The 51,732-nt window shown below is 43.2% G+C and overlaps 6 non-coding genes across 6 annotated transcripts; 4 read left to right on the forward strand and 2 right to left on the reverse strand.

Moving 5' to 3' along the window:
• Positions 1 to 2,147: 2,147 nt before the first annotated feature.
• TRNAG-GCC (transfer RNA glycine (anticodon GCC)) lies at positions 2,148 to 2,218 on the forward strand. Its single transcript has one exon. It is a non-coding gene; the product is annotated as a tRNA-Gly (tRNA).
• Positions 2,219 to 10,162: 7,944 nt separating this feature from the next.
• On the forward strand, positions 10,163 to 10,233 carry TRNAG-GCC (transfer RNA glycine (anticodon GCC)). The gene has a single exon. It is a non-coding gene; the product is annotated as a tRNA-Gly (tRNA).
• Positions 10,234 to 18,018: 7,785 nt separating this feature from the next.
• Positions 18,019 to 18,091, reverse strand: TRNAR-CCU (transfer RNA arginine (anticodon CCU)). The gene has a single exon. It is a non-coding gene; the product is annotated as a tRNA-Arg (tRNA).
• Positions 18,092 to 33,105: 15,014 nt separating this feature from the next.
• TRNAG-GCC (transfer RNA glycine (anticodon GCC)) lies at positions 33,106 to 33,176 on the forward strand. Its single transcript has one exon. It is a non-coding gene; the product is annotated as a tRNA-Gly (tRNA).
• Positions 33,177 to 34,638: 1,462 nt separating this feature from the next.
• TRNAR-CCU (transfer RNA arginine (anticodon CCU)) lies at positions 34,639 to 34,711 on the forward strand. The gene has a single exon. It is a non-coding gene; the product is annotated as a tRNA-Arg (tRNA).
• Positions 34,712 to 43,042: 8,331 nt separating this feature from the next.
• On the reverse strand, positions 43,043 to 43,115 carry TRNAR-CCU (transfer RNA arginine (anticodon CCU)). The gene has a single exon. It is a non-coding gene; the product is annotated as a tRNA-Arg (tRNA).
• Positions 43,116 to 51,732: the final 8,617 nt, after the last annotated feature.

Here is a 51,732-nt window from a genome sequence, read left to right on the forward strand (position 1 = left end):
TAAGGAAAAGCTTTGTTTACACAACTTTTACATGTACAGACAGAAGGAAAGAAAATATATATTTTTTAAATAGTACTCATGTGACTGTTGACTGCTGGATTCTGGTTGATGACCTAGGGCATTATCCCCTTACGCACCATCGAATCAAGTCTCGTCCATGTCTGAGGTGCCTTACATGATTAGAAGCTCATTGAGGACGTGAGGACGTACAGGAAACAGCAGCATAACTCATTTTGTGGAAGGGCAGGCATCTTGAAATGTGCTCGGACCAGTAGTCTTCCTCTCCTGATTTCCTCCTGAAAAGCTGAAACTGATAAACAAGTCTTAGAAAAATTCAGGACACACGCCCGATGCTTGATGAGATGGATAAAATAAGCTTAACTTTTGTGAATCCCCAATTAGTTGTAGTCAGAATTTTGAAATTGTCTGAATGCTGTATGTTAGATTTTTAATGCCTTATGTGAGGTAAAGTTCCCCAGCGAAGCAAAAGACGTCTAATCTCGACCGTAGTTGTAGTCAGAATAATTCCCAGACGTTGAGTTCAGAAGTAGAAACCAGGATAAAAATTTCCTTCGGAAATACCGCTATTTCGTCGTCTTAAGACGGAGGTGTGTCTTTTAATTACACTTGATTGGTTGATCCATAATACCCATGCGAAGATTGTCGTTTTATTGGCTGCCATAGTCTTACGTCAATCGTCCTTGATATTATCGATCGCATGGCTTATGCAGTGTTCACCCTGTCACGTGGCACTCGCAGCTGATTGAAGGACATCTAACCAACAGTATTCTCGGCTCACTCCCTCGCGTGCTGGCCCAGTTCAGTCACCAGGTGCCTGGTTCTCGCCGGCTCGGAAGTGATGAAATTCCCTTCCTGGCGGTCGAAATAATGTCCCAACTCACTGTTGTAATAAAAGTTCTTTCTTAATAAATTATTACCACTTTTGAAGGGTACAGTACAATCCCGGCATTTGCCTGGAAGATAAGTGGGGAAACCACTGAAAACCACTTCGAGGATGGCTGAGGTGGGAATCGAACACCACTCTACTCGGTTGACTTCCCAAGGCTGAGTTGACCCCGTTCCAGCTCTCGTACGACTTTTCAAATTTCGTGCCAGAGCCGGGAATCGGGGGTGGCAGCTAAGCACACTAACCACCACACCGCAGAGGCCGACACGTCCTCACGGAATAATAATAATAATAATAATAATAATAATAATAATAATAATAATAATAATAATAATAATAATAATAATCATCATCATTATCATCTGTTTACCCTCCAGGTTCGGCTTTTCCCTCGGACTGAGCGAGGGATCCCACCTCTACCGCCTCAAGGGCAGTGTCCTGGAGCTTCAGACTCTTGGTCGGGGGATACAACTGGGGAGTATGGCCAGTACCTCGCCCAGGCGGCCTCACCTGCTATAGTGAACAGGGGCCCAGTAGGGGGATGGGAAGATTGGAAGGGATAGGCAAGGATGAGGGAAGGAAGCGGCCGGGAATCGAACCCGGACCTCCGGGGGTGGCAGCTAATCACGCTAACCACTACACCACAGAGGCGGCAATAATAATAATAATAATAATAATAATAATAATAATAATAATAATAATAATAATAATAATAATAATAATAAGTCCTCCTCTGTGGTGTAGTGGTTAATGTGATTAGCTGGCATCCCCGGAGGCCAGGGTTCGATTCATGGCTCTGAACAGGGCCTTGTGGGGAGATGGGAAGACTGTAAGGGATACAAAGAAGAGGGAAGGAAGCGGCCGTGGCCTTAAGTTAGGTACCATCCCGCATTTGCCAGGAGGAGAAATGGGAAACCACGGAAAACCACTTCCAGGATGGGTGAGGTGGGAATCGAACACAGTTGTCTCCCCCGACCCAATGTCTCACGCACCATGACACTGTCCTTGAGGCGGTAGAGGTGGGATCCCTCGCTGAGTCCGAGGGAAAATCCAACCTTCGAGTGTAAACAGATTATTAAAGGAAGAAATAATAATAAAGACGCTCGCCTCTGGTGTAGTGCTTAGCGTGATTAGGTGGCACTTGATTAACTGTAACAAAAGCTACCTGTACAGCAGCGTTACTCATGGAGCCTGTTGCAAGTATTAGCATTTCACTCCAAACAGGAAACGAGCCAACCAAGCATCGGTGGTTCAGTGGTAGAATGCTCGCCTGCCACGCGGGCGGCCCGGGTTCGATTCCCGGCCGATGCAGAATTTAAAAAAATTTAAAATGAAAAATAATTTTATGTAATACTTCGTCGAATTTCGTAGATTTACGTTCTTCAAATTACTCAAACTCAATTCTTACCATCAGAAGATAAATAAATACCTGCCTAAATAAGAAAATAATACTTCTTTCTTTCCTAATCCGTTTACCCATCAGGGTTGGTTTTCCTTCGGATTCAGCGACGGATCCCACCTCTACCGGATCGAGTGAAGTGTCCTGGAGCATGAGACTTTGGGTCAGGGGATACAACCGTGGAGAAGGACCAGAACTTCGCCAAGGCTGCCTCACCTGCTATGGTGAACAGGGGCCTAGTGAGGGGTGGGAAGATTGGAAGGGGTAGACAAGGAAGAGGAATGGAAGCGGCCGTCACCTTAAGTTAGGTAAAATCCCAGCATTCACCTGGAGGAGAACAAGGAAACCACGGAAAACCACTTCGAGGATGGCTGAGGTGGGAATCGAACCTCCCTCTACTCAGTTGACTTCCCGAGGTGTAGTGGACCCCGTTCCAGATCTCGTACCACTTTTCAAATTTCGTGCCAGAGCCGGAAATCGAGCCCGGGCCTCCGGGGTGGCAGTTAATCACACTAACCACTACACCACAGAAGCGGACAAATAAATATTATTTTATTTATTTAATCCATTTACCCCCCAGGATTGTTTTTTTTTTTAATGGACTCAGCGAGAAATCGCAGCTCTACCGCCTCAAGGACAGTCCTATAGCGTGAAGCATTTGGGCGTGGATACAACTCGGGAGGCCTACCTCGCCCGATTGTTATAAGAAACATGGACCTTGTGGGGATTGGGAAGATTGGAAGTGATAGGAAAGGAAGAGGGAAGGAAGCGACAGTGTCTTATATTATGTGCCATCGCGGTATTTGCCTGGGGGAGCAGTAGGAAACCACGGAAATCACTTCCTCGATTTGCAACTAGTGTTGTGGCCTCATTTAGTTCTATACCTCTTATCTTTAAATCGTTAGAAACCGAGTCTAACCATCGTCGTCTTGGTCTACCTCTACTTCTCCTACCCTCCACAGCAGAGTCCATTATTCTCCTAGGTAACCTATCCTCCTCCATTCGCCTCACGTGACCCCACCACCGAAGCCGGTTTATGCGTACAGCTTCATCCATCGAGTTCATTCCTAAATTAGCCTTTATCTCCTCATTCCGAGTACCCTCCTGCCATTGTTCCCACCTGTTTGTACCAGCAATCATTCTTGCTACTTTCATGTCTGTTACTTCGAACTTATGAATAAGATATCCTGAGTCCACCCAGCTTTCGCACCCGTAAAGCAAAGTTGGTCTGAAAACAGACCGATGTAAAGACAGTTTCGTCTGGGAGCTGACTTCCTTCTTACAGAATGTCGATCGCAGCTGCGAGCTCACTGCATTAACTTTACGACACCTTGATTCAATCTCACTTACTATATTACCAACCTGGGAGAACACACAACCTAAATACTTGAAATTATCGACCTGTTCTAGCTTTGTATCACCAATCTGACATTCAATTCTGTTAAATTTCTTACCTACTGACATCAATTTAGTCTTTGAGAGGCTAATTTTCATACCATACTCATTGCACCTATTTTCAAGTTCCACGATATTAGACTGTAGGCTTTCGGCACAATCTGCCATTAAGACCAAGTCGTCAGCATTGGCCAGACTTGCTTACTACATTTCAACCTAATTGAATCACTCCCTGCCATTTTATACCTTTCAGCAGATGATCCATGTAAACTACAAACAGCAAAGGTGAAAGATTGCAGCCTTGTCTAACCCCTGTAAGTACCCTGAACCAAGAACTCATTCTACCATCAATTCTCACTGAAGCCCAATTGTCAACATAAATGTCTTTGATTGATTTTAATAATCTACCTTTAATTCCATAGTCCCCCAGTATGGCGAACATCTTTTCCCTCGGTACCCTGTCATATGCTCTATCTAGATCTACGAAAAATAAACACAACTGATTTTTCTTCTCGTAGCATTTTTCAGTTACCTGGCGCATACTGAAAATTTGATCCCGACAGTCTCTCTGTGGTCTGAAACCACACCGGTTTTCATCCAACTTCCTTTCAACGACTGATCGCACCCTCCCTTCCAAGATGCCAGTGAATACTTTGCCTGGTATACTAATCAATGAGATACCTCGATAGTTGTTGCACTCCTTCCTGTTCCCTTGCTTATAGATAGGGACAATTACAGCTTTTGCCCAATCTGAAGGTACCTTACCAACACTCCACGCTAATTTTACTACTCTGTGAAGCCATTTCATCCCTGCCTTCCCACTATACTTCACCATCTCAGGTCTAATTTTATCTATTCCTGCTGCCTTATGACAATGGAGTTTATTTACCATCCTTTCCACTTCCTCAAGCATAATTTCACCAACATCATTTTCCTCCTCCCCATGAGCTTGGCTGTTCACAGTACCACTAGGATGATTTTCTTTTACATTGAGAAGATGTTCAAAATATTCCCTCCACCTCTCCAGTGATTCCCTGGGATCTATTATGAGTTCACCTGAATTACTCAAAACACTGTTCATTTCCTTTTTCCCTCCCTTCCTAAGATTCTTTATTACTGTCCAGAAAGGTTTCCCTGCTGCTTGACCTAGCCTTTCCAGGTTGTTACCAAAATCTTCCCATGACTTCTTTTTGGAATCAACAACTATTTGTTTCGCTCTGTTTCTTTCATCTACATACAACTCCCTGTCTGCCTCGGCCCTTGTTTGGAGCCATTTCTGATAAGCCTTCTTTTTACGTTTACAAGCTGCTCTCACTTCATCATTCCACCAAGATGTTCACCTTTTCCCATTTTTACACACAGTTGTTCCTAGGCATTCCCTTGCTGTTTCTACTACAGCATCCCTGTATGCCACCCATTCACTTTCTATATCCTGAACCTGCTTACTGTCTACTGTTCGAAACTTCTCACTAATCATATCCATGTCATCATCATCATCATCATCTGTTTAAACTCCAGGTTCGGTTTTTCCCTCGGACTCAGCGAGGGATACCACCTCTACCGCCTCAAGGGCAGTGTCCTGGAGCTTCAGACTCTTGGTCGGGCGATACAACTGGGGAGAATGACCAGTACCTCGCCCAGGCGGCCTCACCTGCTATGCTGAACAGGGGCCTTGCGGGGGATGGGGAATATTGGAAGGGGTAGACAAGGAAGAGGGAAGGAAGCGGCCGTGGCCTTAAGTTAGGTACCATCCCGGCATTTGCCTGGAGGAGAAGTGGGAAACCACGGAAAACCACTTCCAGGATGGCTGAGGTGGGAATCGAACCCACCTCTACTCAGTTGACCTCCCGCGTCTGAGTGGACCCCGTTCCAGCCCTCGTACCACTTTTCAAATTTCGTGGCAGAGCCGGGAATGGAACCCGGACCTCCGGGGGGTGGCAGCTAATCACGCTAACCACTACACCACAGAGGCCGACCATATCCATGTACTTCCGTCTAATTACCTCGTCCTGGAGATTTTCTACCCTTATTCTTTTGCAGGCATATTTCACTTTCTCTACCTTAGGCCTACAGATACTTAGTTCACTACAGATCAGATAGTGGTCTGTATCATCGAAAAATCCCCGGAAAACTCGTACATTCCTAACAGATTTCCTGAATTCGAAGTCTGTTAAGAAATAGTCTATTATGGATCTGGTACCCCTAGCCTCCCATGTGTAGCGGTGAATAGCCTTATGCTTGAAGAATGTATTCGTAACAGCTAAACCCATACTAGCACAGAAGTCCAGCAAACGCTTCCCATTCCCATTAGCTTCCATATCTTCCCCACATTTACCAATCACCCTTTCGTATCCTTCAGTTCTATTCCCAACTCTCGCATTGAAATCGCCCATTAGCACTATTCTATCCTTGCTGTGGACCCTGACCACGATGTCACTCAATGCTTCATAAAACTTGTCAACTTCATCCTCATCTGCACCCTCACATGGTGAATACACGGACACAATTCTAGTCCTAATTCTTCCAACTGTCAAATCTACCCACATCATTCGCTCATTTACGTGCCTAACAGAAACTATGTTCCGTGCAATGGTATTCCTGATAAAGAGCCCTACCCCAGACTCTGCTCTTCCCTTTCTTTCTTTTTTTTTTTTTTTTTGTTAGTTGCTTTACGTCGCACCGACACAGATAGGTCTTATGGCGACGATGGGACAGGGAAGGGCTAGGAGTAGGAAGGAAACGACCGTGGCCTTAATTAAAGTACAGCCCCAGCATTTGCCTGGTGCGAAAATGGGAAACCACGGAAAACCATTTTCAGGGCTGCCGACAGTGGGGTTCGAACCTACTATCTCCCGAACACCCGTCAAGTACACTCTATAATCTCCTATCTCTTCCTCGTTATCTCCCCTTACCCGAATATCACTTACTCCTAGCACATCCAGATGCACCCTATTTGCTGACTCAGCCAGTTCTACTTTCTTTCTTCCATAAGCCCCATTAATATTGATAGCTCCCCATCGAATTCCATTTCGTTCGCCAAGTTGTTTCCAAGGAGTCCCTCGCCTATCAAATGGGAGTGGGACTCCGTTACTCCGATAGGTCCGAGGCTTGCTTAAAATGTTCTGAGCTCGGTCGATTCATGAAGCAGTATGCTACCCTACTTGCACATAGTCCAAGTGAGGATCTCTCCTCTAACGCGTTATGGACCACCGGTGAATTGTATAGTCCTAGCCGCCTGAGCACAAGGAGGGCTAGGACTCAGAATATGTCCGAGATGCCCACTCCCATTCCATAGCAACTGGTATCCCGACTCTCAGGACCACTTACTAGGCCACTCAGCCGTTGCCCATGGTTCACGAACTAGGACGTGACTACAGTAACCCACAAACATGAACCATAATAAATAAATAAATAAATAAATAAATAAATAAATAAATACCACCTCTGTAGTGGTTAGAGCGATTAGCTCACCGCCGCCCCCCCCCACCAAGGGCCGTGTTCGAATCCCGGCCCTGGCGCTAAATTTGAAAAGTGGTACGAGGGCTGAAACGGGGTCCACTCAACCTCGGGAGGTCAAGTGAGTAGAGGGAGGTTCGATTGACTCCTCATCCATCCTCGAAATTTCCATGCTTTCCTACTTCTTCTCCAGGCGAATGCCGGAATGGTACCTAATTAAGGCCACGGCCGCTTCCATCCCTCTCCCTTGTCTACCCCTTCCAATCATCCCATCCCTTCATTAGGCCCCTATTTAGCATAGCAGGTGAGGCCGCCTGGGCGAAGTACTGGTTTTTCTCCACAGTTGTATTCCCCCGATGCAAAGTCTCATGCTCCAGGACACTTCCCTTGATGCGGTAGGTCTGGAATTCGTCGCTGAGTCCGAGGGAAAACCAACCCTGGATGGTAAACAGATTAAGAAGAAAAAGAAGAAAAATAAGAAAATAATGTCTACCTAGGGTATAGGGGATTGGCTGATGGACTTATATTTTATAAATGTTGACGAATGTTACAATGTTGGCCTCTGAATTGAGCATATTGTTTGAATAATAATTGTTTGAACATAATGCTTTCATCTTACTCTTCTTATACTTCTTAGTCTACCGGGCGAGTTGGCCGTGCGCGTAGAGGCGCGCGGCTGTGAGCTTGCATCCGGGAGATAGTAGGTTCGAATCCCGCTATCGGCAGCCCTGAAGATGGTTTTCCGTGGTTTCCCATTTTCACACCAGGCAAATGCTGGGGCTGTACCTTAATTAAGGCCACGGCCGCTTCCTTCCAACTCCTAGGCCTTTCCTATCCCATCGTCGCCATAAGACCTATCTGTGTCAGTGCGACGTAAAGTCCCTAGCAAAAAAAAAAAAAAAATTCTTAGTCTTCTTCTACCGCTTTTCGCGTGCCTGTGGGGTCGCGGGTGCGAACTGCGTCGCCAATTTTGATTTGGCCCTGTTTTTCTGCCGGTTGTCCTTCCTGACACAAGCCTATATGGAGGGATGGAATCACTATTGCGTGTTTCTGTGGTGGTCGGTAGTGCGGTGTGTTGTCTGAATATGAAGAGAAGGGTGTTCGGACAGACACAAACACCATGTCCCCTTCTTCTTCTTCTTATCCTTCTGTTTAGTCTCTAGGGTCTCTTTTTCCCTCGGAAAAAGGGGATCCCACCTCTACCGCCCGAAAGGCAGTGTCCTGGAGCTTCAGACTCTGGGCCTGGATACAACTGGGGAGGATGACCAGTACCTCGCCCAGGCGGCCTCACCTGCTATGCTGAACAGGGGCGTGGCTTGGGGATGGGAAGTTTGGAAGGGATAGACGAGGAATAGGGAAGAAAGCGGACGTGGCCTTAAGTTAGGTACCATCCCGACATTTGCCTGGAGGTGAAGTGGGAAACCACTTCCAGGATGGCTGAGTTGGGAATCGAACCCACCACTACTCAGTTGACCTCCCGAGGCTGAGTGGACCCTGTTCCAGCCCTCGTACCACTTTTCAAATTTCGTGGCAGAGTCGGGAATCGAACCCGGACATCCGGGGGTGGCAGCTAATCACACTAACCACTACACCACAGAGGTGGACATAATATATTCTTAAACACGAAATTATGGACTGGAAGTCGATAAATAAAAATAAAAGGTTATTCCTTGTAAGTCACACTACTTACCTTCACGGCTTTCGTAGACGCCGAGGTGCTGGGAAGTTGTACCACAGTGATATCAGTAAACCTATTAACACGAGGCTAGTGAATTTCAGGACCTTCAATTAGGCCTACCATTGGAATCGAAACAACCGCCTTGGGCACAGAAAGCCAGCGCCGCTACTATCGGAGCCTCGCAGCCCGGCGTTATGGTAAACAGATACTCAGAGGATGGCAGACGGGTTTACCATATGTAACTCACCAACAGTCCGCCTCTGTCCCGACTCTGCCACGAAGTTTGAAAAGTGGCACTACGAAGGCTGGAACGGGGTCCACTCAGCCTCGTGAGGTCAACTGAGTAGGGGGGGGGGGGGGGGGTTGATAACTGGGAGAGGTACTGGTCATTCTCCCGAGTTGTATCCCCCTACACAAAGTCTCACGCTCCAGAATACTGCCCTTAAGGCGGTAGAGGTGGGATCCCTCGCTGAGTCCGAGGAAAAAACTAACCCTGGATTGTAAACAGATTAAGAAGAAGAAGAAAAAATAAGAAATAATTATAAAACCAGTCTAGCCATCGTCAGCTTGTTCTCCCTCTATTACCCTCGAAGGCCGAGTCCAACATTTCGGGTTCGATTCTCGGCTCTGCCACGAAATTTGAAATATGGTACGAAGGCTGGAAAGGGGTCCACTAAACCTCGAGAGATCAACTTCCTCGAAGTGGTTTTCCGTGGTTTCCGAATTCCTTTTCAGGCAAATTCTGGGATGGTACCTAACTTAAGGCCACGGCTACTTTTTTCCCTCTTCCTTGTCTATCCCTTCCAATCTTCCCAATCCCCAAAAGGCCCTTGTTCAGCGTAGCACGTGAGACTGCCTGGGCGAGGTACTGGTCCTCCATCCCAGTTGTATCACCCCGACCCAAAGTCTCAAGCTCCAGGACACTTCCCTTCAGGTGGTACAGGTGGAATCCCTCGCTGCGTCCGAAGGAAAAACCAACCCTGGAGGGTAAACAGTTTAAGAAAGATGGAACAAAAATATTATCTACCTCGGTAGAGTGATGGTTATCGTTATTAGCACGTGGATTTCCTTATATGTTCTTAGGCAATTTTCTCTAAATTAACTGTATCTAAACAAGAATGAGACCAGAAGATAATTCACCGACTCTTTCTTGTGGTCTATAACGGTGTAATGTGATGTTGGTTACCCCTTAACTTGGTATGGCGGTGGTCGACTTTTACGTGACAAGAGAGTCAGCAGAGTCAGCACATGAGGAGTTCGTATTACAGTTAGTGTCAGCACATGCGGAGTCTACATGACAGTTACGTTTTGGAACTGTACTGTTGAGGCATCGGTGGTTCAGTGGTAGAATGCTCGCCTGCCACGCGGGCGGCCCGGGTTCGATTCCCGGCCGATGCATACTTTTCTACATTTCAAAACCGAGTCTTATTATTATTATTATTATTATTATTATTATTATTATTATTATTATTATTATTATTATTATTATTATTATTATTATTTTACGTTCAAATTGAGCTGCCGTGGACTGTATGTTAATAACGAAATTGCATTTCCTACTTCTTCTCCTTCTTTATCTGTTTACCCTCCGGGGTCGGTTTTTCCCTCGGACTCAGCGAGGGATCTCACCTCTACCGCCTCAAGGGCAGTGTCCTGGAGCTTCAGACTCTGGGTCGGGGGATACAACTGGGGAGGATGACCAGAACCTCGCTCAGGCGGCCTTACGTGCTATGCTGACAAGGGGCCTTGCGGAGGATGGGAAGATTGGAAGGAATAGACAAGGAAGAGGGAAGGGAGCGGCTGTAGCCTTAAGTTAGGTACCATCCCGGCATTTGCCTGGAGGAGAAGTGGGAAACTACGGAAAACCACTTCCAGGATGGCTGAGGCGGGAATCGAACCCACCTCTACTCATTTGACCTCCCGAGGCTGAATGGACCCCGTTCTAGCCCTCGTACCACTGTTCAAATTTCGTGGCAAAGCCGGGAATCGAACCCTGGCCTTCGGGGATGGCAGCTAATCACACTAACCACTAACCACAAAGGCGGACAAATTTCATTTTCGGCATACAATTATTGTTCCTCTGCCAACCTTGACATCCTACCAGTATCACTTATGCCCTTTGTTAGTGCCTTCTTATGCATTTCGGAAGCATTTAGAAGCAGGCTCCTCAGTATCCGGTGGTCCGTTTACGCTCGAAGGTGTGATGGAGTCCCAAGAACAGTTACGACTTGGAGTAGTTTGTACTTTCTGATTACTTTCCATGATACTTGGTTGTTCTTAAAGGTGTGGGTTGGATTATTCCTTGCCGGTAATAGTGCTGCAGCAGGTCTGCGTCTAAACATGAAAAAGACCAAAGTAATGGTCATAAGCGAACATGTCATTCAACCTGTTAACTTAACAATAGCTGGCACATCACTGGAGGAAGTACAGCGCTTTAAGTATCACGGCAGCGTGCTGGATCACAGCTGGAACAATCCTGTTGAAATTAAATCCCGATTGAACAGGCAAGGACTCCATTCGAGGGAATTAGCAAAATTATCTGTAACGGGGACTTTAAGATCAATCCCCGTCTCCTTTTACTTCGGCGTTATGTATTTTCTGTCGATCTTTTGAGACCGGCGTCTGCTCAGAAGATCATGGGTTGACAGAATACGTAACACTGAGGTACTGCAACACCTCGACAAGAGGTCATGCGCAACATCAAATAGAAGAAACTTGAGTGCTTTGAACATATTCGAAATGTTAAATATAGAGTCCTTCAGTTCATCTTCTTTTCTTCTTAATCTCCAGGGTCCGTTTTTCCCTCGGACTCAGCGAGGGATCCCACATCTACCGCATCAAGGGCAGTGTGACATTGGTCAGGGATACAACTGGGGAGAACCGGGCGAGTTGGCCGTGCGCGTAGAGGCGCGCGGCTGTGAGCTTGCATCCGGGAGATAGTAGGTTCGAATCCTACTATCGGCCGCCCTGAAGATGGTTTTCCGTGGTTTCCCATTTTCACACCAGGCAAATGCTGGGGCTGTGCCTTAATTAAGGCCACGGCCGCTTCCTTCCAACTGCTAGGCCTTGCCTATCCATCGTCGCCAGAAGACCTATTTGTGTCGGTGCGACGTAAAGCCCCTAGCAAAAAAAAAAAAAAAAAAAAAACACAACTGGGGAGGATGACCAGTACCTCGTCCAGGTGGCCTCACCTGCTATGCTGAACAGGGGCCTTGTGGGGGATGGGAAGATTGGAAGGAATAGACAAAGAAGAGGGAAGGAAGCGGCCGTGGCCTTAAATTAGGTACCATTCCGGCATTTGCCTGGAGGAGAAGTGGGAAACCACGGAAAACCATTTCCAGGATGGCTGAGGTTGGAATCGAACACTCCTCTACTCAGTTGACCTCCCGAAGCTGAGTGGACCCCGTTCCAGTTCTCGTGCCACATTTCAAATTTCGTGGCAGAGCCGGGAATCGAACACGGGCCTTCGGGGATGGCAGCTAATCACACTAACCACAGAGGCGAACTCGTTTCATCTTACACAGTTTAACTGAAGGAAGGAGAAGTAGGGGAAGGAGGAGAATATCTTGGCTACGGAATCTACGAGAATGTTTTGGTCTCAGTACCCCCACTCTTTTCCGAGTTGCTGAGAACAAGAACCAGATAGCCCCGATGGCAGCCGACGTCAAATGATGATTTGGTACAAGGAAAAGGTACTAGAACCGAGGCTGTAATGCCCGGAGCTTGGAGATAGCTCCTTTACCAAGCGAGTTGCCTGTGCCGTTAAGGTTGCGCAACTCTGAGCTTGCATTCGGGAGATAGTGGGTTCGAACCACACTGTCGGCAACACTGAAGATGGTTTCCCGTGGTTTCCAATTTTCACACGAGTCACGATCCCTTCCTTCCCACTCCTAGCCGTTCCTATCCCATCGACGCCGTAAGTCTTATCTTTGTTGGTGCGACGCACAGTGTAACAGATTGAGAAAAAAACTATGGCCGGCCCCAGGCTGAGTGAACCACTCTAGAAGTGCAAATCTCGTTCATTTTTATAAGGAGAACTGGGAAACCACGGAAAACTACTTTGACGATGGCTGAGAAGGGAATCGAGCCCCCTCTACTCAGTTGACCTCCGAGGCTGAGTTGACCCCGTTCCAGCCCTCGTACCACTTTTCAAATTTAGTGGCAGAGCCGGGAATCGTACCCGGGCCTCTGGGGTTGGCAGGCAATCACACTAACCACTACACCACAGAGGCGGTTATTATTATTATTATTATTATTATTATTATTATTATTATTATTATTATTATCTTTCTTTCTTTCTTTCTTTCTTTCTTTCTTTCTTTCTTTCTTTCTTTCTTTCTTAATCCGTTTACCCTCCAGGATAGGCTTTTCCCTCGGACTCAATGAGTGATCCCACCTCTACCACCTCAAGGGCAGTGTCCTGGAGAGTGAGACATTTTTTCGGGGATACAACTGGGTAGAATTACCAGAACCTCACCCAGGTGGCTTCAACTGCTGTGCTGAACACGGGCTTTGTGGGGAATGGGAATATTCTAAAGGATAGACAAGGAAGAGTGAAGGAAGCTTCCGTGGTCTTAGGTTAGGTACAATCTCGACATTTTCCCGGAGAAACGGGAATCTCCACCTCTGTGCCGTAATGTTTAGTGTGATTAGTTGCCACCCCCGGAGGCTGGGGTTCGATCCCCGGCTCTTCCACGAAATTTGGAAAGTGGTACAAGGGTTGGAACGGTGTCCACTCATCCTCGGGAGGTTAACTTAGTAGAGGGGTTTCGATTCCCACCTCAGCCTTCCTTCAAATGGTTTTCCGTGGTTTCCCACTCTTCCTCCAGGCAAATGCCTGGATGGCACTTAACTTAAGACCACGGTTGCTTCCATCCCTCTTCCTTGTCCATCCCTTCCAATCTTCCCATCACTTCCACAAGGCCCCTGTTCAACACAGCAGGCGAGGCCGCCTGGACGAGGTACTGGTCCTCCTTTCTAGTTATACGCTCCAGGACACTGCCGTTGAGGCTGTTGAGGTGCGATCCCTCGCCGAGTCCGAGCGAAAAACCAAAGGAAGAAGGATAGAATTGGGAACTCACGAAAACTACTTCGAGATTGAATGAGATGGGAACTGAACCTCCTTCACACAGTTGACCACCCGCGGCTGAGTGGACCTCGTGGCAGCCCTCGAACAACTGTTCAAATTTCGTGGGACAGTCGGAAAATGAACCCGGCTCTCCAGGGATGGCATCTAATAAGGCTACTCTAACCACAACATTACACCGGGACACGTATTATTATTATTATTATTATTATTATTATTATTATTATTATTATTATTATTATTATTATAATTGTTCCGAGGTTTCTGTGGAACAGCAGAGGTGAAAGAAGGTGCCGGGGTTAATGGGTCTAACTACAAATCCGAGATATGAATTAAAATTTCATTAAAGGTTATATTTTCGAAAATAGCAAAACTTAACAATTTTCACATAGAATTTCAAAATTTAACAAATAACAACAAGTCAACAAATAACCGACACTCAGGTACAAGACCAGGAAAAGCCAAGATTTAGAGACAATTTAACAATCTGGGCTTCAAGCCCCAAGTTTTACCATTTCTGAGCTCTCAGCTCACAAACACATATTTACCAAAGGGCAGAAATCCCCTAATAACATGGAACACTTGCTCCCACCTAGCAAAGTCAAGCCTCCTAGAGGCACATTTCCAATACTTAAAAGAGCTGACCCGCTCTCAGTTTTCCAAGCCTAATAAAGGCAATACCAGGCTTTACACTAAATTGCCATCAAGGCACAACTTACACAAAATGAAACGGAGGTATCTTGTACCCAACCTACTGGGCCTTAGTAGAAAAAGAATAGGTTAAGTAAATGGCCCAAAATGCAAAACTGAATGGAGGCATGAATTTGCACTCCTACATGAAACTTCTTAAAACCTAAGAGGCACTAGGCCGACGAAACAGGGGCTATTCCCAAACTATGGAGGTGACTCGTATACTGAATAAATTTAACACATTAAGGAAGAGTAGAAAATCGGTTACGAAAACGTAGTCACCTCAAATCAAAATGAAGGGGAGCTCGAGAGGGTAAAGCACTCTTTATCTCCGATTTACAGTTAAAGATATGTGAAGTTTTTACATAAACAGGAAGAAATTTACATGTTTATAGAGATAGGTTACATGGTAAAGGTTTCGGACCTTCCCCGCGGGTTAAACTGCTGAGCTAGCAAGAAATAAAGATGTTAAGCGGCCATTACCTTACTGAAGAACTGCTGACTGAAGAAAGAGGCGCTTCCCGCCTCCTGCTACACGTCCATATACTAAGTTAGATATTGATGAAGTGGCCGAGAGACAATAAAATCAGCAGTTTTTATACCCTCGGGGAAGATTCGAGACCTTTCATGAATAATTAACACACACCCACAGGCTTTTATTGGCTACAGTACACAGTTACACACAAAATCGCAGAAGACATACGGGATTGGCTGAAAATTAATTACAGAAATAATTGATTGGCTAACTTCAAAACTGGCGGAAAGAAAATATTAATATTGCCAACCCACAAATGAAAGAACGAAATTTAGTAATAAGAAAACTTGTGAGTACAAAATATCTTCAAGAAAGTTCCCACACTTCGCACCAGGGTGCATGATCACAGTTCTTAGGCAGTGACATCTATGAGAGAATGTCCAAACTTCTTGATAACTAGTAAACAGAAACACGTCGAAATTCACACAGTGACATCTTCAGAGGGAAGGTTTAAGTAAATCCAGATTTAAGTTCACAGTTTCTTCTGTAGAGGAGTACTTTAAGGCGGAAAATTCGAATGTGCGGCGTAGAGGTGTACCAGTCGGTACAATTATTATTATTATTATTATTATTATTATTATTATTATTATTATTATTAATATTTGGGCCTATATAGAACTACGGGGCTCGTGTTGACTCTTTACATCTGTCTCTTCTTGGCACAGAAAGTTTTCATTTTCTTGGTTTATGCCTCCTTCCACTCCTCTGCCAACTTCGGTGTGGTGGTCTCTATGTTCTTCTCGCTGGTGAGGGATTCTGGGAAGGCACCCGGCATGGTAGTAACACGTCGGAATTGGGATGCAACCTGTGTGGTGTTTAGTGGAATTTCCAATCGTTCAAGATTCGATCTCACTTCAGTGATCCAATCTTTTGTTCTTGGAGGCTTTCCCTCAAGCTATTGTACATGTTGGTGAGCCTGCAGAGGTCTGTGCGAGTCAAGTGGCCCTAGAAGGCTAGACGCCTTCTTCTCTTGGATGCGATTATGTCTTCCTGTCGATCATAGAACTCACTGTTGTGCCTGATCCTATAAATGCCATCCACTTCTCTTATGGGTCCTAACATCCCCCTTCAGATTTTCCGTGCCTTGAGCCCTATATTTTCCTGAAAGGACCCTGACCAGACATCAAGAGACGTTCAGAGGCATAGAGCACAGAAGGAATTTTACGGAGTTGTAATTTTTAAATTTCTTGGAAAAGTTGGATGTGCAAATGCTCTTGCAGGGGAGGTTGACCCTCTCCAATTTGGCACATCTGGTTTCTATTGCCAATGTTTCACTCTCATTGGATTGACCAGGCGAGTTGGCCGTGCCGTTAGAGGCGCGTAGCTGTGAGCTTGCATCCGAGAGATAGTGGGTTCGAACCCTACTGTCGGCTCCCCTGAAGATGGTTTTCCGTGGTTTCCCATTTTCACACCAGGCAAATGCTGTGGCTGTACCTTTATTAAAGCCACGGGCGCTTCCTTCCCATTCCTACGCCTTTCCTGTCCCATCGTCGCCATAAGACCGATCTGTGTCGGTGCGACTTAAAGCAAATTCCAATATATATAGGATGTATCTGAATTATACCAAAATAGCACCAAAAAATAATATCTATCTGTACTTGACTGCAGGGACTTAACGAATGGTGGTGCCTTCTTGTGGGACTGCAGACTGGGCTTTGTTGATTTTAGTCAAAAGTTATTATAATTATGTTATTGTTTTTATGTTCTATAAATTATTTCTATGGTTTTCGTAGACGCCGAGGTGCCGAAATTTTGTCCAGGAGGAGTTATTTTTCATGCCAATACATTCAAATACCAGCAGAATGAGCCAGGTTCGAACCTGGCAAGTTGTGGTCAGAAGGCTGCGCCTCAACCGTCTGAGCCACTCAGCCCGCCATTATTATTATTATTATTATTATTATTATTATTATTATTATTATTATTATTATTATTATTATTATTCAATAAGAAAGTAAAACGCTACTGTGGCCTAATGGATAAGGTATCGGTCTCCTAAACCGCGGATTGTGGGTTCGAGTCCCACCAGGGTTAGATACTCTTTCTTCGGATAACTTTGAGGTAAATGGTAGAAACTCGAAATTCTTAGCCCTTCCATTCACCTAAATGATCAATTCGTTATTTCTACAGCCTCTGTGGCGTAGTGTTTTGTGTGATTAGATGCCACCCCCGGAGGCCCGGGTACGAGGGCTGGAACGGGGTCTATTCAGCCTCGGGAGGTCAACTGAGTAGAGGTGGGTTCGATTCCCACCTCAGACATCCTGGAAGTGGTTTTCCGTGGTCTCCCACTTCTCCTCCAGGCAAATGCCGGGATGGTACCTAACTTAAGGCCACGGCCGCTTTCTTCCCTATTCCTTGCCTATCCCTTCCAAACTTCCCATCCCCCCGCCACGCCCCTGTTCAGCATAGCAGGTGAGGCCGCCTGGGCGAGGTACTGGTCATCCTTCCCAGTTGTATCCCCGGACCCAGAGTCTGAAGCTCCAGAACACTGCCCTTGACGCGGTAGGGGTAGGATCCCTCGCTGAGTCCGAGGGAAAAACCGACCCTGGAAGGTAAGAAGATTAAGAAGAAGAAGAAGAACAACAACAACAACGAAGTAAAGATGAAGTAATTTCGTGTCCCCGTATCAAGGTGCTGCAGCTCTTCAGGTACACCCCTAGTGCGGGTAAGATACATGCACAACTTCAACCACGTACCGGCCTTTCTGTCATTCTGGAAGCACGGGAAGCTGAACACGGGTCTTCGAGGATGGATGCTTAGAGTTACTAAACGTTACGCTACAGGAGAAATAACGATTGAATCATTTAGGTAAATGGAAGGGCTAAGAATTTCGAGTTTCTACCATTTACCACAAAGTATCCGAAGGAAAAGTACCTACCCCTGGTGGGACTCGAACCCACAATCCCCGGTTTAGGAGACCGATGCCTTATCCAGTAGGCCACAGGAGTGTCTAGCAATGCATCAACAAGACACGATTCAAGAGAAGCCGAATGGTGATTTAGGAACTGCATAGAATTAAGAAACAACAAAAATTAATATTAATAAATTAATTCCGCAAGGAAAGGGAAGGGGGAAAATTTATATAAGACATGAACGATACGTCATACCCTAAGACTAGGATTGCAGGCAGGTGGGTTCGAATCTACTTCAACAGCCACATAAACTCTAAGTAGCATTGAATTTTTAAGTGTCTTGCCAGATTGCGTGGAGTCATCCTATCGTATTGGGAGAAAGCTTTACGTATTGAACTCGTATGAGATCTCTTCTATTCAGGGTGTATCGGGTGTACAAGTAAGATGATATGGGTACGTCGAAGAGAGGAAGTCCGCCTCTGTGGTGTAGTGGTTAGTGTGATTAGCTGCCACCTCCAGAGGCCCGGGTTCGATTCCCGGCTCTGCCACGAAATTTGAAAAGTGGTACGAGGGCTGGGACGGAGTCCATTCAACCTCGGGAGGTCAACTGAGTAGAGGGGTGTTCGATTCTCTCCTCAGCCATCCTGGAAGTGGTTTTCCGTGGTTTCCCTCTTCTCCTCCAGGCAAATGCCTGAATGGTGCCTAACTTAAGGCCACGGCCGCTTTCTTCCCTATTCCTTGCCTATCCCTTCCAAACTTCCCATCCACCCACAAGGCCCCTGTTCAGTATAGCAGGTGAGGCCGCCTGGGCGAGGTACTGATCATATTCCCCAGTTGTATCTCCAGACCCAGAGTCTGAACCTCCAGGACACTGCCCTTGAGGCGATAGGGTGCGTTCCCTCACTGAGTCCGAGGGAAAACATTACAAACGAACGAAGAGATAAAAATAAAAATAAAAGAATATAAACTTCTAATTTATTCATCGATGCGTCATTCCGTTCGCCTTTGTTGTGTAGTGGTTAGTGTGATTAGCTGCCACCCCGGAGAACCGGGGTCTGCCACCAAATTCCCATTCAGCCTCGGGAGGTCAACTGAGTTCGATATCCACCTCAGCCACTTCTCGTCCAGGCAAATGCTGAGATGGTACCTAACTTAAGGCCACGGCGCTTCCTTGCCTCTTCCTTCGAAACTTTGCATTCCCCAACAAGGCCCTTGCTCAGCATAGAAGTCGAGGTACTGGTCTTCCTTTCCAGTTGTATCACCCAGATCCAAAGTCTCAATCTCCAGGACACTGCCCTTGAGGTGGTAGACGTAGGATCCCTCGCTGAGTCAGGGGGAAAATCCAACCATGGATGGTAAATAAATAAATAAATATTGCATCCGGGAGATAGTAGGTTCGAATCCCACTATCGGCAGCCCTGAAAATGGTTTTCCGTGGTTTCCCATTTTCACACCAGGCAAATGCTGGGGCTGTACCTTAATTAAGGCCACGGCCGCTTCCTTCCAACTCCTAGGCCTTTCCTATCCCATCGTCGCCATAAGGCCTATCTGTGTCGGTGCGACGTAAAGCCCCTAGCAAAAAAAAAATAAATAAATAAATAACAATTTTAACTGCGATTCCGTGGCTCACAGAAGAATAGGAAGCGCCTGAGTTGATTGAATGTCTGGACAGGGGATTACTTAGATCAAATTTGACTTTAACAAATTTGGAAATGTTATATTTGTCCTTCCTTAAAATTCAGAGAGAGAGAGGGAGATATTTAATGACATAACAATTAACAGATGAAGTATAACTTAGGGATACTTACTTTAATAACGAGCTCGTCAGCTCCAACAAGACATTGGACTTAGAAGTCCTTAATGAGGTACAACATTAATTGGGAGAACTCCCAGTCATCAACTTACATAATATGAAAGATCATAATTGCTCCTGACAGGTACAATGTTATGAAGGAGCATAGTTGCTCCGAACAGGTAGCCTACAATATTACAGGAGTCTCCGCTCCAAGATACAGTTGAGGCTAGTCTCAGTCAACCAATCAATCGCTGTTTGCAATCTCCCTTACACTCAGTAACCCCGAGGATGATCCAGCTTCTAAGTGTTCATACACTGGTTGCCCCATGGTGGGCTTATCTATAACAAAGTTATACGATTATTTTAAATACTTTTCCCAAAGTGAACCAAAACGTGGACACAGTTATGTTAAGAGCTATAAAGAATAGCAGGGGCATAATTACCCATACTACAAGGCCTTAAGAATGAAAAGAAAAGTTTACACACAACAGGCAAGGAGGCAAAACACCAGCACTCCTTAGTGAACATTCTGGAAGAGACGAGGACCTACGTGGGCGTAAGGCCCAATGACACAGAGGCTAATCCCACACTAAAAAGGGGAGTAAATTTAAAAACCGAGACAGGATATCCAAAATTTAGAGGCTGAAGACTTTAGTTACCCAGCTCAAAGTTGGAGGGGATAGATCTAAGGATCATCACACTTACACTAAATGTTTACCCAGTAGGGGATATAAATACAGTCGGAAGACTGCTCAGAAGGTTCTATATTTCGGTCCAGAAAGAAAAGATTACATGTTAGTTATTAAGAGAACTGCTAAAACCCTCGCCTCGAAATACACGCCGGCACAATTTATTGTTTAGGTAAATTCTGCCATTACGTTTTAGCGCTGGATCTTCTTCAAGCCGGCCGCACCGTGCCTCCTAGTCCTCTCAAACATACGTCAAGTCGCGGTCTCAATAACTGGAGCAAATATGGCAAGACGGCCTTAAAGTGCTCTCCTTAAATAGCTCCGTAGGGGAAAGTTCCAGATGAAATGAAAATACAAAGCGCTGAAAGGTTAAATTTCAATACACCCCCCCGGATTTGATTGGCTAGAGAAGGTAGTTACAGGCTTGTTATACAACGGCGCCCATACCCTGGGGGAAAGTGGGGGGGGGACTCGCCCCCCCCCACTAGTTCCCAGGGAAAGGAAAAATCTAATGCAATCAGGTGTTTCTCTTTCAAGAAAGTGATTTAAAATTCGGCATTACGTAGAAGTGGTACGGTATACCGTGGAATACAAGTTGCCTTTCATCTTCCAAAATATTAAAATTAGTACATACCCCCAGGTATAGCCCCCCTCCCCTACAAGCTATCCTATGGGCGCCGTTGATGTAATAAGCAGATTACATTAGATGAGGAACCAGGGGAAGTGTTGACAACTTCTGTACATAAAAAATATCAAATTTTACTAACAACAACCATTCTCAGGGCAGCCTACGGTGTGGTTCAAAGCCACTTGTCTCCTAAATGTAGAGCTTGGGTCCGTAGTGGTAAAGAAATTCAACACAGTATGCATTAAAATATTATGCGTTGCAAGGTCGAAGATTTTCGTGTATTCGTTTCGAAATTCGAAACATCTAACCTCATACGTACTGTAAATCCTCATTTTCGCGGCTTGAATTCTGTGTTTTACTTGCTTTTGATCTTTGGGCCTTGGTTAATTTCTCGTCCGAGATTCATAATTTGTCAATTGCAGAGGGAGTGAATGTGGAATGATACGCTGGATAGAGAAGCCTGTTGGAATCAAATCTATTTATTTATTCATCTTGGAATAATTTTTCCAGTGCGTTTTACGTCTGATGGTTGTAATAAATGTACCGTGTCAGATGAAAATGTGACTGTGAATTTGATCTTTAGAAACTATATTTAGCATTTCTGGACTTAAATTATCCTGCCACAGCATTTTCAAGACGACAACCATTCTCACTCCTTTAAAAATAACCGTAGGTGAGATTCTGGTTCCAGTTGCATATATGCAGTCATCAAATGTTGTCGTTACTCCGCCTTCTGCACACGATTGCTTATAATAATACGTTTCGAAACTGTGTGTGTGGAGATGAGAAGAATGCACGAATGAAGAATGTGGTCTGCAAGCACGAACTTCCTGTTCTGCCCAGACAGATCGGCTCTTATCTGCTACACGAAAACATTGACTCACACTTTGCAGTTTGCTGGATTACAACTGACAAGAGCGAAGAGCTACTAGTAGAAGATAATATAAAGTCGCCTGGGTAGTAGCGGAGTTACTATGGTAACCATTGCGTCACGGGCTCTACTGGTGAAAACCCCTTCGCCCCGTGCCTCACCGGGCATGTGCATTCTTCTGATCTCCCAACAATACCTGTACTGGCTTCATCACAAACGTTCCCAAAATCGTGTAGGACCTTTCTAATCAGAGTTCTAAGCAGAAACATATCACATGGAGGTTTTTCTAGGCGGAATCACCATTTGCAGTATATGGTCTGCTTTAAACTACTGTTAACTAATATTTACATTAGCAGATTGTATAATTACGTTTTTTGTACTTGTTTCACAAAAATATTGATTTGTTTATACCTAAGTTAAAGCTACTTTCCGCTGCATCAACAGTTGTCAATCAAACAGGATATGTACTTTGACTTGGCATAGTTCACTCGTGGAAACAGTTATTACATAAATACGTTAAAGCAATCATTGCCGAACTTTCAGGCACAAAATATTTTAATTTCGTGTACTAAGCAACTGAAAAATATTTAAATACATCTGCAAGAACTTTACCATGACACAAATGTTGAAAACTGTTTTGCACTATTTTGCTTTGAATATGCCGTGATGACGTTCCTACTAGAACTGTACACGCATGCACATTAATGGTGTCCCGACATAAACAATCAACACTGCCCCACTCCAGTACTGAAAAGGAGGGGAGAGAGTAAAGGGATAGTGTTGAAGGCCAATCCAGTACTGACAAGGAGGGGAAGGGAGTGAACAGGTAGTGCTGAATACACAGTGTGTGTATTGCGGCGTTATGCTGTAACATTGTAATAAGATGGCTCCTATCCTATCACAGGTGAATCGAGGCCGTATTATTGGCATGTGGGAGGCTCACATGTTCCCCCAAGCAATAGCACAAGCAATACATGCAGTCTTAAGACAGTTTGGAGAAGGATAGAAATGTGGCAAGAACGAGGTGAAGAAGGATTGGTATACCCGATATAACGCAGCTACAAAATATTCCTAACTAGTATAAAATACTTTTCGGTTAAAAACCTCCTTTTCCTCTTAATACTGTAATTATCAGAGTAGGATACCTTTTAATTTTTTATGCTAAAATGCTATTTGTTCTTTTGCCCCTACTTGCACAATATATGAACCTGCATGTAATTGGAATTGCGGAAGTGTTGAATGTGAGGAACGTTAAGGATGACACAAATACGCAGTCCCCAGGCCAAGGATATTAATCATTTACAATTAAAACACCCTGACCCGGCCGGGAATCGAACCCGGGGGGGGGGCGGACGCGTTGCCCCGTACACCGCGGCGCCGGACGAGCAGGTAACCTAATGCTGTACTTCAATACATCCACCACTGTGCCCATTTCGATCACAACGAAGTCTTGTAGCGGGCTGTCTGCATGCAGTCCATGCAGCAATGCGTTAGGCGAGAAGGTGAGTCATTGTGCCTTCGACACTACCCCTTCACTCCCTTCCCCCATGTTTTGTACTTGATTGGCCTTCAACACTACCCCTTCACTCTCTCCCCTTCTTTTCAGTACTGGAGTGGGGCAGTGTTGATTGTTTATGTCGGGACACCATTAATGTGCACGTCTGTACCACTGCCCGCCACTGACTGGTAGTCAGATTCAAGATACGAAGGAATGACGGAAAAATTTGCATTGACCTCCCACAGTGAAATCTCTGGTAGTTTGTGCAAAATTGAGGAATTGTTTTGTGGTTTGTGAATCAATAAATGTCCATGCATGGTATCGGGGTTCACTTGATAGCTAGGTGAATTCAATTCCCAAATCAGCAATGAATTTATGACTGATTAAAGGTCGGTTTCCAAGGTAGTACCTGGCCGTTGTCCGACTCGTTGGCTGAACGGTCAGCGTACTGGCCTTCGGTTCAGAGGGTCCCGGGTCCGATTCCCGGCCGGGTCGGGGATTTTAACCTTAATTGGTTAATTCCAAAGGCACGGGGGCAGGGTGTATGTGTTGTCTTCATCATCATTTCATCCTCATCACGACGCGCAGGTCGCCTACGGGAGTCAAATAGAACCCGTCCTGGGATATCCCGGCACCAAAAGCCATACGACATTTCATTTCATACCTGACCGTTTCCTTACCAATGCTAACAAACATCCACAGTTGACTAAACGGACTCAGATTGATCCCCGTAAAATCTCAAGCTGTAATGATAGGTACATCGAAGACCCATTATCACTTAACGAACGTAGATATCGCCCCAATAATATTAAAAGGAGTCATTATTGCTTTTGAAAACAAAGTTAAAGATTTAGGATTGATACTGGACAAAACCTTGACTGGACAGAACATTTAACCGCTATATGCCAACGAGTGTTGTTCCCCCTTCACTCACTAAGAATGAAAATTTTACTTCCTTTCAAGGTCAGAAAGCTGTTGGTTCAACAGCTAATAATGCCTCTGTTTGACTAAACTGACATCGTGTACGGCAGACTAAAAAGGGTGGCCACGGGAAGGACATCATTTACAGAAAAGTGACACGTGTAAATAATGGTATGAAATGCTCTTTCAGACCATGTGTATTAAAAACATGTAGCTCTAATGTATTATGCTGAAATGTAATGTTTCAAAGGAGTCATTGTTCCTATCGCAACCTGTAATATTTGTGATGTCGTTTAAGCCATTATGCAGCCCATTATCCTTCAACCATGCCTTACCGTACAGTGTGACCGAAGTTGACTATTCGCTGCTGTAGTGTTGTTCTTGGGTTTGCTTGCACTTTGAGATCCTTAATATTGACTAATTCGTTTTCTCAGTTCACAGGATTCCCACCATCCACTTCCAGCGGTACATATCGAAATCATCCCCGTGTGGGTGGGGTCGTTTGAACACATCCACTATAAAATGCGACTAAAAGATGTAATGTGTAAGAACTCTCAAATTGCGAGCCTCCTAGCTCCTATCTGAGTCTGGCATTGCTTCCCCTTGTGTTAGGCTCGTCACTTTCAACTTTCTAATTCGACCTACCTTCGTCAAATCTTCTTTTCTTATTTAGATCGATGCTTTCACGGGTCGTGAAGTAATATAACGATAATAAGCGGTTGGGTTTGTGCCGTGTGAAGAAAACGCTTCGCAGAGAAGTTTGCACCGCGTCTTCAGAAGAAAAACTCGTCTGTTCACGACGAAAACTTCTCTAATATTTTCGAACGAAGTTCTCTACGAAATTTGAAGTATTTCACGTTGTTTACTTGACTCAGAAAAGCAGTTACTCTCACATCTACAATTCTTCTCTTCCAACTTGATGGTATTATTTTGCCGATACCCCCATTCTTCTAAGGGTGTTAAGGGAGGATGGGCGGCCATTTGCACTTCCACTTAAAACAATAATCACCACCACTCTCACCATTGGCAATCAATGTCCTCTTCTACTCTTCTACTATCAAAGCATTTGTCTCGTTTCACGAGTCTGCTGTTCTGACTTCCGCAGGGCTTTTTCATATATGTCTTCGGGAAACCGGCATATCAATCCTGATGTCAATTAACTCATTCATTGGTCAAGTACGACGCGATCGTCCTTCAGGATCGAGTTGGAGTTCCTTTTTGACCAAAGAATATTATCGTCTCACAATTTGATCATACCACGGGAGCCATCAGGTTTTTTGTTTTTGTTTTTTTTACAAGTTGCTTTACGTCGCACCGACACGGATAGGTCTTATGGCGACGATGGTACAGTAGGACAGGAAAGGGTTAGGAGTGATTAGGATGCGGCCGTGACCTTAATTAAGGTACATACCCAGCATTTGCCTGGTGTGAAAATAGGTAACCACGGAAAACCATCTTCAGGGCTGCCGACAGTGGGGTTTGAACCTACTATCTACAGAATACTGAATATTGGCCGCACGGAGCCATCAGTGTGATTCAGTGCGATCTCTTTTGAAATCAGAATTCTAATCCAGATACGAATATGGAGAGCACAATTTAACTAAGCATATTTGGTGTCTATGGTGATCATGTGGCTCCTTCAGATTTTGACCAGGTGTGAACATATTTTCATAATCCTAAGTGTATGATTATTGTTCATCATGTTCTCTGCTCTGCCTATTAAGTTTTTGTTTTAGACTCATTTAGACTTATGGGACAAACAAATGCTCGCTATTCAAAAGAAGACCGAGATCCTTTTCTGGTGAAATTCAGTGTACCGAGTGAGCTGGCCATGCGGTTAGTACGGGACTTTCCAGTAAGATTGATAGTCAGAGTAAGGAGTTAAATTCAGTCAGTGTTGAATTGTGTAGTGAAACTGATAGTTTAAGCAGTACTGTGAATGGTAGAATAGGTGAATTAAACCGTAAGTTTGACCATCAAAGCAGGGAAATTCAGGAAGTCAACAATAAGGTAGAAGCTCAACACTTGGAACGCACTGAGAACATTAAATGCCGATTTAATGTAGTTAGGAAAGAATTTGTTGAAAACAGCAAGGAATGTGATAAGAGAATAAAAATACTAGAAGATAAAGTCGAAGAAGTAGATAGAATTAAAAGCAATCAGAATATTTTAGCGAATCGATGCTTGCTTGATGCTTGTTGTTTTATGGGGCCTAACATCGAAGGTCATCGGCCCTTAGCGAATCGAATACCGGTAAAGGAGAGAATGAGAGAAGAAAGAGAAATCGGAGAAAGACCTTAAGTCGGTAGAAGAAGACCTCAAGTCAGTAGAAGGAAATACCAGAATCGTAGTGGAAGAAGGAATTGAAGCATGTCATATAAAGTTAAGGCAGGAGATCAGTCGAATCCAAGTGGGTAGCAGTATATGTAGTAGGTGCGTATCTTGTACGAAGAACTCTGAGATACCCAAGTTTAATGGTCGGCAGTTTAATCCGATGGAATTCTTGAAAACGGTGGAGAAACTGTTTTCCAAGAATCTTGACGATGGTTTGTTAGAGTGGAGTATGGTTGATGAGATATTGGGTGTTGCATTTGTTGGAGAAGCGAGATCTTGGTTTCAAGTTTATAGACATGGTATTTCGAGTTTGGAGGAATTTAGGATGAGATTAAGTGCTAAATTTAGGAGTGAAGCTACTCAGGGGAAGGAAGGAGATCGCGTGCTATTTGGAAAATATAGACCTCACGAAGGTGTGTCTATGACGGAGTATTTCTTGGCGCATGTTCTGATCAGCCAGAATATATAGAATATACAGATACAGTCCACCAGATGAAGAATTTTCCTGAGAAGAACGGATTAACTGCATGTATGCAGAATATCCTTACGATTAGGGAATTAGGGCAGCTTTCAGAGAGGTTTTATGCTTTGGAAAGGCAGGGGAGAATTATGCAGAGTGAAGGTGGGAATTATGCGGCTAATAGGGGACAAGGTAATCAGCTAGGGGATGATAGGAATAATCAGAATTTCAGTCATTCTAGGCAATGAAATCAGGATGGTAAATACGGAAGGGAAAACAAACACTCTAATCGGGGAGTTGATCGCTACGAATATTATGGCAGAAGACCGAATCAAGGTGAATCCGAAAGTAGGGGGCATACGGATCAATGATATCCAGATCAAGTGCAGAGACATGGTAATAGTGAAGAAACCACTCAGGATACTATCAAACCATGGATCACAATTGTCCTCAAAAATCTGGAGAACCAAATTGACAGAAATTGAGATCAAACACATTTATTCGTCGATTCGATTTCCGCAAGGGAATGGTCTGCAAGGGTCATGAGAGAACTCGGCAGTTCAGGTCTTATGTATGTGATAAACATAGCTCATAGTTTAATCGCCTGGACTTTTGAGAGGTGGTTTAACGTCACTAATAACACGACAGCACTGGATATTCTCCGATTGAGGTTCAATTACGAAGGAAGCCAATCAACGAACTCGCTAGAATATTAGGTTTAGCTACAGGAGAAGCGGTACCTGCTGCATCCAGCTGGCTAGGGATAACTTAATTAAGGCAGGTAATAGGAGAATTCACCAGCAAAGGAGAAAGTACAGGACAACTATGAGGTGGGTGACGAAGTGCTTCTCAAAGTTCCGGACTTGTCGATTGCCGATCAGAACACTATGATTATATTCTTTCATTTATATCAGGGTCCATACACTGTGGACAGTAGAATAGGTAAGTGTGCTTATCGGCTTCTAACCTCTGACGATAAGGTTATTGGGACATAAAATATCCGTAGTCTTCGAGGATATAGGAGATAAGACCTGCACCTTGGATGTAAATATCAATCCTGAGCTAGTGTTCAGTAGTAAGAAGGGACTGTGTTCAAGGATGTATGAAACAATCAGAATTGATTGTTTATTATTATTATTATTATTATTATTATTATTATTATTTGCATAAATTGTATTTCGCGCGGGCGAATATAATGAAGTTGACTCAATGTAACTTATATATTATCTTTATCACAGTAATTTTAGTGTTCAATTATGTCATTCAAGGATAATTTACCTATGAGGGTCTGTTTTGTGGTGAATGATAATATGTGATATCATTGATTCACCAAGGGGGCGTTATGTGGTACCCAGTACACATATCACACCATGTGATAGTAGATATATCACACCCTCGCACTGTATTCAGAAGTAAGATATATTATTGTCATTAGTGCTGGCCTTTGGTCACAGGGGTCCCAGGTTCGATTCCCGGCAGGGCCGGGAATTTTAACCATTATTGGTTAATTTCGCTGGCACGGGGGCTGGGTGTATATGTCGTCTTCATCATCATTTCATCCTCATCACGACGCGCAGGTCACCTACGGGGGCCATATCAAAGGACCTGCATCTGGCGAGCCGAACTTGTCCTCGGACACTCGCCATACGCCATTTCAATATTCGTATTATTATTATTATTATTATTATTATTATTATTATTATTATTATTATTTAAATTTCATTTGTACACTTATTCTTAATATTTTAAGCTGGAACGTCTTCACATATGATATGAGTAATTTGTTTGTATAGGCGGATGGAAAAACAGTGCTATTTACAACTCAGAATGTTTCCGTTAGTCATGTGGAACGGCCCAGAGTCCGATTACTTGGCGTTGTTGTTATTGTCATGGGACCCGGAAGAGGTTCGGGACGTAGTCTTAGTGTGGCAAGAGGATCTTCCACTCGTGATTGGATATCCAGGACCAATCTAGACGTATCGTATGAGAGCAGGGGGAAGCTGAATTCTATTTAGGCATGTGAGAAAACGGCGAAGAGGACTTGACTTCAAATTTTGGTGTAACATGACTTTCCTTAAAACGTTTGTGCAACGTGGTTGGCGTGAAATCCTGTGGAATGTGATGTGTGGTACTGACCTACAAACTGTGGAGTGCTTTGTCACTTGGTATTTTATCACTTGTGGCGGCATGGTGTCTTTCTTATATGTTGGTGAGAGCTATGGGGTGCTGTATTTCAGACTTTCCATCATTTATGTTCTGGAACAACAAGCGTGTGTTCTCCAATCCTCAGACCGTAATATAAAAATAACATGGCGACCGAAGTAGCCGGACTGCTAGTATTGGCCAAGACGAAAATATGACGTAAATATTATACAAACGGCGGTAATTTAACATGATAAATGCATCATAGTAGGGAAAATCTCTTTTTCACGTATGAAAACGCTTCGCCAAGAAGTACGCACCACATATAATCAACTAGAATCACATATATTCTACTAGAAAAGAGAACAACAAGCTGATTATTTAGAAATTACAATTAGTCAAATAACGTTTTATTTAGATTTCACTTCGCTAGGTAGATGAAAATACATGATACTACTGTTAAAATTATATTCATTACATAATTTTGATTGAATGTTTTAAAATAAATTATTCTTCTTAATCTGTTTACCCTCCAGGTTTGGTTTCTTCGCTCGGACTCAGCGAGGGATCCCACCTCTGCCGCCTCAAGGGCAGTGTCCTGGAGCGTGAGACTTTGTATCGGGGGATAAAACTGGGAGAATGACCATTACCTCGCCCAGGCGGCCTCACCTGCTATGCCGAACAGGGGCCTTGTCAGGGGATGGGAAGATTGGAAAGGATAGACAAAGAAGAGAGAAGGGAGCGGCCGTGGCCTTAAGTTAGGTATCATTCCGGTATTTGCCTGGAGGAGAAGTAGGAAACCACGGAAAACCACTTCCAGGATAGCTGGGAATCGGACACACCTATACTCAGATGTCCCCCTGAAGCAGAGTGGACCGCGTTCCAGCCCTCGTACTACTTTTCAAATTTCGTGACACTGCCGGGAATTGAACCCGAGCCTCCGGGGGTGGCAGCTAATCACGCTAACCACCACACCACAGAGGCGGAATTAAAATAAATTAAGATGCGAAATTCTTCAATTTATTCGCTCTCATGAGAACTATGAAACATAATTTGTTGCCTTAGTTTTGAAGTGGTGGACGATTTCCTATATTCAGCACCCAATGAAAGGGAAGTACTTGGCTTTACCTCCCACTAATTTTTATTTCTTTACTGTTTTCGGAGACGCCGAAGTGCCGGAATGTAGTCCCGCAGGAGTTATTTTACGTGCCAGTAAATCTACCGACAGGAGGCTGCCGTATTTGAGCACTTTGAAATGCCACCGGACTGAACCAGGATCGAACTTGCCAAGTTAAAAGTGTCAAAGATGAAATTCTTTGTGTAAAGCTCATCTCTAAAGATAATAGGCAACTTGATGTCTTTGGAATAAGCAGACCGGGAAAGGCCATCGCTGACACAGATTCAGAATTATTTACCAAGATAATCAGCTATGTGGGACACGATATGGAAAGGAATTTCAATAAAACTTTACCACACACGTTAAGCATTGTGACTGTATTAAATCAAATTGTGAAAATTTTAAGTGACTTTTATTGCCTATTTATTAAATAAATTATCGTGATTTACGTTGAATAAATATTTTAGTAAGCACATTTTCGCTTCTCGTTTCAAGTAGTTATGCTCTCCTCTGAGCCCTATCATTTGGTCGATGAAGTGACAGAAATAAAAACTCGCAACGAACCCAAGATCCAAGAGTACAATATTGCTCACCTGAAGTATCCACGACAGACGACGGACGATGGAATGGCAGGTTCTAGGGTTCAATATTACATCAGAAGTGTAAAGAGACCAAGAAGGAGGTGCAGATTGGAAAGAAATGGAGTTGTAAATGGCTGTGGAAGTAAGAAGAAATTGAAGGAACTTGCTAGGAAATTGAATCTAGCAAAGAAGTCAGCTAAGGATAACATGATGGCAAGAATAATTGGGGGTCATACACATTTTAGTGAAAAATGGAAGGGTACCTATAGGTACTTTAAGGCAACAGGTTCCAATAAGGTAATTCTAGGAATCATAATGAACAAGGGGAGTGTGTATGCGAGGATCTTCAAAGGGCAGAAGTATTTAGTCAGCAGTATGTAAAGATTGTTGGTTACAGGGATAATGTCCAGTTAGAGGAGATCACTAACACTAAAGAAGTATTAAAAATTACCTATGATAACAACGATATTTACAATAAGATACAAACGTTGAAAACTAGAAAATAGCCTGGGATTGATAAGATTTCGGGGGTTCTGAAGTACTTATTTGATTATTGTTTCCATGCAGGAGCTATACAAAATGAATGGAGAGTGTATAAAGAAAAGGGTGATGGGACATAAAGCTGAAAATTACAGGCCAGTAAGTTTGACATGCATTGCATGTAAGCTTTGGTAAAGCTTTCTTTCTTTCTTTCTTTCTTTCTTTCTTAATCTGATTACCCTCCCTCCAGGGTTGGTTTTTCCCTCGGACTCAGAGAGGGATCCCACCTCTATTGCTCCATGGGCAGTGTTCTGGAGCGTGAGAGTTTGCGTCGGGGATACAACTGGAGGGAATTGACCAGTACCTCGCCCAGGGTCTGCCTCTGTGGTGTAGTGGTTAGCGTGATTAGCTGCCACCCCCGAAGGCCCGGGTTCGATTCCCGGCTCTGCCAAGAAATTTGAAAAGTGATACGAGGGCTGGAACGGGGTCCACTCAGCCTCGGGAGGTCAACTGAGTAGAGGTGGGTTCGATTCCCACCTCAGCCATCCTTGAAGTGGTTTTCCGGGGTTTCCCGCTTCTTTTCCAGGAGAGGTACTGGTCATTCTCCCCAGTTGTATCCCCGACCAAGAGTTCCAGGACACTGCCCTTGAGGCGGTAGAGGTGGGATCCCTCGCTGAGTCCGAGGGAAAAACCGAACCTGGAGGGTAAACAGATGATGATGATGTTGACCTCGCCCAGGTGGCTTTACCTGCGCTAAACAGGGGCCTTGGTGGGGGATGGGAAGATTGGAAGGAATAGACAAGGAAGAGGGAAGGAAGCGGCCGTGGCCTTAAGATAGGTACCATCCATTTGCCTGGAAGAGAAGTGGGAACCTCTTCCAAGATGGCTTGGGTGGGAATCGAACCCACCTCCACTCATTTGACCTTCCGAGGCTGAGTGGACCCCGTTCCAGCCCTCGTACCACTTTTAAAATTTTGTGGCATAGCCGGGAATCGAACCCGGGGGCCTCCGGGGGTGGCAGCTAATCACACTAACCACTGCACCACAGAGGCGGACATCATTATTATTATTATTATTATTATTATTATTATTATTATTATTATTATAATTATTATTATTATTATTATTATTATTATTATTATTATTATTATTATTATTACTCTAGTCTTTGCAGACTGTTGTGCTGTAGTAGCACCTTATATCACAGCGAGGAAAGGAGAGGGAAATTATTTCACTTCTTGTTTGCCTAGTATTCCTCTGCTGTGGAGCTTAAGCTATCTATGGCAGTTATTGACGATTCGATTTCCTTACGGTTGGAAGACTCAAGATATTAAATGATTAGAAAATAGTGAAATAAAATAATTGTTGTGTTTCTGACATTCCTTAATTATCAAATCACTCTACATTGTGGAAAGGTCTTCGAACATGACTAATGAAAACTAAACTACTCTGTGGTATCTTCATTGACTGCGAATTGCTGATGTGCGTTCTGGAGTTACTCGCAATGTATTGTATGGCTTCATATAGGCAACTGCGAACTAAACGTCAGCATTCATTGGCGTAGAAGTACACAATTACAGCGCAATGTTGTCACGCATCGGTGGTTCAGTGGTAGAATGCTCGCCTGCCACGCGGGCGGCCCGGGTTCGATTCCCGGCCGATGCAATTTTTATTTCGTTACCCTACCACGATACGTTAAAATTCCGATCCATGTGTTAGCAGACTGCATTTTAAGGTGATACCTGAAGTACGAAATGAGATTAGTTATAAGGTAAAAAAAAAACCGTCATGGATTATTACTGATGGAATGGTCCGTGTAACATAATTATATTCACTGAAACAAAGTTTGGTCCGCTTCCGTGGTGTAGTGGTTAGGGTCGGTTCTTCTCTCGGACTCAGCCTCTACCGCCTCAAGGGCAGTGTCCTGGAACTTCAAACTCTGGGTCGGGGAATTCAACTGGGGAGGATGACCAGTACTTCGCCCAGGCGGCCTCACCCGCTATGCTAAACAGAGGCCTTGTGGAGGGATGGGAAGATTGGAGGGGATAGGCAAGGAAGAGGAAAGAAATAGCCGTGGCCTTAAGTTGGGTACCATCCAGGCATTTGCCTGGAGGAGAAGTGGGAAACCACGGAAAACCACTTCGAGGATGGCTGAGTTGGGAATCAAACCCACCCCTACTCAGTTGACCTCCCGAGGTTGAGTGGACCCCGTTCCAGCCCTCGTACCATTTTTCAAATTTCGTGGCAGAGCCAGGAATCGAACCCGGGACTCCGGGGGGTGGCAGCTAATCACGCTAACCACTACACCACAGAGGCGGACCTTTGTATTACTTCTTCATATCATTTTATGCATTTTTCTTTCTTCAAATCAGAATATATGCATACATTATGTAAAAGCGCTCACCAGTCAAACCGACGAAAAAAACCCGTCTGCAGTTAAAATCCATTGATAAAGCAACCTTACCCAGGATACAGCTCCCTTCCCATATCCTTCTTCTTCTCCTCCTCTTCTTCTTCTTTATCTCTTTACCATCCAGGATCGGTTTTCCCCTCGGACTCAGTGAGGGATCCCACCTCTACCACCTCAAGGGCCTGACCAGTACCACCAAAGCGGCCTCACGTGCTATGCTGAACAGGGGCCTTGGTGGGGGATGGGGAGATTGGAAGGGATAGACAAGGAAGAGGAAAGGAAGTGGCCGTGACCTTAAGTTAGGTACCATCCCGGCATTTGCCCGGAGGAGAAGTATGAAACCTATGGAAAACCACTTCCAGGATGGGAATTGAACCCACCTCTATTCAGTTGACCTCCCGAGGCTGAGAGGACCCAATTCTAGCCCTCGTACCACTTTTCAAATTTCGTGGCAGAGCCGGGAATCGAACCCGGGCCTCCGGAGGTGCAGCTACTCACACTAACCACTACACCACAGAGACGGACCCCCTCCCATATCCTCCTAAAACAATCGCTAGTCTTTGGGTGAGAGGTATTTTCATATCTTATACAAACCTTCCCTTTTCAATTTCCTTGCGAAGTTAAGAGGGGGTGTTTTTTTTTTTTTTTAATTGTATCAAGTCTCTACATTACCAATTAGCTCCTCTTCAATTGTATCGTGTTCGTATTAAAACGGAAGCCCCTGTGGCCTAATGGATAAGGCATCGGTCTCCTAAACCGGGGATTGTGGGTTCGAGTCCCACCAGGGGTAAATATTTTTTTCGGATAACTTTGAGGTAAGTGGTAGATACTCGAAGTTCTTAGCTGTTCCATTTAAGTAGATGATTAATTCGTTGTCCGGCTTTGGGAACAAACTGCTACACTATTCCGCATGTTATCCTTCCAGGTTAGATGCCGGTGGGATAACGCGTTAGTTCTACTCACTCTTCTTTCCATTGCAGCAACAAGTATAGTGGTATTAAATAAAGTGAAATATAGGGCGGCAGAGACAATGACCCATTTTAAACCGTGAGCCTTTTTTGTTCGGGGAATCCTAGAGAAAGCGTTTTCTGAACGCCGCGCAACACGACTTTGACAGTCATTTTTGGACGCAGGTCGAATGAACGTCGCGCAAACCGCTTTGAAATATGCGGATAGTGTCATAACAAGGCAGCGTTTATTCCGACATTTTGAACTCGCATCGAATGAAAAGCCTCCATCGCGGAAGACGATTGCGAGATTGGTGAGGCAGTTCAGAACAACAGCATCTGCATCAAATAAGACTCCAGAATTGGTAGACCACGTTCGATTCCTAACTGGGAGAACATTGCAAGAGTAATAGCTCCTTTTGAGCAACAACATTCGCAAACTCTAAACATATCGGGCAGAAGCGTGTGATGAATGTTGCAACTGGATATTAAGTTCTTCCTTTACAAGATGGAAGTGGTGCAAAAATTATTGCCCAAGAGGCACCTCAAGGTTTCAGTACACAGCTTCTGGAAATGGTGTCGTCCTGATTGCGAACAGCCCAGATTGCGGACAAGTGTACCTGAAGAGGATGATTTAGTTTTTACATACATTAATGAGTCCAGATTGCGGACAGGCATAATGTAGAGGCGCTTAAGCGAGAATATAATGAGCAAGAATATATCATTTTACATATGTCATGCTACTTACCTACGTTGCTTGTGGCAGCAGCAAAGAAGTTAAAAGCTTGTAAGAAAAAAACTCACTTGTTACCAAATAAACTGACTCTTTCACTTCTTATGTATTATTTTGAATAATAATAATAATAATAATAATAATAATAATAATAATAATAATAATAATAATAATAATAATAATAATAATAATAATAATAATAATAATAATAATAATAATAATAATAATAATAATAATAATAATAATAACCTATTAATTCTACAACTCTCTCTAATCCACCTAACTAACTACCCCTTTAGTTATGTTATACAATAAAATCTTCTAAATGGTAAGATTACCTCAAACTAAGTCCGGCTCCATGACTAAATGGTTAGCGTGCTGGCCTTTGGTCACAGGGGTCCCGGGTTCGATTTCCGGCAGGGTCGGGAATTTTAACTATCATTGGTTAATTTCGCTGATACGGGGGCTGGGTGTATGTGTCGTCTTCGTCATCATTTCATCCCCATCACGACGCGCAAGTCACCCACGGGTGTCAAATCAGAAGACCTGCACCTGGCGAGCCGAACATGTCCTCGTACACTCCCGGTACTAAAAGCCATACGCCAATTCATTTACCTCAAACTAAATTATTAAACATTTTCAATAAGAATAATATTTTTAAAATATGGTTAGGTTATCGAAAACATCCCAATGTAACAGTTAATGTTAATACTACTAGAACAAAAATTAAATATGAGAATGTTTTGAAAATTGTATCTGTTTTATGTAACCCAGGTCAGCACTAATGTCTTGTCCGCAATATGGACAGGGTATATTTAGTTGTTCGGAATCTGGACGGTTTTTGCCTTGTCCGCAATCTGGACTGTTCGTAATGAAGACACAACCCTGGAAATGATGAACACTGAATCGGTTTTCGTGAACAATCTGATGATGTCTGACGGGGCCCATTTTCATATACTGTACGTAAACAAAGAAAACTTGAGATAGTAGGTGTCTCACAATCGTTATCTGCTTCATGACCAACCACTGCATAGCGTAAGAGTGACAGTGTGATGCGAAGAATCTTCGTAGCGTATTGTTGATTCCTATTTCTGTGAGACAGACACTCGCGAGGCGTCAAAGTCATATCATATCGTTATAAGTTTGTGTTAGAATGGTTCGTATCATTAGAAATTAGACATATAAATATCATTATGCAGTCGTTGTGGTTCAAGAGGACGGGGTCCATTTGAACCTTACGAGGAATGTTTCCAGAGCGTCTTGTTTCCTGGTTTGGTGATGTGTAGTAGCCTGCCGTACGCCCGATCTATCGGCGTGAGATTTTTATCTGGGTCATTCCTCAAGACCTAAGTCTATTAAGAGTATTAAGGCCAAACTAACGGACAGATGCCTCGAGGAAGAGTCTCAACTAGGTAGATTAACCAGATTACCGATACATGAGGAAGATCAATGCACGATCTAATCAAGCTAGTCAGTGACAGTGAAACGTATAGAAACATGATCTAAGCCCTATGATATATAATTTATTCTAAAGAAGGTCGATTTTGATGAGAAATTAATACTGTAAAAATTGTAGTAGTGTGAATTGTGTATACATGGTTAAATCAGCTGTTGTAAACTAGATGCCAAGGGCCGATGACCTAGAAGTTAGGCCCCTTTAAACAACAAGCATCACTAATCTAACTGTCATACTCGGCTTCACTCGGTCTAATTATTACAAAAGCTCCAATTATCTTGTCAAATTATATTGTACAGACTTCAAAATGATGTCACAAGGTCATATGGAAATAATTAAAGTAGGAACCATCAAACAGATAGAAGAAGAACAAAACAGTCTGAGGCGAAGAACTGCGACAACACAGAATAAAACTCCTATTTATACATTAATGTGTATTAGTAGATATAGTGGTGTGCTTTTAGTTATGTTTATAATGGTTCAGTTTCGTTGGTTTTAATGGTTCTTTCTGTTTTATGTAATCTGGCATTGTGAACATGTATCTGGACGTAAAGCCTGTAATGTTCAAGAAATTACTATTACGTTAATGTGTATGACGAATGAAGTCCTTCTATTTCTCGGTATTTTAAGTAGCGAAAGCAACACTTTGGTGCTATTCACAATCATTATTTTGATAAGAGTATGGAAACATGCAGCCAGTGACCGTTGTGATAGTACATATATCACACCCTCGCACTATATGTAGAAGTGAGAGATATTATTGTCAGTATTCGGTTTATTATTATTATCTGCATTTCAATTTACATTTTGTCATTAATATTTGTAAGCTGGGAGGTCTCCATATATGGTAGGTATGGGTAATTTGTTTTGTACAACGGCTGGGAAAACATTGCTGTATTGAACTTGGAAACTTTGCATGAGTCATGTATATATCCCAGTCTGATGAGATGAGCTTGTTGTTGTACTCTGAAAGTTCTATGACTCATGTGAATAGCCCAGAATCACATGAGCGTGTTGATGTTGTAGTTGGAAATATCCGATGAGTCATTTGAAACACCCCAGAGTTTGTTATTGTCTTAGGACCAAGAAGAAGTTCACGGCGTGGTCCTGACAAGAGGATCTACCATGATTGGCTGGCCAGGATCAATCTCGGCGTATCATGTGAGAGCTGAGGTCTTTTAATACTTCGACATCACAGCGGAAGATAACCGCACACGGGAAGGAAGTAGTGCTGATATTCGGTACTGGAGTGACACGGTTGCTATACAGTATACTGGACTGGACTTCAAAGGTTTGTGGAACGTAGTCTTTTTATGTTTGTGAAAAGTGACTGACATACAACTAAGTATTGTAGCACTTGTGGTGGTTTTGTATTATATGTTGGTGAAAGATATCTCAGACTTTCCATAATATATGTTCAGGATCGACAAGCGTGTGTTGCTCAAAATGTATATATTTTTACAACAAGTGCTAAATTCAGTGAACACAGTATTACGAGGTACAGTATCTGTGTGATATTGTAAGTGCAGATTATGAGAATCGGCAAGTCGTGTTGATACAGAGACAGTGAGGGTTCTTATTTACATATATGTACATTGTTCAACGGACTAATCACAGATGGTGGCTTAGTTCTCGCTTTCGTTTTCCCACTGTTTTCTTTGTTGTTGTAAATATGGAGTCCTCCAGTAATATTTGGTTTGTTTATTATACAGTAAGTGTATTTTGGTGTGTTGATGAGGTGCTCATGCACGGACTTTATTGAGAATATAGTTAGACATTTTAGAATCAGTGGAGTTATTTATGAACCTAGGTACAGTTCCTACCTATTTAGTCGTTTTCGGAAGGTTAGGTAAGGCCTGTAGCAGGTGTACCAGTACGCAGCATTATATACACGCCCTGGGATATAAAGAATTATCATGCTCTATCTAAATTCGAGGGATCCATTCTGATGAACTCTGGCGCCCATACTAAGGAAATATCGATTACCGAAGTTTACTAATTTAATTTATATTTTTATTTATAGTTAATTCTTCTTTTATCGATTTTGGCCAGCTGTGGACCACGTAAATAACTCCTCATGATTTAAACTTTCTTTGGCGCCAGTACTCCTTCATCCTCCTGCTTGCTGCTTCTTTTCTTTCAGCCGTCCATTGTTGTTTCTTCTTGGTCGCTGTTTCTGGCTCTAGGAAACCCTTAAATGAGTGTAGCTTTTTTCTGAAGGAGGTTCTATTGCGGATGTCTTGATGTGTGATGTTCATTTCTTGCAAATCCTTCTTCGTGTTAACAAACCATTTTTCATTAGAGCTGCCTTTCCTATTGGGCTTATTGAAGTGGTTAAAGATTTTCTTGGCAAGTCTGTCATCAGGCATTCTTGAAATATGTCCAAAAAATTTAACTCTTCGCTTTCGAATGGCATCTGAAATCCTACTGCATGTTTTATATATTTCTTTGTTACTGCGTAATCGATATGTGTCAGTACATTTCTTTGGACCGAGGATTTTTCTTAGAATCTTTCTTTCCTTCTTCTCAATTTCTTCAATGTCTTTCCTGGTTGTTAATCCCAGGCATTCTGAAGCATACAAGCACTCTGGTTGAATTACTGCCTGATAGTGGTGTAGTTTTGTCCTAACAGAGATAGCTTTCTTGTTGTATGTGTTTTTTGTAAGGTGGAATGCAAGCTCCATTTTTCTGGCTCTCTCGCGGTTTGCTTCTTTATCAAGCCCATTAGGTTGTATAATCTCACTAAGGTATTTGAAAACAACTTTATCTATCTTATCATTGTTGTTACTATGTATCTTGGGGCTTCTTTAATGTTGGTCATGAAATGTGTCTTTTCAAATGATATCTGCAGGCCAGTTTTCATTGCTACCTCTTTTAAAGTGTTAACTTGTATTATCGCCGATTCAATATTTTCTGATAACAGTACAAGATCGTCAGCAAATGCTAAGCAGTTGATAGTGATGTTCTCTTTCTTGTATCCTATCCTTATTTAGTCTTTAATGCCTTTTTCTGCGAGTTCTTTTTCCCACTCTTTGACGACTTTATCCAGGACACAATTGAACAGCAGTGGGGATAGGCAATCTCCTTGCCTAACGCCTGTCTTGATTTCAAAGGGTTCAGATATCTCTCCCATAAACTTAACCTTTGAGTATGTGTTTGTTAAGGTCTCCTTTATTAGCTGTAATGTCTTGTTATCTGTACCCATTTCTCTAAGGATGTTCTACAATGTGTTCCTATCAACTGAATCATATGCTTTTCGAAAGTCAACAAAAACTGCTACATACTTATTACAGTTAATTATTATAGTTATTTATTGGTAATTATCAAACAGTTACACCCTATGAGCATCTCGGCAGATTAACGCTAATTAGAAATCGGCCTTGTAAATAGCGAAAGCACTTTGGTGCTATTCAAAATAATTATACTGATAATAATAGAGAAACGTCGTTCCAGACACAATATCACGGCATATTAACGCTAGCTATGAGTTTAAAACGTTTAAATAGAATCTCTCCTTGGCCTTGCCTACACTCACGCACATGCCTACTTCGAACACAAGTTCTGCTTTCTAGTGCAGAATCCTTGAGCTTACGTTGCCATGGTTACGGCAGGTAGTTTCTTCATCCGATTCCTACTGCGGGGATAGTGTGGTGCCAGTAACTCCAAAACGGTTTGTTTTAGGGTCTTCAAATGTAGTTTTCGGCGGGGAAAAAAGGCACAGCAAGTTTTGTTCATCACGTCGAGCGGCTTAAAATGAGCTTTACCTCGTCCTTGTAAGACAAATTCCATATTTCGCCTATCATAGCCTATTCTGATGCGCCAAAGAGCCTAAATCTAGTGAATGGAGAGGTCTGATCAAATTTCTTGTAGAGAGGGTTACCCGCAAGTTCCTGAAAGAGAAGTATTAAAAAACTTGGTTCAGATAGGTGGTTTAAGGAACGGACAGACAGACAGACAGACAGACAGACAGACAGACAGACATATATTCTGCTTTATATATATATGATTCAGGGAATGTGTTGATTTCTATCTCTAATGTTTTTGTTGTTAACCTTCTCTCTTTCTTCTTTACTACCCTAGGAAAGTAAATTTACCTCCCGTTGTCAATAGCAACCAAACTACGACGGTAAAGTAGACTTACTATCCTAGAAACAATGTATTAACAGTATACTTACCATAGACGAAATGGAAAATATATATAGTTACGGAAAACTATTTAGAGGAGAGTTACGGTTGCGTAATGATTAAATACCTATTATGACATATGCAGCTGAGGCCAGATTAGTAAAAAAAAAAATGAAAAAGAAATATACCGAACTCGATAACTGCAGTCGCTTAAATGCAGCCCGTATCCAGGTTTCCGAAGATAGTAGATTCGAATTCCACTCTCTGTACCACTGAAGATGGTTTTCCGTGGTTTCCCATTTTCACACCAGGCAAATGCTGGGGCTGTACCTTAATTAAGGACAAAACCGCTTCCTTCCCACTCCTAGCCTTTTCCTGCCCGATCGTTGTCATAAGACCTATCTGTGTCGGTGCGACGTAAAGCAAGTTGTAAAAAAAATCTAGGTAGGTGATGAAAAATATCATACAAAAGACACAATAAGATAAAGAAAAACACATCCAGAAAGAAACGAACGTAGGAAACTGATAAAAAGAAGAGGAATTGCCATACTAAACTACTGAGTGAAAATGAGTGCCGAAACTAAAACTGGAATTACAGAAGAAAGGAAAGACCAAGGAAGACCCAGAGTACGATGAATGTACCTGGTTAACAGCAGAAAAAGGAAGGAACTGGACCAGAAAACTGTGAGATTTGGTAGAAGAGTGATGGAAAGGAAGAGTGAAGTGCAGAGGAATTATATTAGTTCAGATTCCGATATATCTAGGTACAGATTAATGGTGACGAGTGAGATTATTATGATTATCTAATGATGATGACCGAGTGGCCTTATCTGATATGAGCGGGCAGGCCTACTGTATTATGACGGTAGAAAGAACGTTAAACAGATATCTAGGGAGTAGGAGATAAATGTAAGAAAAAAACTTCATCCTAACATTTTTCTAGACACCAACAGAACTGCCATTTAACCCCATGGATTGAAGGGGGGGGGGGGTGCTTTGAGACAGCCAAGGATGTGATTGATAACCGAACGACATTGTGATCAGCGGCCACGCTTCGAATCTCGGTCAGTGTATTCGAGAAATTTGAAATGAAAAGTCACCTATGTATGGTTTGAATACCAGCGTCTTGGTCTTCGGACCTGGGGACCACGGGCTCGATTTCTAGTCGAGTTGAGGGATTTTAATATTTAATGCTTGATTCCCTTGGCTCAGGAACTGCAACTCATATAGCCTGTCATACTACACTATCCTGTACCTCATTTACATGCAGTTTCCTATAAATGGCAGATACCTCCACAGTCGCCGGAGGTTACCAGGCTAGCAATAGCCACTTCTTCTTCTTTTTTTCTTCCTCTTCTTCTACTTGATCTGTTAACCCTCCAGGGTTGGTTTCTCCGTCGGATTCAGAGAGGGATCCCACATCTACCGCCTCAAGGGCAGTGTCCTGGAGCGTGAGACTTCGGGTCGGGGGATTCAACTGAGGAGAAGGATCAGTACCTCGCCCGGGCACTCTCACCTGCTGTGCTGAACGGTGGAAGGGAAGAGGGAAGGAAACGGCCGTGGCCTTAAATAACATTTGCCTGGAGGAGAAGCGGGAAACAACGGAAATCCACATCGAATATAGCCTAGCTGGGAATAAATACCCCTCTAATCAGTTGACCTCCCGATGCTGAGAAGACCCCGTTACAGCCCTCGTACCACTTTCCAAATTTCGTGGCAGAGCGGGGAATCAACCCGGGCCTCCCACGGTGGCAGCTGAATACACTACACCACACAGGCTGGTTATTATTAGTATTACTGTTTTCATGGAAAATCAGATAAAACAACAAGCTGCTTATTACTAGACGACTTTAAAAACGTTACCCCTGGTGGGACTCGAACCCACAATCCCCGGTTTAGGAGACCGATGCCTTATCCATTAGGCCACAGGGGCTTGCCGACACACCTTGCTCTCTAGGAGAGATGATTAATACGTAGGGCTCGTTGTCAGGTAGTAATGCGGCATGCAGGAGAGAAAAGCTGTCAGTACAGTCGGTAAAAAAAGTTTCAACAATGCTAAGGAATGGAAAATGGAAGATCCACATATTGAAACCGTTCAACCATGTTAATAGACATGTCGAAAAGCCTAGTAAGCTACATGCGCGGTTTTCCGCACCAATTTGTGAAGTATTTGGTCGTAAGTGGTAAAACTTCAGCCATGCTCACGCAAGTTGTATAAGATTTATAAGGATGTGATGTAGAAGAGAGCATGCAAAGCTTACTTTAAATTCCTTTTAGACAAGAGATGTGCCCATTGCCATGGCCAGGGAACCACGAACTCATCTCAAGAAGTACATTTACTTTTATAACCTAACGAAGAGTAGCGAACGCCAATTTCCATTGCTGGAATGACTACACCTATTGCTATTGGGTGTCACAAAATGCGTTGTTACGTCATTGCCATTAATGATTAGAAGCGCATAGCGTTGCCAACGCGCGAAGTAAAAATGCACAAGTGAATATAACCTGAATATTAAATAATGTATAACACAGAAGAAAACAGTTTGTAAATGGAACTAAACCTTAATGTAGTGGAATATACAGTATACTTGCAGCCTTGAAGAATTCGTGCACCCTCGTTTCCAAGGGGAAAGTGGTTTTCAACAGGAATTCGGCGAAGAATCCAACAAAATGATGCCTTCTCCTGACGAACCCTGGTACCGAGTAGATGCCGTGCTTTAGGTGCCTCCACCTGTTCTCGATATTTTGAGTGTGCACGGCAGACCTGTCGTTTGGCATGACCCTGCTGTTTCCCCTGTTAACTTTACCACTCGTGCTCGTGTCGACGAACTGAATAGAGTGGTTTACGCGAAGATGCACAAATCCCTCGTGCTCAAGGCAGTCGTAGGCCTTCCAAAAGTCCGAAATGATGACTGTTCAGGGTGATATCCACTCTTTGATCAATGCCAGCAAAGCCTCTCTGTCTCTTTTCTGCACTGATATTACGAAGAAGTTCTTGTGGTTATATCTCTCAACCCCTCAGAATAACCACAGGCCTTCGAAATGCCTGCCTCTGTGGTATTTCGATTTGCCGAATTTAAATTAATCAATTTCAACAACAATTCCGGGTCCACCAATTTTTTTCTTATTAGCATCAACTCACGCCACACAAACTTCGCGACAAAAGCTGCACCAATCGACGATAGTAGCGTCAGCAAGACCCAATTCGAGCCTGATAATAGGCCCCAATGTTTTAGGTAAGATACACCAAAGGACTGCAAAACAACCTATTGGGTACAAGTTCAATACAGAGTCACCAAAGAAAGTATTTTCTCGAGCACTGGCATACCAACCACATTGCCGACTACGTTGTACTCACTGACGCATGAAAATGCTACACGACTGAGCTTCTGATTCACTAACAATTTACCGGGCGAGTTGACCATGCGATTAGAAGTGCGCGGCTGTGAGCTTGCATCCGGGAGATAGTGGGTTCGTATCCCACTGTCGGTAGCCCTGATGTTGGTTTTCTGTGGTTTCCCATTTCCACACCAGGCAAATGCTGGGGCTGTACCTTAATTAAGGCTACGGCCGCTTCTTTCCAACTACTAGGCCCTTCCTATCGCATAGTCGCCATAAGACCTATAGGTGCCGGTGTGACGCAAAGCCACTAGAAAAATATATCACTTATAATTTAACCTCACGGCCACACTTTTCGCATACTCTACTATTTCAAAGCATATCGTGACTTAGATGCAATTGCGCTAAATCAATAAAGTTGTTCCTGTAATTAGATGAAAAACTGGTAACATTAATGACGCATCCATCGCACGATGCCATGTAAATAGAATTAAATAGGTATTCTGTATCAACAATGGACAGATGCACCGCTGCCTAGAATTGGACGCGCTATGTACCAAGAAAAACGTAGTAGGCTTTGCTACTATCAGTCGTTTCATTTTCTGACCACTAATCCACATAAAATGCCCTGGTGTAGTAAGGTGAGACAGAAGGTAATTTTGGTCCAGGGCTCACTACCCTAAGGAATCCAGACCAACGGACTTTTCCATGCCCTACCCTAACCAGTGCAACCAATTGGTGTTTGCTGAGGTAAGTAGACGTCTAAGGCCGATTCGCGGTTCTGACCTGAGAGCTTACGCCCCCAGACACCCTTTGCTTGCCCTCATATCACTGGTTTTGTCTAGATCCTACCATACCCTATGCAGATCAATTGTCTTGTCCAGCTCCTACCCTAACGAATCCAGACCAATGGCCTTGTCCAGGTCTTACCCTAACCAGTGCAGACCAATGGTGCTTCGTCAGGTAACTAGAGGCCTAAGACCGCTTCGCGGGTCTAACCTGGGGGCTTACGCCCCCAGCCCCCATTGCTTGCCTTCTTGTAACTGGTCCGCTGTTTTGCTCAGTGGTGGTCTAGTTCCTACCTACGGTGGTTAGCAGCGTTGTGCTTCGTCGTCGGCGAGTCGTTTGCGAGAAATAAACATAGGACAGTCATACCGCGCGTAGATATTGGCGATGCAAGTGGTAACCATGGTACTAATGTTGCATGAACAACACTGAAGTTTTAATAATAGCATTTTGTGCCCTGTCACAAACGACGCTGGGCGAGGTCGGAACGCTGGAACTCTAGTTACTCAAGGGAGCTGACCCTAGGGAACAGCGTGACCTTAGTATTAACCTCCATATCGTGCAAGAGAGAAGACAAGATGGAGTGAGGCACAGAAAGCTGATTGTGTCAGGAGGCGTGGCTAATTTACAGGGTTTTAACCTAAGGACTGTATATTTCTATCAATTCCCTGCTTATTCCGTGGATACAACCCATGGGTTTCGCGGGCTCACCAATAATAATGATAATAATGATCATTCTGCATAGGCACAGGAAAACTACATAAGAAGGGCCAATAAACTTAGCATAATTTGCAGTATCCAATGATGTAGCAATGTAGTTTATTTCTCGACGCAGTTTTCATGGCGCCTCTTGACGACGATGAAAATTTCCACAGATCCAGATGGACATAGGGGACATTTTAACTCAGAGCTGGGATTCCCCGGAGGATATATCCCGCCCCTTACACCAGCCTTTTAAAGCCAATGGTGCATTCCTAATTACTTTAAAACGCACGATCAGTTCTGGGTGAAAACCAATCAGTAAAGAGAGCATAAAGGGAGCTATCAAATGAGTGTCCATTTAGTTCCGACAACCGGCTATTAGCGGAGTGAATAATTGAAAGAAGGCGCGGTTACCCTTTCTGGAGCAAAAACCACCCGGAAACTATGAAGGAGACAGCAGCTACCCTAAGCTATCCACTTTGTTTCCTGGTGCGGTAGTGACATTCTGTTTGGGAGAATCATTTCCAGTATAATAATAATAATAATAATAATAATAATAATAATAATAATAATAATAATAATAATAATAATAATAATAATAATAATAATAGAAAATAACGATAATGATAATACAAATAAATACCTAGATTATTTCCTCCTCTCTCCGGCCAGGAGTTTGAGTTATATACATATATATACATACATACATACATACATACATACATACATACATACATACATACATACATACATACATACATACATGCATGCATACAAACATGCATGCATACATATGTCAAAGTTTGCAGGGTTTTGGCGGGCCAATAACGGGGTTATGCCCCCTCTCTGGCCAAGAGATGCGGGCGTGTTTGGGAGATGTACTAGAACTGGGGGTGGGTAAAGGAATGTAACATGTGAAGGAGATGGAAGGGGGAATTCGGCCTCTTGGCTATGTTCGTTGCATCGTAATCCGAGTTACCAGAATTCTCCCGTGATATACATCACTGTCATCAGACCCGACAGAGAGTTTGAAATTTTCCGCGCCATTTCCCATTACGCCTTCATTTTCCCACGCTTCACGTGCCACTAAAGACACTTTACGATAACTGACTTCTTTGCTGCCATGATTGTAGCCTTATCGTGAATGACGAAATTTCACCGTTTCAGTTGTAACGGTTCAAATCTCGTTGCAAGCATTCATCTGTATTACTGTTATTATTTTTATTACCATTATAGTTATTTGTATTATTATCATTTGTATTATTATTTTATCTGTATTATTATTATTAGTATTATTATTGTAACTATCATTATTGTTTGATTCAATTCCATAATCTGATTTTGCTGTGTATTAATTCATTATCGCTTGACTCATTGTAGTTAATTTATTGTGTATATATATATGTGTGTGTGTATATTAGCATTTTTTTGCTAGTTGCTTTACGTCGCACCGACACAGATAGGTTTTATGGCGGCGATGGGACAGGGAAGAGCTAGGAGTGGGAAGGAAGCGGCCGTGGCCTTAATTATGGTACAGCCCCAGCATTTGCCTGTTGTGAAAATGGGAAAACACGGAAAACCATTTTCAAGGCTGCCGACAGTGCGGTTCAAACATACTATCTCCCGAATACTGGATACTGGCCGCACTCAAGCGACTGCAGCTATCGAGCTCGGTATATTAGCATTAAAACCATGTAGAGTTAGAGTTGCTACCTAATGTCAGATATGGATATGTTTTGTGAAACCTTTTGACATTGCAACATATGGTGTAATACTGTTACAGTAATCGTCGAGTCATCGCCCTGTCGTTGTATGCATTTAGCGATGAGGTCATAATTAGGGAACTCCTAGTTTGCCTGAATGCCTTTGCTGGCAGGACCTAGTGTTTACAGTGCACCATGTCTTCTGGTATAGGCTAGAGCAATATTGTTACTTTCCTAGATCTGTCTGTCTTATCCCTGGCTTTGACAATATGAAATTGACTGAAGTATGAACGATGCTAGTAATGCCAATCCTTAGGCAGCCAGTCCCTGCTATGAATGGTGTGAAAATGTTGCTCATAGGGTCGGTTGGTGTATGCATTTCAATGGGCTTGACAGATTGATATGTATTAGCAACTCTGGCTCGGTGAGGAAAGCAACGGGAAACTGCCTCACTCCCCATTTCCCTAGTACGCCTCTTCAGTGATGCCTAGGGCATCTGTGACAACTGACGGCAGAGCTGTTGAGGATCCCACCAGCGGCATCGCTGACGGACTGAACATACATACAGTACATAGTTTGCCTGAGGCTATTTCATCACAGTCTGTAACATTGTAGCTGGGTGGGAGTGACATCATTGCTGTTTTGAGAGATGACGTGGGTGTGACAAATTTATGTCTATATAAAGGGTATGCATCCTATAGCGGCAGTCAGTTGGATACTTCAGTTGGTTGGAAGGAGTTGAATGAGTTAATTGGAGTCAATTGGAAGGAGACGGATGGCGAACAGTGATATGGATACATAACCGTCAGTGACCAAATGGATTATATGTTCGGAGTGTGTTCCGTGTATCTGTTCGGTCGAATTCTTGTGTCAGTTCGGTGACAGCCGAATATTGTGTCGTCGTAATGCAGACTAACAGCTCTCAGTGAATTACTTGGACAACTTTTAAATGTCCGAACAATAGCATTTCAAATTTCTTCCTGTTGTGAGTTCAAAGTTTTATATTATCATTGATATTATCGCAGCAGGTCTACCCGTTAAAGTCAATATTTAAAGAATACATTTTGCTTCGTATCAAAAACTGTACAATTAATTGTTTCATCTCAAAAGTAGATCAGAAAACCTCACATTTTCATTGGGAAATCAACCTTCAAATGTACTTTTCTCAAAACCTATATGTTATGCTGCCAAAGTAAGCTTATTACCTCACACCCTAGAGATATTCAAGACTCATTCTGCTATCCTTACACTGAGTTGTAGCTGGCGCCTATCAACAATTGTATGTGCAGACAATCAGGTGTCCGCCACTGTGGTGTAGTGGCTAGTGTGATTAGCTGCCACCCCCGGAGGCCCGGTTTCGATTCCCGGCTCTGCCACGAAATTTGAAACGTGGTACGAGGGCTGGAACGGGGTCCACTCAGCCTCGGCTGGTCAAATGAGTAGAGGTGGGTTCGATTCCCACATCAGCCATCCTGGAAGTGGTTTTCCGTGGTTTCCAACTTCTCCTCCAGGCAAATGCAGGGATAGTACCTACGGTTGCTTCCTACCATCTTCCTTATCTATCCCTTCCATTCATCCCATTCCCCACAAGGCCCCTGTTCAGCATAGCAGGTGAGGCCACCTGGGAGGGTCTCCGGTCGTTCTCCCGTTTTATCCCCCGACCCAATGTCTCACGCTCCAGGACAGTGCCCTTGAGATGGTAGAGATGGGATCCCTCGCTGAGTCCGAGAGAAAAGCCAACCATGTAGGGTAAACAGATTAAGCAGGAGAAGAAGAATATTTTAATATTGTTTCATTTTAATTGTGTTTCACATTTTTGAATCAGTAAGAAAAGTCTTGTGGAGGGATGGGAAGATGGCAAGGAAGAGGGAAGGAAGCAGCCGTGGCCTTAAGTTACGTACCTCAGAAAACCACTTCCAGGATGGCTGAGGTGAGAATCGAACCCACCTCTACTCAGTTGACCTCGCGAGGCTGAGTGTCTCACAACATAAGTAAAAGTCAGGAGTGTTAGCACGACCTGGGATAAACAAGCAATTTTAAGGAAATACTAACAATTATCCCAACCAAAAGGCAGTCGCTGATTGAGGAAGCACTGGACACAAGAGGCCGAGCGAATCAACTTAAAATAAGCTTAACTAATTGGCTGAAATAATAATTCCTTGATCAATTTCAAGAAAAACTTTAATAATTCAAAACATTCATAATTTACCGACCTCAAAATTACCCTTTTTTGTTTTAAAATTTAATAATACGATAAATACTGAACACTATTCAGATCAATTAAAATAACCCAGTTGAAATTTAAATGTTTACATCAACAATTATTGAATGAAAACAGAAAACCTTTTTAGAATAATAAATAAAAGTAGTTCAATTGAAAATATAAGTAATTGAATCAACCATCACAGAATGTACAATGAAAACCTATCTAATGGACTATATCGGTTTTTCGAAGGTTGCGTGAAAAACAGTAAGAAACCACAAGGCACACAATGTCAGAAATAGAAGAAATAATTTAATAACGTGCAATAAAATCCAGAAGTAGGATAAAATAATCCAATATCGGGCAGAGACGATAACTAGAATCGAAAGAGTAAGTCAAACACAGCAGAAATCATCCCAAGCACGCAAGAATTCCAATTCAGATGAATGTCAAGACCACAATAAATTAAGCTGATACTCAAATGTCAGATCCAACACAGCAACGCCCCCATAGCGTTTGCATTCTATTACACAGCTGTGTTATACAAGACGACCACCATGATCAAATGAGAACACGATGTACCGAGTAAGTCATTAGATCAGCTTTCATTTAATCCACTAGTTTTTCCTTTTAATAGCCCGAAATGGCTTAAAAATATTTTAAATAATAAATATTTGTTTATGTTTTAAAACAGGAAATGAAATAAAACCAGGCCTTCAAGGTTATACAATTAATTCGTACCTTTCTTGTCGGAGCTCCTTAAACATAAGTATTCATTTCGTGCACGAAACCTAATATAACTGAATGCAGAAGCAAAATTAACATATAATTATCTTCTTAAAATTGAATTGAAACCCCAAACATTTTCACATTACAAGTTGACGACGATGACCTGTTTTAGACTCTAAATTTTTTAAACCACAAATGACGCAAAAATCACTTTTAGAAATTCTCACATATCGTAGACTTAAGTACTCAGCGTCTTAACATCACCAAATAACAGGATTAGTCCCTCAGGTAAAAACAGTCATGACATCAAATGAAGCTACTTACGAGGTCGGTGTTTACGAGAAATTAAATCATTCAAAAAACAAACCACATCTTCGGCACTTATGCCAGATGGAGAATCCATCAGCCGGGATCAAATGTCCACACCATCTTCCCTTCTTGCAAGATAATTTGTATCTTTAAAGCACAACCAGCAGAGATTAGCTCAACGCGTCTTCTAGTTAAAAGCCAAGAATCAGAACAACTGCCCACGTTCATTGTTAGAGCCACCGTTCACGGCCGAGCAAGCTAATCTTTTGGCGGCCAGATAGCAGCACCAACTACTCACTTCGAATTTTTTAGTACAAAATCAACCACTAGATGGCTCACCATCAGCAATTAATGTAAAGGCCATACAGTCACGATTTTCAACGCGCGGAGATGCAGACAAATGATACGAACGCATGAATGTAATGGAGACAACATAGTACCATGGCGAGTAGTTATTCAAACTCCATTACAGCCTCCCCCTCGAAAACATCAACATGGGGTGGGGTATAACAAGCAGGCATAGTTGAAAACCATCTGTTGTCTCAAGAATATATGTAAGAAAAGTTCCATCTTCAATAATTTAACACAAACACATCTCAATGTGAACAGAGGTATACTTGGGTGATATATAACAGTGATACAAACCACTCGCAGTTGTTTAATGTTCAATTAAGTCCATGTTTTCACGCGGAATATCATCAGCACGCCAATTTTCCTTGAGATGTTCAGATAATACCAAGGTTACTAATGTAATCGGAGTTCGCTTAATCACAATAAAT

Source organism: Anabrus simplex, chromosome 1 (genome assembly GCF_040414725.1).
Source record: "Anabrus simplex isolate iqAnaSimp1 chromosome 1, ASM4041472v1, whole genome shotgun sequence".
In the NCBI taxonomy this organism is placed as follows: domain Eukaryota; kingdom Metazoa; phylum Arthropoda; class Insecta; order Orthoptera; family Tettigoniidae; genus Anabrus; species Anabrus simplex.